At 40.2% G+C, this 55587-nt stretch overlaps 1 protein-coding gene across 1 annotated transcript; it reads right to left on the minus strand.

Annotated features, from left to right (window-relative positions):
• Positions 1-8357: 8357 nt before the first annotated feature.
• LOC133622956 (uncharacterized) lies at positions 8358-28629 on the minus strand. Its single transcript, XM_061985818.1, has 7 exons — positions 28502-28629; positions 17393-17475; positions 11728-11873; positions 11583-11647; positions 9616-9756; positions 9410-9508; positions 8358-9342 (listed from the first exon to the last, which is right to left on the minus strand). The coding sequence occupies exons 1-7, from the start codon at positions 28551-28553 to the stop codon at positions 9326-9328; spliced, it is 603 nt and encodes a 200-aa protein (XP_061841802.1). The 5' UTR covers positions 28554-28629; the 3' UTR covers positions 8358-9325.
• Between the last annotated feature and the right edge of the window lie 26958 nt (positions 28630-55587).

A 55587-nucleotide genomic window follows, 5' to 3' on the forward strand; every position in this document is an offset into this window, starting at 1 on the left:
ACATTCTTGCCATCTCTGTCGTAGCATAGCTTTCGTCGGTAAAGTGTGCGGAACAAACGACTGACCATTTCGTCGGCTTTCCCCACAGTCTCGTATTTTGAACAAATTTCGTCCAATTTCTTGCCACTTTCGCATCTTTTGGCCACTGGTGCAACTTGAATCCGTCCCTGTTCGTGTTGTTACACCCTCCGACAACACACCAACGAAAGTGAGAAAATGGCGGATTGCTTCCCGATGTGACGTCACAACGTCACGTCATCGCTCCGAGAGTGAATAATAGAAAGGCGTTTAATTCGCCAAAATTCACCCATTTAGAATTCGGAAATCGGTTAAAAAATATATGGTCTTTTTTCTGCAACATCAAGGTATATATTGACGCTTACATAGGTCTGGTGATAATGTTCCCCTTTAAAGGTGAGCTTTGATGACTTTAGGTCTGTGTTGAGTTAAATGTTCCAAGTTAGGTTTGCGGCTAACCAGGTGGAATTAACCTTTTTGCATTTCTGATAGGGAATGTAGGGAGTCTTAGACATTCTTAATTTGATTCCAGACACCTCATTATTGAACTTTCACGGCTATATTCGTTTTATATGAACATTTATGGTGTGTTTTTCATAACTTACATATTTAAATAACAGAAAAAAATCTTTAAACATTACAGAAGAACAGGGGCCCATCTGTGCTTGGGGCCCCGGTACACTTCGATGCCCCTGCACACCACTGTAGAGCTAGCAGCCAAAATCACGGATAACATTGCTGCTAGTTGCCAACAACAAAGTAAAGAAAATACTTGAATTGAGGTCAACACTATGTTTACCATTTGTGGTTTGAGGGCCGATAAATATTACATTAAATGAAAGTAACTGGCTTGTGAAATTATTTTACAAATTTGAAGGTTTCGCAAAAAAACTAATGCAGTGCACTACATTTTGAGAAATGCAAATAGTTTTTTGGGGGGGGGAAAGTAACAATTCTAACTAATTAAAAAAGTAACACTGATCAAGACATTATCAATACCATATGTCAAATCTCTTGGCATGTATACTTACACACAACTGCTGTAGCACTTGTAAAGGTTGAAGTCAGATTTTCAGAAGTGCAATCTCCAGCTCTTGTAAAGAGAAAACAAAAACATTGTTATTATTTTGTGAAACATTTTGTTAAAAAGATGGAATTACAGCAAATGAAATGATTACACTTTAGGGTTCCAAACATTGTAGTATGTGTCACTGTTGGGACCAGGTGAGAATTCAACCCAGGAGCTCGTGACTTTTTGAAGTTTCTTTATGGACTGGTCATTGTCTGACGTTCCAAGAGTAAAAATCCATTTTCCAGATAGCTATGGACACATACAGCAACATAGAGACAAAGTATGTTTTCAAGGTCAGGGTTCTTTATAAGCCATGGAAAGCAGACACAACTTGGATGAAACATACCAGGCTGCGATCCTCCAAAGGAGCCGTGAGCTCCTCACAGGTGGGATCTGACGCAGCAGTCAGAGAGCAGAGAGCCAGCAGACCTAAACACAAGTGAGCCAACATGATGACAAGTGAACACTAGCTGAGAGCAGGAAGAGTGTGCATGGATGCAAGAAAGATGACCTTTTATACAGAAAGAGAACGAGACAAACAAAAAGGTAAACAAAGAGTTAGGACCTTGTCCTTGATTTTACTATCAGACCGGTTTAAAGGAATGATGTTTGTTTTGTGTCATGGTGCTGTCTCTGCGGTGGTTGGACTGCAGAGACAGGATGGAGTACAACGTCCAGGTAAATCTTTTATTCATGGCAATATAAGTACAACAGAGAAGTGCACAAAAGCATAAGCAAGCGTCACATCCAAGGTGACGCAAACACGAAACAACATGAATTCAACATGAACAGTTGTCATGCAACCAAAACAAGAGTGTTGACCAGGAAATAAACATAAAACACAGGAAACCCAATAATTTGTCAGACCTGTCGTGAGGAGGTGTTACAGGTGCACTCAAACAAAGTCAGGTGTTGCATTGAGAGCTGTACCTGAAGCATGTGAAGATCCACATTACCTTAACCGTTTAATTTTATTGATGTTGTACAAACCCCGTTTCCATATGAGTTGGGAAATTGTGTTAGATGTAAATATAAACGGAATACAATGATTTGCAAATCCTTTTCAACCCATATTCAATTGAATGCACTACAAAGACAACATATTTGATGTTCAAACTCATACATTTTTTTTTTTTTGGTAAATAATAATTAACTTAGAATTTCATGGCTGCAACACGTGCCAAAGTAGTTGGGAAAGGGCATGTTCACCACTGTGTTACTTGGCCTTTCTTTTTTCCTCAGTAAACGTTTGGGAACTGAGGAGACACATATTTTAAGCTTCTCAGGTGGAATTCTTTCCCATTCTTGCTTGATGTACAGCTTAAGTTGTTCAACAGTCCGGGGGTCTCCGTTGTGGTATTTTAGGCTTCATAATGCGCCACACATTTTCAATGGGAGACAGGTCTGGACTACAGGCAGGCCAGTCTAGTACCCGCACTCTTTTACTATGAAGCCACGTTGATGTAACACGTGGCTTGGCATTGTCTTGCTGAAATAAGCAGGGGCGTCCATGGTAACGTTGCTTGGATGGCAACATATGTTGCTCCAAAACCTGTATGTACCTTTCAGCATTAATGGCACCTTCACAGATGTGTAAGTTACCCATGATTTGGGCACTAAACCATCACAGATGCTGGCTTTTCAACTTTGCGGCTATAACAATCCGGATGGTTCTTTTCCTCTTTGGTCCGGAGGACACGACGTCCACAGTTTCCAAAAACAATTTGAAATGTGGACTCGTCATACCACAGAACACTTTTCCACTTTGTATCAGTCCGTCTTAGATGAACTCAGGCCCAGCGAAGCCGACGGCGTATCTGGGTGTTGTTGATAAACGGTTTTCGCCTTGCATAGGAGAGTTTTAACTTGCACTTACAGATGTAGCGACCGACTGTAGTTACTGACAGTGGAGTTCTGAAGTGTTTCAGAGCCCATGTGGTGATATCCTTTACACACTGATGTCGCTTGTTGATGCAGTACAGCCTGAGGGATCGAAGGTCACGGGCTTAGCTGCTTACGTGCAGTGATTTATCCAGATTGTCTGAACCCTTTGATGATATTACGGACCGTAGATGGTGAAATCCCTAAATTCCTTGCAATTGCTGGTTGAGAGAGGTTTTTCTTAAACTGTTCAACAATTTGCTCATGCATTTGTTGACAAAGTGGTGACCCTCACCCCATCCTTGTTTGTGAATGACTGAGCATTTCATGGAATCTACTTTTATACCCAATCATGGCACCCACCTGTTCCCAATTAGCCTGTTCATCTGTGGGATGTTCCAAAAAAGTATTTGATGAGCATTCCTCAATTTTATCAGTATTTATTGCCACCTTTCCTAACTTCTTTGTCACGTGTTGCTGGCATCAAATTCTAAAGTTAATGATTATTTGCAAAAAAAAAAATGTTTATCAGTTTGAACATCAAATATGTTGTCTTTGTAGCATATTCAACTGAATATGGGTTGAAAATGATTTGCAAATCATTGTATTCCGTTTATATTTACATCTAACACAATTTCCCAACTCATATGGAAACGGGGTTTGTACATGTGCATATTTAATTGTAGAATAGTTTTTTTTATATTTAAATGAGGGATGTGCCGAACAACATTTTTGGCCTCAGATCCGATCCGATTTCAAGTCCTTGTACAATAAATTGTACAACTGAAAATATAACTAATGAAAAAAGTAGTAAACACAACAACACATTTATATAAAGCTTATTTTATGACATTTAACATTTGCAGGTACTGTTGAGATAAAATGATCACCTCACTCTCAAACTCAAAAGCTAAAGACTCAATGGGGACTTGATCCACTTTTACTAATTAAATACAAAGAGTTTTTTTGCAAGACCAAAAACTTACATAATTAACCAGTCAGTAAAATAATGTTTATTCCAGTGACGTGTGGTGAGGTTGATGGCTGGTGAGGCACTGACTTCATCACAGTCAGATTTACAAACATATGAACCCTAAAGAGTATCTTATTCACCATTTGATTGGCAGCAGTTAACGGGTTATGTTTAAAAGCTCATACCAGCATTCTTCCCTGTTTGGCACTCAGCATCAAGGGTTGGAATTGGGGGTTAAATCACCAAAAAATTTTCCCGGGCGCGGCGCCGCTGCTGTGTGTGACAATCATTGGTACTTTAACTTAACTTTAACTTTACACATACAAATTGTAGCACACAAAAAAGCACATTTAATTTAAAAAAAAAACGTTTTTATGGTCTTACCTTTACTTATAAATGAAGTCCATGCGCAGCTCCTTCTGAACAAAAGCATCGATAACTTGTTTATAGAAGTCTTCCTTATCTTTCTTCAGTTTTAAAAGTTTCTCTGTCTCGATGAAGATCTTCCTTTAATTATTACCTCCTGCTTCAATTGAAAGTCCAGTTTAGAAAACTGTTTAATTTTAGATATGTAATCCTTCATGTTAAAAGTCCAGGCGTGAGGAAAAAATAAATGATCGCTAACTGTTGCTGCTTGTTGTCAAATATTCTGCAGCCGAGTAGTTGCAAAAATGATCGCTGGGATCACTAGCGCCCTCTACCACCATGAGGCGGCATTACTGCGAGCCTCACACAGTGCGTCTTCGCAGCCGCTTTATGATTGCTCAGCACAAGAAATACTTTACACACAAACAGTTGTTGACAAAATACACTGTACATTATATACCTCAGCTAACTAAACTATGGAAATGTATAATATAATTCATATAGCAATACGGTCTCACTGCACAGCAGGCCAGCAGTTAGCCGAGTCATTGCGCAATCCATGGTGAGGCTCAACTGGCTGCTGACTCACCGCAAGTCTCTTCTCAGTATTTGAACGGCAAATGTGAAAATTCAGTGACTTTGAATAAAAATAATCTAAAACTGGTGAAGTTAAATGGAAAATAACTTTATAGTATAATCACTGGATACATAACAATTTAATTATTTTTTTTTCTTTTTACATTTTTTTTCTTTCCATGATGGCACGTGAGGCCCCGCCTCACCTGCCTCCCCTGACTGCACGTCACTGGTGTATTCCTATCCTCCTTGAAAACTGCAATTGTAACACCTATTTCCAAATCAGGAAATAAAAAGTACTTAACTATAGACCAATCAGTAAACTTCCTATTGGTTCTAAGATTGTTGAAAAAATTGTTGCCGAACAACTGATTGAGCACAAACAAAACCCAAAACCAGTTGGCACGTTGTGTGATTCGTAAATAAATACAGAATACAATGATTTGCAAATACTTTTCAACTTATATTCAATTGAATAGACTGCAAAGACAAGATATTTAATGTTCGAACTGAGAAACTAAATTTTTTTTTGCAAATAATCATTAACTTAGAATTTAAAAGGCAGCAACACATTGCAAAAAAGTTGGCGCAGGGACATTTTTACCACTGTGTTACATGGCCTTTCCTTTTAACAACACTCAGTAAACGTTTGGGAACTGAGGAAACCAATTTCTGAAACTTTTCAGGTGGAATTCTTTCCCATTCTTGCTTGATGTACAGCTTAAGTTGTTCAACAGTCCGGGGTCTCTGTTGTCGTATTTTACACTTTATAACTCGCCACACATTTTCAATGGGAGACAGGTCTGGACTACAGGCAGGCCAGTCTAGTACTATGAACTTTTACTATGAAGCCACGCTGTTGTAACACATGGCTTGGCATTGTCTTGCTGAAATAAGCAGGGGCGTCCATAATAACGTTGCTTGGATGGCAACATATGTTGCTCCAAAACCCGTATATACTTTTCAGCATTAATGTTGCCTTCACAGATGTGTAAGTTACCCATGCCTTGGGTACTAATACACCCCCATACCATCACAGATGCTGGCTTTTGAACTTTGCCCCTAGAACAATCCGGATGGATATTTTCCTCTTTGTTCCAGAGGACACGACATCCAGTTTCCAAAAACAATTTGAAATGTGGACTCGTCAGACCACAGAACACTTTTCATCAGTCAATCTTAAATGAGCTCGGGCCCAGCAAAGCCGGCGGCGTTTCTGGGTGTTGTTGATAAATGGCTTTGCATAGTAGAGTTTTAACTTGCACTTACAGAGGTAGCAAAAAACTGTGGTTACTGACAGTGGTTTTCTGAAGTGTTTCCATGTGGTGATATCTTTTACACACTGATGTCGCTTTTTGATGCAGTACCGCCTGAGGGATCGAAAATCCTGGGCATTCAATGTTACGTGCAGTGATTTCTTCATATTCTCTGAACCTTTTGATGAAATTAGGGACCGTAGATGGTGAAATCCCTAAATTCCTTGCGATAGCTGGTTGAGAAATGTTCTTAAACTGTCGGACAATATGCTCACGCATTTGTTGACAAAGTGGTGACCCTCGCCCCATCCTTGTTTGTGAATGACTGAGCATTTCATGGAAGCTGCTTTTATACCCAATCATGACACCCACCTGTTCCCAATTAGCCTGTTCACCTGTGGGATGTTCCAAATAAGTGTTTGATGAGCATTCTTCAACCTTCTCAGTTTTTTGCCACTTGTGGCATCAAATTCCAAATGAGCTAATATTTGCAAAAAATAACAACGTTAATAATAATAATAATAACTGGGATTTATATAGCGCTTTTCTAAGTACCCAAAGTCGCTTTACATGTAGAACCCATCAAACATTCACACCTGGTGGTGGTAAGCTACTTTCATAGCCACAGCTGCCCTGGGGTAGACTGACGGAAGCGTGGCTGCAATTTGCGCCAACGGCCCCTCCGACCACCACCTATCATTCATCATTCAATTCACCGGTGTGAGTGGCACCGGGGGCAAAGGGTGAAGTGTCCCGCCCAAGGACACAACGGCAGCGATTTTTGGATGGTAAGAGGCGGGGAGCGAACCTGCAACCCTCAGGTTTCTGGCACGGTTGCTCTACCCACTACGCCATGCCGTTCTCCAGTTCGAACGTTAAGTATCCTGTCTTTGCAGTCAATTCAATTGAATATAGGTTGAAAAGTATTTGCAAATCATTGTATTCTGTTTTTATTTACAATTTACACAACATGCCAACTTCACTGGTTTTGGGTTTTGTAGATCATGGAAGTATCTTACATCCCATGCAGTTTGGTTTCCACAGCATGCTGTTACTTCCTCGAGGTGATCAAGTCCAGCCTGGACAGGGGAAGGGTGGTTGGGGCCGTTTTCCTGGATCTACGTAAGACGTTTGACACAGTTAATCACTCAGTGCTGCTGGCAAAATTACAGAATTTCAATCTCCACAAACACTATCAGGTGGTTTAAATCTTACCTTGCAAATCGCTCCCAGTGCGTAAGAATAAATGACAAAACTTCGCCGTTCAGCTCCTGTACCACACGGGTACCTCAAGGGTCTATTCCGAGAACTCTGGTCTTCAGTTTGTACATGAATGATCTACCTTCCGTCTGTGAGGATGTGGAGATCATAATGTATGCTGACAACACAGTCCCCTTTACTCATGGTTCCGATGCAACTTTGGTTGCAGCTAAGCTATCCGAGACAATGACTAAAGCAACAAAGTGGCAGAACGAGTCCTGCCTTACACTGAACACAGATAAAACTGTCACAATGTATTTTTCAAACAAACCAAATCAAAGTGTTCTCCCAAACATCTATGTGAATAGTTACATGATCAATATTTGCCCGAGGAACTTACAGCACATCAGGAGCTTTTTATCAGTGGAAGCAGCTAAATACAATGTCTGTATGTCATCATGGTCTTAAGCCAGTTTTAAATTCTCTCAGATCATTACATAATCAAGCACTGAAAATCCTCGATAAACAAAGATCCGTTACCATAGTTTGTAGCTTCTAAATAAGAAAGAGGTTTTAGTACATTAACATCAGATCAATAACACTCCTTTACGATCCCTTTAATACCATAGAAATGGCCAACTGTCATTTTCCGGACAGGATAAAAACTTAAATAATCCCGAAGGGAATAAGCGGTAAACAATGGATGGAATTTCAAACACATATCCTTACAATAACCACACCTATGAGTGTTTGTTCTACATGTAGTTAGTAATTAGTTGTGGACAGAAGAAGCTCGAAAGCTGTACACAAAATCAGTTTTTTGGCACAAGACTGATAGCAGCAAATAATAGATTTGACCTACAGTTGTGTCGATGTCAGAATGGATGACTCGTCTGTAGATGGCATCAGAGCAATACAAATAAAATGTGTTCTGTGTCACAGAGTGTTGGTGACGAACCCCAAGATGCAGAGAAGGCAGGCTTTGTGCGGGAAAACATAATTTAATGTCCAAAAATTAAGAAAAAAACACAAACCAGAAACAGCCAAACTGGAAAATGGGAAACAGGAACCAGCAAACAGGAACTAGGAACGAAAAGACAGCATGCTGCAAACAGCTACAGGATACAGGTACAGCTTCAACGACAGGTAGTAACGACATCGGCAATACTCCAGCACTGACTGGGGGGCAGGGCAGGTATAAATAGCAGCCGGCTGATTGACACCAGGTGTGGCCAGGTGTCAATTAGCCGCAGCTGAGGGGAAACAGCGCTCAGGGAGACAAGCAGGAAACTGAACAAAAATAATAGCTCTGACAGGAAATAGAACAAACACAGAGGAAAACCTAAAACATTACCAAACTGTCAGGGACAAGCCTGACATCCTGTTCACTATCAAATATTACATGTTTAAGCTGCACGTATTGGTTTTGGCAATGGCTTTCTTATCAAATGTGCTTGGCTTTTGTTCATACCAAACCCCAACACCTCTTTCAATGTACGCTATTTAAGAGCTGTGATTGGATTAATTTTGAATTTGTCCAACCCATCGACAGGACAAAATTAAATATGATTGGATTTAGTTTCTGTCAACTTCTTTGTCTGGTATTTATACTTTATACTAACCAGTCGGTTACTTGTTTTATCGTCTTAGTCATCATGCCTCTGTTTTGATTACTGATCATCTTATTTTTACCTTTTTGACAACTTTCAAGTGAATCATTCGGTCAACGTTCACATAGGCTGTTTATTACAACAATTGATCATTAAGAATGTGAACACACACACAGATGTGGAAATGATCGAAGCAAAGGCTGAAAAAATAGACCGTTACTCTGCATCCACATTCTGTTCCTCCCCTGTTCTTATTATTCATGAAAACTAACTCCTTTTAGTGCAGTTTTTTTTACAGACTCTTGTGCAGTAAGTCAGGCGTCAGTCAGTCGTATATATCTGTCCCCAGGATGTGTTTCGTCTATTGTAGCCTCTATTCTGGACACAGTTCTAGAAGAGAGAACGGCATTACAATTCTCGTATAATCGTGTCCAAATGAGACATAATAGTGTCTTACCTGTGTTGTCTGCAAAGTGCAACTTTTTTGTAAAGTTGAGACATGCGGCCTGTTTCTTGAAAACCTCCAGCTGAGCATCATCGAGTGTTCCAGTCCTCGCTGTTACACGCAGAGACAGGCTTATGATGTCACGATAAACCAATGAAAATCCTTGTCGAACATAACATGCTGAGAAATATGGATACAACTTAAGAGCGTTGACTCACTTAAAAGGAGGAGCAATCTGCCCTTCATGGGACTCCTCAAGTTAGGGAGCTTTACTGTCATGTGGTCGACGAGGAGGAGGCAGTCAGGACATGACTTCAGGTATTTCTCCGAATGTTCTTCAGCATTGAGGCTGTATTGAGCTGTTAGATATCAGCATGAAAATAGTGTCATTCATGAATCTCCATCCAGTCAACCATTAAGTGGGAGTTGATCACATGCAGACTATACGGGAAAGTCAGCTACTGTATGTACATTAGGGCTGCAGCTATCGATTATTTCAATAATCGAGCAATTCATCAATTAATTTGTTTGATTAATTGAGTAATCGAGCAAAACGGACTTTCTCGCATCAATGCATCTTTAAGGGAAAATAGTTTAAATAAACAAGGATTTTTCTAAATGCCTTAACACATTCTTCTTATAAATGCACAACATGAAAATTGCACTTTTACCATAAGAGCATGACAAAAACACAGATACTAGATAATGAATACAAGACTAAAACTAACAAAAAGACTCTCTGATAAAGTATGATAACCTGAGTAATTATAACAACAGATACACATTGGAAAAGGTATGAATTGAAGGAGTGGTGTTTGATGTTTGGACAAACTTATTAGCGTTAACATAAAAGCTGTAGAATAAATAGCTGCCAAAATAGCTGCTAGTATGGTACCGCGATAGTAATGAATCATACTCGGTACTATACCACCTCTAAAAAGTACCAGTCCCACCCCCCTTTTTTAACGGGCATGACGGTGTGTCGTTGTCACGTCATGACATTGTTGGTTTTATAAGCAGAGGAGCGTGTTCGGCAACGCACAATCACGGAGTACTTACAAGCAGACAAGGTGTGTAGAAAGAAAAGGGAGAATGGACGCATTTTGGCTTAAAAACTAAAGATAAAGGTGAAGTTATAACACTGAAACGCCCTCAGGAAGAGGTGCTTTAAGACATGGCTAGCGAGCTAGTGGCTAACTTCTAGACGCAGTCTGCAGTGTTTTAGCTACTTCTAAATCACTAATCCTCGCCTCCATGGCGACAAATAAAGTACGTTTCTTACAAGTATCATCCCTGCAGGACGAGGAATAGCTAAACATGTTTCACTACACACCGTAGCTTACTGGCGTCACAATGTAAACAACTGCAATTGGTGGATCTACACCTAACATCCTACTATGATTACATCGATATTTTTTAGCATCACAAAATCTTTTTTCGTTCTTTTTTTAAATTTAAACTCAGGATATATGTCCCTGGACACAGGAGCACTTAAATTGTGACCATTGCATGATCCAGTAACTACTTGGTATAAAATTTGTGGCATCATACAAAACTAATGTAAAGTATCCAAACAACAGAAGAATAAGTGATTATTACATTTTAACAGAAGTGTAGATGGAACATGTTGAAACAGGAATTAAGCCGATCTTTACAGTAAATTAACAAGTAGATTAATAATCCATTTTTACAGCTTGTCCTTAATAATTTTGACAAAATATTACAATGGAAAATTACACAATATGTTACTGCATACATCAGCAGACAAATTAGGAGCCTTTGTTTGTTTACTTACTAATAAAAGACAAGTTGTCTAGTATGTTCACTATTTTATTTAAGGACAAATTGCAGTAAGAAACATATGTTTGATGTACCGTAAGATTTTGTGGTCTCTTTTATTTGGAAAAGTACCAAAATATTGGTAATGGAACAACCCTGATACAAATGTATATACATATTTATGTATATACATGTATATCGGGGTTGTCCCAATACCAATATTTTGGTATATACATATATATGTACTGTATATACATATTTAAAATTTTCTTAACTAATTCTGTCACTAACTCTCACCCTGTCTCATCACTTGTTTCTTCTTGTTTAATCACGTGATTAAAAACGAAATAGTGCAGTTAAAGGAAACTACCTTACCCAGCCCTAAATAGAATATACCGGTACTTACTTTCAACTGTTGCAACGCCTCTTGAATAAGTGGAAGTTAGGTTTTCATAGGTGCATTTTCCAACTCTAGTAAGGAGAAAGTAAAACAACTGCTATTATTATGCGATCCATTTAGTCCAAAATGTGCTCATGAAAAAAGAAGTTACTCTTTGTGTCCCCATCTCACTGGGATATTATCACTGTCAGGGTGAGAAAGTGAGAAATGAACCCAGAGGTTGATCCCTTTTTCAAGTTCATTCAAGAAATCTTGATTGTCTGACGTCCCGGCGTAGAATATCCATTTTCCAGACACCTATAGACACATACACAACAAATATTGCACTGTAACAAAATACAGGTACTTCGTTACTGCACTAGGAAATACAAGCTGGGCAGTAACCTAAATACTTGACCAATAATACAGCCCGTTTAGAGAGCCCAGTGAGAAGGCCATTACAGTAGTTGAGCCTGCTGGAGACAAATTAGTCTGCTTTAGACATTATTTTTTTAATTTTGGCAATATTTTTGGGCGATAAATAGCTGCTAATGTTATTGACTTAATATGGCTGTCAAGTCTGAGTCCATTATTATCCCTAGATTTCTAACTCGATTGTTAGGTTTCAAGGAGAGGCTCTCAAAATGTCTGATTACAATTTCTCATTGCTTCTCTGGGCCACGGACAGGGACGTCGTACAGGTGGGAACGGTGAGGACAATTCAAAGGTTCCACAGCCCACTCGGGCCCACACACAGCCCCCAGTAGCCACTATGACAAAATTATTATGCATACACTGAACTAATATACATTCATTGAAATTATTTTCGAATTAAAACAAAGCCCCAAGTCATACAATATTCTAATATTACTCATTTTAATAACCCAGATGCCCCCCATAAAAAAAGGTTTGGTCTACTGACTCCACACCAATGTTCTCTCTACTGTAAGGTTTCGCAATTCCGCACTGCTCCTGATGTCCTCCGCTCATGGAAAATATATGCAGCGCACAAAATCCAAATGAAACTAAACAGTATAAAAACATAGTTTATTCTGCACCCCCCTTTCCCAATATCACCTTTTCCCCCCTTTCCCAATATCACCTTTTTCTCACCTTTTTTTAAGGAGCGCGGTAAAAATGGCTGCATCGTTGGCGGTCTCGTCTTGTCTCCCTGTAACGTATGTCTGCTCTTAGTGGGACTGTGCCGAAAATATACTTTTCAGTTTTTATGTGTCTTGTGCATGTTAAGAATTGACAATAAATCATCTTGAATCTTGAGTCTTGAATTTTCAACAAGTGGTCACAACAGACAAAACAATGTCAGCCGAGATGTTTTTAGGAGGAAAAGATGGTGGTCTGCATCAACAACATTGGCGTCGTTAGGCCTATTTTCTTAAGCCCCCCTAAATAATTTGGTGTGATTTAAATTTTTTTTTACAAGAAATTGCAGAAAAAATACAATGTAAACATGCAGGAATATGAGTTTAAAAAAAAAATATATAACCTGTAATTATTCACTATCATTATAAATCATTTGAAGACCCTTTGTCAGCGCTTATTATCCAATCCAATCCATTCCATCATTAACGCCCGCATTACTATACTGAAAATCATGTCCACGTTTTCACTTTTACCTTAGCAAGGTCGAGCCAGACCTCAGTCGGCGGTCCTGCGGTGTTTACGGAAGTAAACTCGAAGTAAACGTGTTGGCGCATTTGTTGCTTTATTCAAGGATTCTGTGCAATTAAAGTCAACATTTTCTGAACCGCCTCAAAGTCCGCTCTGAAGAGCGTGTTGGCGGTCAGTGGTGGAACATTGATTGGCATGAGTTCCTAAAACATTATTTTCGCCTGTTTCTGCTAATTTGTCAACTATTTATTTTGTATCCAACTACAATGTTATGATGAATAATACACATCGATTATATATATCGTTAGCGTCGTCATTATTCGCCATTATGCGACCATAGCGTAGGAGAGTTCACACTGAAGTCGCATCATAACACTATCTGATTCATTTGTAATATAATACTCATAATAATAATGTCTATAAGATTGCTGACAGAAAAAAACCTTCACCCCGTATGATAAGCAAGGCACGCTACTACAGCTTTGCAGTATAGGTGTGCTACTTAAACTTAATTGATGTAGTTTAATAGCCTTAGTTATTTTAGAGTAGTGTTTTGTGGGCTCTAAAGACTTGATGCACTGACAGACTCGGTCAAAAAGGTGGAGTTCTATATATTTTTTAATCTTCACTTTTATCGTTTTCACCATAAATGGCAGGTTATTGTGATAGTCCATACCACCCATTTCCACTGGCTAGGTGTGGCCTGTGGGCCTTGAATTTGAGACCTGTGGTCTAAATGCCTTAATTTACCATTACAGTAATAACAATAAACTAACAATATTGCTTTTTAATCATTTTTGATTTATTCAGTATTTGCTGTTTAATTCTAATACAGTAACAACAACTTGTTTAAAAATTCTGAATCAAAGAGGTTGTGCACGGACAACATACAGTATCTTTGGGTGGACATCCAGCCCCTGTTTTCCAGGCAAGAAAGTTTCTTTGTACCAGAACCTCCTCTGTTTTCAGGTCAACTCTGTAGCGCTGCGCAAGTTTCCCTGTTTGCAAGTTGCCTGCTCACTTTTCCATGCAACAACACTGCCCTCACGTGTTTGGGCCATCTCATGCTTACTAAAGATGACTGAAGCTTTCTTACACTTCCACTTTCAACCATTTAGATCAGGGTTCCCCAACCTTTTTTCCACCAGTGACCGGTTTAATGTATGCATTATTTTCACGGACCGGCTTTCTACTGTACTTGTGACAGATAAAAACAGCAAAAAAAATTATCCTTTGGCTACAATCTGGAACATTAACATTTTATATGTCCATTAATGTGCATTGTCCCATGTACTATAACAAAGGAGTAATATACATCTATTAACAAGCTTATTAGTGTTTAGTGGGACAGGCGAAAGTTAAGTTGGAGAAAATGTGTTAGTTCATAAATAAATTAGTGTTTCTGTGCGGACCGGTGGTTGGGGACCACTGATTTAGATGTATTCAGTGTTGTGTAATTCTTATACAGTGCCAAAAAAGATCTTAAAAATGCAAAACCTCCTGGGGACTAAGCCCCCCTGTTCTTCAAACCTAGTGATGCCCCTGATCAACAATGTCTTTATTGAGCAAAACTGATTACTGTCGGCAGTAACAACATCAGCAACATAACCACTAAGCAAAACTGTCATATCCATACAAAACGAAACAAACTATACCGTATGTCTGAATGACAGCAACCACTTTATTTCATTTGCGCCAAAAGACCAAACACTCGGCTCAGCCAGTGATGTGTTCACGGCCACAAAAACAGTCAGACAACTCCGAGACTACTAACTCGAACAGTTAGGTCGTTAGAATGTGATACGGTTCACACGCAGTCAATCAATGTCATTAACAGCATGTGCATGTGTGTGCATGTTGCTGTTTTGCAGGTTAGCTTGTAGCAGCAAAAATAGTTAAAATGCTGCATGCTAATTCTTATTTCAGCTAAATGAACAATCACATTGCACACGCATGCACTCACCAATAACAATTGTACTTATTCTAGTGACACGTGATAAGAATATCAATTTATAGATATTAATCATGAAATGCTTATCCTAGATTACATAAATACTAAAAAAAAACTCACATGTATTTTACGGATAAAAAGTTGTCCCCCGTATCTCATGCTTGTGCTACAGCACACATCTAATTGTGCAAAATGGGAATGTTTTAAGGTGAACTAAATGTGATCTCTGAAAAGGGTACATGTCTTTATTTTCATTGAGAGTGGGCCATATCATTTATGTTAGAATATAGCATAATGGAACTGACTGCTATTATTTGATTACCATACTTTAATCAAATATTTAACTTGTTATGATGTCAGGTTTGGGACAGGTGTGATGCTGGTGTGGCGACAGTGTGCACGTCTGATGTTGCTTATGTGATCCAAGTATATGGGGTGCCGAATGTAAAAGTTCACTTCCACTTTTCTGGCGGATACATTTGTCAGATTTAACTCACTTTGCTCAGATTTAACTCACTTTTTTCAGTTGTGGCTAATTTTTGTCACATTTAGGTTTAAATTAAATGTTGACTCAAAATATTATATATACATGTTAAAGCTAAACCGAAATCTTAAATATAAATCTATATGGTAAATATAAATCTATGTCTTCAACCTAAACCTAAATGTTAAATCTAAACCTATATGTGGAATCTAAACCTAAATGTTCAACCTGAAACGAAATGTTAAATCTAAAACCTAAATGTTGAATATACATCTTAAATCTAAATCCAAACCAAAATGTTGAATTGAAATCTAAATGTGAGCACTGAATGTTAAATGTGAGCGCTAAATATTAAATCTAAACCCAAGTCTTAAATCTAAACCTAAATGAAAATCCATCATTTGTAACTGAGCTACTGTGTGGAACAATTTCCCTTATGGATCATTAAAGTTTGTCTAAGTCTAAGTCTAAGTCTAAACCTATATGTTAAATCTAAACCTAAATCTAAACCTGAATCTTAAATCTATATCTTAAATCTAAATGTGAGCGCTAAACTTAAATCTAAACCTAAATGTTAAATCTAAACCTAAATCTAAACCTGAATCTTAAATATATATCTTAAATCTAAATGTGAGCGCTAAACTTAAATCTAAACCTAAATGTTAAATATAAATATTAAATCTAAATGTGAACGCTAGATGTTAAATCTAAACCAAAATTTTCAATCTAAACCTAAATTTTCCGTAAATCTTAAATCTAAATGTGAGCGCTAAATGTTAAATCTGAACCTAAATGTTAAATATAAATATTAAATCTAAATGTGAACGCTAGATGTTACATCTAAACCTAAATGTTACATCTATACCTAAATGTTCCATATACGTAAATCTTAAATCTAAATGTGAGCGCTAAATGTTAAAATCTAAACCTAAATGTTAAATCTAAACCTACCTGTTAAATCTAAACCCAAATCTTAGATCTAAATCTAAATGTAAGCGCTAAATATCTCGCCAAGTGTAAAGATGAATATTTGTAGGATCCGAGCCTTTCAGCTGCAAAGCCACGCCCACATTGCTGCCTCTCAGTGCAGACGCTCCTACACCTTTCTTACTTGTGTTATTAGTGGGAAATTTGAATAGCCTAAATACAAAAAAAATAAAAGACAACTAATAAGTTACATAATAACACTCTGTCTTGTTTTAGTAAGTGGTTAATTGTAAAAAAGGAAACACTTTGGGTGTATTACCACCAGGCACAGTCAAGAACACTAAAAAAACAAGAACATTGAAGGTGGCAATGAATGGGGTAGAGGGGCCCACACCGATACTCTTTCAGGGGCCCCAGAATTCTAAGCATGGCCACAGACAAAGGTTTCAGTTTGAGTTTAGCTGGAGAAAATGGTTTTGCATCAAGACATGGATCTGTACACAGTGACAACATAAATCAGTAGTGGCTGAGTGGCACCACGTCGTGTACAAGTAAAACAACAGGGGTCCCAAAATTGACCCCTGAGGAACTCCACAGGTCATAGCCATTTGGTCTGAGACACAGTTACCAATTTCAACAAAGTACCAAAGAAAAATGTTCACATACCTGTACTTTAGTTACTGATATTTCTGACAACTTTCACTATTACTCCACTACATTTCCTACATACAATGATAATATTCCAAAAGGTGGCAAACCAGACTCATTTTCTGATCAGAATATTTGAACTTTTCGAGTACCTACATGTCAAATATCACTTTTTTTACAGAGTAAAACGAAACGTACCAGGTTCCGATCTTCCAGAGAAACCACAAGCTCTTCACAGGTGGGATCGGATGCAGCAGTCAGAGAGGCCACAGCGACCAAACCTAAACAAAAGTGAACAAACATGATGAGATGTTTGATGACAATCAATGACCACGCTGAGAGCAGGAAGACTGTCCCTGGATGCAAGAAAGATGACCAACTATATAGCCTGGGACATTATGATGCAAATAAGGACTTAGGACTTGGACCTGTGAGGAATATTGACAATGTCTGTGTCTTATCTTGGATTGACTTAATGCATGGGTAGGCAACCTTTCTCTCAATTTTTTAAATAAAGTGCTGAGCAACATTTTAGTCATTCAGTTTCATTTAATTGTACTGATTCATTTTGACATTCCTGGCTCTGTTTCCATTTTGAGTAGTTGTGATTATTTACATTTTGGTGTTTCATCATTGCTGGTGAAAGTGCAGTATGGATTACAACACATTCAGTTTCAGTTCAGTTCAATCAATTATAAAGCACATTTAAAAACAACCCAAGTTAGCCAAAGTGCTAGATAGAAACAAGATGCAATTAAAAAAAATTGTGCAAAGCAGTGTTGCGTTTACATTTCAACATGGCATGATGAATAAAATACTACAATAGCAATTGCTATACCTTAAAAAAAAAAGTGAAAAAAGATATATAAAATATTGAAATCAATTTTTTTCCATCAGGACTGAGGCCATGGAAGTTTAAGGAGTGCTTACACTTGTCCAACAATCTGGCGTAATATGTGTGCATTCTTTTTTCAGAACAAGACACCAAATAATCTATTCATTTTTGTCATTTCATTTATTCATTTATTTTAGGCAAAGACATGAAAAAAAGTACAAGGTAGACAACACATAATAACATAAATTAATATAACGCAAAAGGTAATGTACAGTATGTAAGCATGATGGTCCAGTTTTGCCTGAAAGGGAGTGGGAAGAAGATAATTTATTTAATCCCAGCCCCAGTTCTCAATTCAGTGATTAATACATTGAGTTTCACCGTTACTTTGTTTAAGGATTGTAATACAAATGTTGTATCATAGTGACATTACCACAGGTAACAATAATTATCACACTGTAACAATAAATTGTATCAACAATGTAGGAAGAATGAATATAACAACAATGGTAATAGACAATATACCAACAATGGTAATAGACAACATAGCAATAATGGTAAGGAAACATTGAGCACATGTTAACACTTTGAGACAGAGTACAACAGAAGGTCAAATTAAAGACCCTCATCTCTATATTTGAACCAGACCCGATGTTTTTATAATAGTTTAAATCAATTAATAGTTTGGCATTGCTTGCATTGTAAGTCCTATTAAACCCTGTCCGTCAAAATAACACATTAACAATGTATTAAAATATAGTCAAACGTGATAATTGTAAAGACGTTCAAACATGCTGGCAAACTCTTCCGGATTCTGCGGAAGACTTCTGGAAACTGCATCAGTTTACCGACCTTTCGCCTGAAGTTACAAACCTTTGCTGAATTTGTATGCACTTGAAATATTTTATCTTTTGTCCGGATGTGGAAAGAATGACGAGGAGGTGGTCGATCTACAATCACTTTATTAAAACCTGACACTCCTCTTTTTCTTCTTGTTTTTTTAGCAGATCGGACTCAATGTTTGAAAGGTACATTTACCGCCACATACTGTACTAAAATCTTTAGTATTTGCTACACATCAGCACTTTTTACGTGTGAAAAAAAGATGAATAAAAAATATGACCATATCATAATACCATAATATGACCTCACATCAAGCTAACCAGTCTATTCGTTCCTTAGTGACGTCTCTGTGTAATTATTACTGTACTTTTTCCCAAGATAAATCTAAGAACTTTGCTGCCGCTTTAACAAGAATTTTACAGTACAGTTGATAAGGTATCCCAGAAAAAATATAATTTAATCCGTACTTATTCCTGAAATAGCTGACTCCTGTCCTGTGGGCATATGTTCTAATTACTTTGTTATTTAATTGTTACCGTTTCTTGTTTCTGCAATTGAACTGCAACTGCATATGTGATATTTTGCCCTACTCTAAATCAGAATCAGAAATGTTATTAATGAATTGGTGGAATTCACAGTTGGTACAGCTTTGATCGCTGACGTCTACTGTGTAGTTACAAACAAATAAACATACAACACACAACAAAAAAGGGATTGCAGTTGGTATGCAACGTCCATCCATCCATTTTCTACCACTAGTCCCTTTCGGGATCGCGGGGGGTGCTGTAGCCTATCTCAGCTGCATTCGAGCGGAAGGCGGGGTACACCCTGGACAAGTCGCCACCTCATCACAGGGCCAACACAGATAGACAGACAACATTCACACTCACATTCTCACACTAGGGCCAATTTAGTGTTGCCAATCAACCTATCCCCAGGTGCATGTCTTTGGAGGTGGGAGGAAGCCGGAGTACCCGGAGGCAACCCACGCAGTCACGGGGAGTACATGCAAACTCCACACAGAAAGACCCCGAGCCCGGGACTGAACTCAGGACCTTAGTATTGTAATTAGTCCAAAGTTTTATTGAGTGTCCTTATTGCAGAGGGGATGGAATTGTTCGTGGATCTTGTAGACATGGCTGGCAGTGATCTGTAGCACCTCCCTGAGGGCATGAGAGTGAACAACAGATGCCGTAGACGTGATGGGTCAGAAGTAATCTTATTCGGCTGGATTTATCAACAATGTGCCGTAGTTTTTTGCGTGAATGTGAGTCCAAATTACTGGACCAAACAGTTATTGAGAAGGTGAGTATGCTTTGGATGATTGAGGTGTAGAACTGTCGGAGGAGGTTGGGTCTGACTCTAAATTTTCTGAGCAGGCGAAGAAAAAATAACTATTGATTTGCTTTTGTGTAGATGTGATTGGAGTGGAGTTTCCATTTAAGTGAGTTGGAGATGTGAGTGCTCAGGAATTTGAAAGTCTGTGGTGGAGATGGGTTCAGAAGCGATGTACAGGGGGATTTTATTGTGCGGTTACAGGTAGGGATGTATATTGTTCCGATTTCATCGATACAATACCTCTATCGATATTCCAAATCGATACAGGTATTTATCAGTACTCCTATCTGTACTATATGTAATTTTTGAAAAATAAAAACATAAAAAAATGCATTTTAATTAGCACTTACATCACGGTGAAACAGGGGTTAGTGCGTGTGCCTCACAATACTAAGGTCCTGGGTTCGATCCTGGGCTCGGGATCTTTCTGTGTGGAGTTTGCATGTTCTCCCGTGACTGCGTGGATTCCCTCCGGGTACTCCGGCAAAGACATGCACCTGGGGATAGGTTGATTGGCAACACTAAATTGGCCCTAGTGTGTGAATGTGAGTGTGAATGTTGTCTGTCTATCTGTGTTGGCCCTGCGATGAGGTGGCGACTTGTCCAGGGTGTAACCCTCCAAGACCCATGTTTTCGTCGGGGGCAACACCCTTCACTTTACCTGGCAATGGGTCTGCTAAGCTACGCTTTCTGGTCACAATGACTAGGCCGCTGATTTGTGACAATCTGGTTTGCTAGACACAACCAGACCCGTTCATCACTCTGCTACTACTGCACAGTGCACATGCTACCGCTCTCTCTCTTTACTCGACCACTCACTCGGTGATGTCACTCAGCCAACACATTGCCATTCTCACAAACACACATACACTACTCTCATAAAATAGTTCAAGCTAACGAGGGGAAATTCTACTTCAATGACTGTCGTTGGCATTGACAGTAGGATTGCTTGTTTGCATCTCAACAGTTGTTTTTCTCACTACGATAAGGCGAAACCATCCTTGCCCAGGCACACTCTCCTGGTTTTTGTAGTATAAATATTTGGGGTTTTGGCACCAGCCGCTGGACTAGATCTGACCAATCTAAGTCTATGAGCACGAACTGATGAAGCCTACTCGGATGAGCGGCGAAACGTCTTCTTAGACAATCCAAACAGTTCAGTTGTGATCGATTGAATGCCCTGAGATGACAACGACCTGGATGAATGAGAACCTTCATAGACAAGGCCACATGCCTCAACCAAAATGTGCATTTTGGATACCTCACAAGTAACATGCTTCCAGAAGAGGTTGTGCCTCAACAGACTTAAAAATAAAGCAAAAATAAAAATGTAATACAAGATACTGCAAACCAGTGGCGTCACTAGGTTTTAAAGACAGTGAGGGCTTCGCCCCCAAGAGATGCACCAACAAAGACTTTAAAGGCCTACTGAAATGCGATTTTCTTATTTAAACGGGGATAGCAGGTCCATTCTATGTGTCATACCTGATCATTTCGCGATATTGCCATATTTTTGCTGAAAGGATTTAGTAGAGAACATCGACAATAAAGTTCGCAACTTTTGGTCGCTGATAAAAAAGCCTTGCCTCTACCGGAAGTAGCAGACGAGTAGCGTGACGTCACAGGTTGTGGAGCTCCTAACATCCGCACATTGTTTACAATCATGGCCACCAGCAGCGAGAGCGATTCGGACCGAGAAAGCGACGATTTCCCCATTAATTTGAGCGAGGATGAACGATTTGTGGATGAGGGAAGTGAGAGTGAAAGACTACAGGGCAGTGGGAGCGATTCAGATAGGGAAGATGCTGTGAGAGGCGGGTGAGACCTGATATTCAGCTGGGAATGACTAAAACAGTAAATAAACACAAGACATATATATACTCTATTAGCCACAACACAACCAGACTTATATTTAATATGCCACAAATTAATCCTGCATAACAAACACCTCCCTCCTCCCGTCCATATAACCCGCCAATACAACTCAAACACCTGCACAACACACTCAATCCCACAGCCCAAAGTACCGTTCAACTCCCCAAAGTTCATACAGCACATATATTTCCCCAAAGTCCCCAAAGTTACGTACGTGACATGCACATAGCAGCACGCACGTACGGGCAAGCGATCAAATGTTTGGAAGCGTACTCACGGTACCGCGTCTGCGTATCCAACTCAAAGTCCTTCTGGTAAGAGTCTCTGTTGTCCCAGTTCTCCACAGGCCAATGGTAAAGATTGACTGTCATCTTTCGGGAACGTAAACAATGAAACACCGGCCGTGTTTGTGTTGCTGAAGTCGGCCGCAATACACCGCTTCCCTCCTACAACTTTCTTCTTTGCTGTCTCCATTGTTCATTGAACAAATTGCAAAAGATTCACCAACACAGATGTCCAAAATATTGTGGAATTTTGCGATGAAACAGACGACTTACTAGCTGGCCGCCATGCTGTCTCAAAATGTCCTCTACAATCCGCGACGTCACGCGCTGACGTCATCATACCGAGACGTTTTCAGCAGGAAATGTTGCGCAAAATTTAAAATTGCACTTTAGTAAACTAACCCGGCCGTATTGGCATGTGTTGCAATGTTAAGATTTCATCATTGATATATAAACTATCAAACTGCGTGGTCGGTAGTAGTGGGTTTCAGTAGGCCTTTAATACTGTGCAAAAACAAACATATTCCAACACTAACAGTATATTAGCGATATCTTTCTAAATTGCTCAATGGACAATATGCACTATACATTATTCACAAAGACTCATAGTCAGTATACACCGGAGACAACACAAGTCATACAACCACTAATACAGTAAAATAATTTGGTTCACACAACACGTAGCAGTAATTTATACAAACGAACATACCAGAGCATGCTTACAAACCTGGTCTTACAGCCAGTTATTATTTAAAAGGCATCTATATAAAAGTGTACATTTATAAAATGCGTATGCTGCATTAAATGTTTTTATATAGTGCCTAAACTACAGTGCATAAATTACACAACACTTACAATATATACAAAATATATAGGGCTTAGATGGGATGTAGTCTTCAGTAAGTCTAGAACAAATGCTCATACTACCAAGAGCAATTAAAAAAAAAAAAATCATCTTGTTTATGGGAAGGTATTACAAACGTAATATGGCCCCATTCCTGGGTGAATATCACGTGAGAGGAAGAGGGGGGTTTAATCTTTCTGCGATGCTGTCTGCTGAAAATGATGGAAAACGCCACTCTACATAGCAACTGACGCTGTGGTCAAAGCTGGAGTTGCCAAAAAAAACACTGTTTTAGATAGTTTACAGTCTACCACCATCCGGCAGTTAAAGCGGATAGTGCATGCTCCAAATTCGTCACGTTCCATGTGTCAGGTAAACCTACTGTATGCTATGTTTATTTCATATAAAAACATTGTTCAACATTCACAAAATTATTTTCTGGATCCGCGAACCTGCCTTGAGCTGCTGCAGACTCCTCACTCCTAGCTCTGCTTACATCAAAATTGATTTTTGATCATCCCAGTTTACATGTAACCCTATTGTTATCTCCACTCTTAGAATCTGATCTCAGTTTAGATGCACTTTTGGACTCTGAGGATGATCTTACTACAGCCCCATTCATAATAACTGTCTCTTTCTGCCTCCAATAACAGATAAAGCTTGTTCTCCATGGCGGAGCTTAGGCCTGGTCAGAGTAAGGAACCTCTATATTAACAATGTCTTCGCTAGCTTCAGTGAACTATGTGGAAAGTATAATCTCCCTAACTCTCATTTACTCTGTTACTTTCAAGTCCGTAACGTTGTTAAATCAAATTGCAGTTATTTTCCCAGTATTTCACCTCTATTCAATAATAAACTAAATTTTGGAAATCCCCATGAATCAGAAAAGCATCATTTCTCAAATTTACATCTTAATCTCCCACCTTAAAAAGACATCACTTATAAAAAAAAATGGAAAGAACAGGGAAGCAGAATGGATGACAATGACAGGAAATTTGCATTACTACAAATAAATGTCAGCAGATCTTGCTCAAGGCTTAATCTGATTGCGCAGAATTGGCAACATTTTGGAATATTAACAAATTCCTAAAAAACTAAGCAGACATTTAAGGATAGTATTGCCTTTGCATCCTTACTAGCTCGTACTGTAGAGTGTTGGAGTGGAAATCACAGTTCTAGGCCGTAAGGTGAACCCGTTCTTCGTTTCATCTCGTTCCCATGTCTGGGCACTAAATCATTTTTGGTTCTTAAAAAATATATTTTGGTTTTCAATGACAAAAAAAAAGTTCTCCACTTGACATCCAGGAGTATTTTTTTAAATTAGTGTTTAAAGTCGGAACTATTTCTTGCTTGGCGTAACAATATATTCGTCCCAAGAGGTGACGTTTTTGTCACGTGTTTCACATTCGACCAATCGGGTAGCCGCGCAGATCCAAGATGGCGATGTCAACAACATATAGCGATGAAGAAGAAAATACTCTAAAACAGCTGAAACACCTTAAAAAAGTTTGAAAAAAGAACAACAAAATATGCTACATGCATGTTACGTCTGTAAGGAATGAAGAGGTGAATGATTTCACTATCACAAGGTGGGATACTTACAGGAATTGTTTAAAACGGTGGCTTTGCTGTGATGGCGAGTCTCATAAAGTAGCCAAGATCAAATCCTGTATCGATGTTGAATTTAAAGATATTCCTGATGTTGCTGGGTTTCACCCGACTTGTTACCGGCGGTTCATTGATAAGAAGCGTTTGGATTCTGTCGAAAAACTGGCCAAACGGCTGGATGTGGGTCAAGTCAAGATGAGTCTGTGGCATCGGACAACGCTTCAGGCTCGACAGTGACATTCCAAAGAAAAAACTAAGATCGAAGACGGGCCTGCCTATCGGTTCTGCTGGCCCTTAGCTCCCTGCCATTTGTATCATTTGCAAGAAAACGGACAAGAGAGTTACTGTGGGAGGCAAACAGCAGAGGGACCATCCTTCACAGCCACAAACGCTTTCAGCAGGTAACACACACACACACACACACACACACACACACACACACACACACACACACACACACACACACACACACACACACACACACACACACACATACACACACTACACGTAGCACTTACACACATACAAACCATTTAATCATCTTTTATTTTTAGGCCAGTTGATGAACGCTGCCAGGATAAATCAAGACAGTAGCATTCTCTTGCATATTGAAGACAGAGACTGTGTGGCCATGGAGGTGCGGTACCACAAGTCCTGTTACCACAAGTCCTGTTACAGACAGTACACCAGGTTCATGACAACGTCTGATGTAACAGTTACTGGAACCACAGATGAAGAAGTGTGAGTTATCAAATTGCATTATCAATTATATACACACTATAAATTACAAATCATATTATAGATGCATGACATATACAGTGTCAATAATTATGAAATGAATATAGAATAAATAAAAGTTTCACTTTTTGAATGGACTTTTCCATGATATTACATTTGTTTTAGATGCACTTGTAAAGGCTGTTTGTATGTAGCTACAATCTTGACTGCATACCTTTTGAGACATATTAAATGTGTGTGTGTGTGTGTGTTTCTTTTCAGAAGTGAACCAACCTTTGATGCCAGCTACGACATATTCTACGAGAGGATCATCCGCCAAAGGATAATTGTTAATCAGGAGGTGCTGAGAATGAACCAGCTACGACGAATGTTTTTAAATACAATGCAAAAACATGAAGATTGTGATGCTTCAAACTACAGGTAACAACAGAAGCTTTTTTTTGGCAGCAATGTAATGCACTTTTATGCTGGAAAATATCAAAAGAATAATAAATAATTTAAAAAAAGGCTTTGATTGTATATTTAAACTACTAATATTTTTCAGTATGAATATATCTTTATTTACACCCTTGTGCTCCTCTTTCCCTGTGTTCTTATGTTGCAGGCAGGATAAATTAAAGTGAAGGCTGACTATGGACTTTCCCCAACTGGTGTTTCACTGGCCCAGCAAGCGCAACATCTGCGAACTGGTTTTTGTTGAGACATTGTCTGCAGATAAGATGATAGACAGGCTATCTCATCCATCAGGTACAGACACAACTGAGTCAACTGAAGTAAGCCAAGGTGAAAGTGACACTGAACATATGGCAAGCACAACAGCTGGTCCGCAAACTACTGAGAACACGAGGACACTTTATAGTGCAGCGCTGATACTGAGGCAGCTACTATGTGACTCTCCCGGTATGACGTGCCCCTGGCCACCCACATCAGAATATTTAAATGTGTCCGATGCAAAATCTGTTGTGCCACTTGAACTGTACAATGTTATTGATTGCATTGTAGGTGCAACAGAGGAACCAACATTAGCCTGTTATGTTGATATTCCAGAAGATGTGAACCTAAGAGTGATATCTGTTTGTCAAGACATTATGTATCTTGCATCTAAAGGTCGTAGGCAGACACCCAAATCATTATGTCTTGGTCTAAGTATCTAAGTATAATGAGACATTCTCTCAAAGGTATAATGTCTGCCCCTTCACCCAATGGCAATGGATGTCACATTGAGGATGGGGAGTTAAAAGTTACATGGATGACTACAAATCCTGCCCCTGATAGTGTGTTAAAGGTAGTCCACTGCAGCTGCAAGCAGAGCAAATGTGAGACGGGAAGATGTTCCTGTATGTCTGCAAGACTGTCCTGTACTGATTTGTGTCGGTGTCAAAATTGTGCAAATATTTCCATGGAAACAGAGGATAAAAGCACATGGGAGGATGGCTCTGATGATAGTGATAGCAAAGAGATGAACAATGTCTCCCTCGTTCAGAATACGCAAAGTCACACTTAATCAGTTAGTTCTGTAATAAAAATGTGAGTTTTTGCCACATTTGAGAAAAATCCCTCAGAGTATTTTACTATTTCTTTTTTTTAGTTACTTGTTAAATATTTTAAAAATAGAATGTGAGGTTACAGTGCACTTGACCTTAAAAATAATATAATAATCATAGTTTGAGTTTGTGCCAAATTTGAGGAAAATCTATCAAATAATTATTGAGATATGGCTTTAACAATGTGCAAAGTTAAGACAAAATAATACAAAAATGTATAAAGAAAATACTCAAGACCTGCTGTGACATCAACACATTGTTTTGTTCATGTAAATATTGTTTTATACCATATTGTGTACAGATTCTAAACTGTAATGCAGTTTTTGTTGTATTTCCATTTTTCGGCATAATTCGATATTTTGATTGACGTCAGCCATTTTGGGCCAAAGTGTTTTTTATTTTATTTTATTTTTTACTTCCTCTTATAACACAGTATTTACTGACGTTTTTAATGTATAAAACATCATTGTTTAGCAAAATGTACCATGTGTATGTTCAATTGTACAGGTTGCTATTCACTTATTTTGAAGCGTTTTTTTCATTTTTTTTGTATGTTTCATGGTTTAAATTCAAATTAAATTATATCAATGCTAAAATACTTGTCTCAAATGTTAGGTGTATGTATTAATGCCAATTTGTGAGAGAGATTCTGTTTCCAGAATGAATGTAAATACATTTACAAGAAAAAACAGCTGCATAAGATTTTCGTTTTTTTGTAATTCCTATTTTTATACATTTATGGCTCTAAAAAAAAACCTGCCAGGATATTTTGCGGAGAACTTTTAACCTAATGTCCACAATGGCATTGTCTATGCAAAAATGCAAAACAAGAGTAGTGCCCAGATGTGGGAACGAAAATCACTTTCTAGCCCAGGGGTCAGGAACCTTTTTGGCTCAGAGAGCCATGAAAGCCAAATATTTTAAAATGTATTTCCGTGAGAGCCATATAATATTTTTTAACACTGAATACAACTAAATGCGTGCATTTTTAAGTAAGACCAACATTTGTAGAGTATAATAAATGTTACGATCCGCTGCCCGAATCATAGTTTGTTTATGTTTGAGTCACATGTGTTTTTCAGCACCTTGAGTTTCGTTTGTTTCTGTTGCCATGACGGCAGATTATACACACCTGCCTCTGGTTAGTGTTCGGGACGCGCACCTGTTGCCCCACTAATCAGAGGGCTATTTAGTCTTTGCCCTGGCCTCACTCGGTCTGGCTTCCTAGTTTGTTCCCATACAACTGATAACGACAACTTAGATTCCCGCTAGCTTTTCACGCTATGCCATTTTGCCTGCTAGCTCCCACGCTAGTCCTTTTGTTTTTGCCTTTTGCTATTTGCACGTCTTTTGTTTGTTCCCCGTACGATTTATATTTTCAATAAATTATTTTCCTACCTGCAAGCTGTGTCCAAAGCCGTCTGCATCCCTGGGAGAACCACACCCGCATCTCGATGCGACCCAGTCGTTACAGTAGGAAGCCAGAAGATTACAATTCTCCCGCAACGACATTCGAGGAGTTCGACGAAGGTACGTGGGAGGTGTTGCGAGCGATGGAGGCGGAGACTCTTCGCTATTCCCCCTCGGAGCGCCAGGACCTGATATGGGGTCCTAACGGAAAGCTGGTCCCAATCCACTCCGTTTGGCCCGAGGACATCGCCACACCCCCGCAGTACGGGACGCGTCAGCGAAGACGGAAGCCGCCCAAGAGGTCTCCACTTCGCTGCCAGGACGCGCCACTCCCTCAGACTCCTCCACTTGTACACAGCAATCCACATTCAGCCCAAACTTCCCCTCCTCAGACGTTTGGCAACCCAATCGACCACTTCGCCAAACATTTCTCCGATTGGGCTGTCAGTCACATGGACAGTTGCGATAAATGCGTCATTTCATGGGCGCCCCCCGAAGAGGTAACTCCGCCCACTTCCGATGACGTCATTGAGCAAGAATTTTTTTCCCCATCTTCTAATTCTTTCTGTCAGCCAATTCCTAATGACTTTTATTCTAAGATAAAACATTATCAGGACATTTTTGTTAAGTTCAAGTCTAGTCAGTCACATTCTGATTTTCAAACTCCACCTCCAGTGACTTTGGTTCCGCCCCCAGTGACTATTGCTCCGCCCACTGCACATATTTTTTCCCCCTGTGCTCCCACCCAATCTCAAGTGAGGGTTGATAATAGTCAATTTGGACAATTTAAAGAGGAGGAGTATACCCGCCTCCTTACCTCCCCCCACCCACCCATGAAGACGGTTCCAAACCGCAAGGAGCGCGTCTGGTATCCGTGTCTTGAGGGGGGGGCTAGTACTGGGAACGGTGCGAGTGGGGTGGCACAACTGCGCTCAGCTAAGCCGCAACCTCCTGCACGGCCACCGCCACCAGTCTTTCGGCGTGCTAAGCCGCAACCTCCTGCACGGCCACCGCCACCAGTCTTTCGGCGTGCTAAACCGCAACCTCCTGCACGGCCACCGCCACCAGTCTTTCAACGTGCTAAGCCGCAACCTCCTGCACGGCCACCGCCACCAGTATTTCGGCGTGCTAAGTCGCAACCTCATGCACGGCCACCGCCACCAGTCCTTCGGCCTGCTAAGCCACAACCGCCAGCTAGGCCACCTCCAGCTGCACCTCGGCTAGCATCTGCACCTGTTCCTGCACCTCGGCTGACACACCAAACTTCGTCTCCTGTACCTCCACCATGCCAAGTTCCACGGCTGGTTCTCACACCAGCGCCGGCTCCACGGCTGGTTCTCACACCAGCGCCGACTCCACGGCTGGTTCCCACACCAGCGCCGGCTCCACGGCTGGTTCCCACACCAGCGCCGGCTCCACGGCTGGTTCCCACACCAGCGCCGGCTCCACGGCTGGTTCCCACACCAGCGCCGGCTCCACGGCTGTTTCCCACACCAGCGCCGGCTCTACGGCTGGTTCCCACACCAGTGCCGGCTCCACGGCTGGTTCCCACACCAGCGCCGGCTCCACGGCTGGTTCCCACACCAGCGCCGGCTCCACGGCTGGCTCCCACACCAGCGCCGGCTCCAAGGCTGGCTCCCACACCAGCGCCGGCTCCAAGGCTGGCTCCCACACCAGCGCCGGCTCCAAGGCTGGCTCCCACACCAGCGCCGGCTCCAAGGCTGGCTCCCACACCAGCGCCGGCTCCAAGGCTGGCTCCCACACCAGCGCCGGCTCCAAGACTAGCACCAGAACCTGCACCGGCTCCAAGACTAGCACCAGAACCTGCGCCGGCTCCAAGACAAGCACCAGAACCTGCACCAGCGGCCGCGACGATGACGTCTCCTCCTGCTTCCACGGCGACGACGACTCCTCCTGCTTCCACAGCGACGACGACTCCTCCTTCTTCCACGGCGACGACTCCTCCTGCTTCCACGGCGACGACTACTCCTCCTGCTTCCACGGCGACGATGACTCCTCCACGGCGACGTCTGCTTTCTCCTCGTCTCCGGTGGGCTTTTCCAGGACGCCGCCACCTTCCTCGCCCTCATCGTCGTCTCAGCGACCTCGAGTGGTTTGGCTGCGCAAGCGGCGCTCTCTGAGGTTTGGGTATGGACGCCAGTGGCGCAAACAGCAGCGACACCCGAGAAATAGACTTAGAACTCTCCGGCTGCTGAACTTCTGGCGCCACTCACGCCCACCTTCTCGGCAGCCACGAATGTGGCCTTTCCGTGGTCGCCCGCCTCGCCTGCGGCAGCGACGTTCCACTCGCCGCCGCCACCTGACTCTTCCCCGGTGGATTCGGGGACACGTGGCCTGGCGACCCACCACCAAATCCTCCCTCCGCCCTCCCTGGACTCTAGAACTGTTTCTTGTTTTTTGGGTTCTAGTTTTATTTTGTGTCAAGGGACATCTGGAATCTGTCCTTTAAGGGGGGGGTACTGTTACGATCCGCTGCCCGGATCATAGTTTGTTTATGTTTGAGTCACATGTGTTTTTCAGCACCTTGAGTTTCGTTTGTTTCTGTTGCCATGACGGCAGATTATACACACCTGCCTCTGGTTAGTGTTCGGGACGCGCACCTGTTGCCCGGGCACTAATCAGAGGGCTATTTAGCCTTTGCCCTGGCCTCACTCGGTCTGGCTTCCTAGTTTGTTCCCATACAACTGATAACGACAACTTAGATTCCCGCTAGCTTTTCACGCTATGCCATTTTGCCTGCTAGCTCCCACGCTAGTCCTTTTGTTTTTGCCTTTTGCTATTTGCACGTCTTTTGTTTGTTCCCCGTACGATTTATATTTTCAATAAATTATTTTCCTACCTGCAAGCTGTGTCCAAAGCCGTCTGCATCCCTGGGAGAACCACACCCGCATCTCGATGCGACCCAGTCGTTACAGTAGGAAGCCAGCAGATTACAATTCTCCCGCAACGACATTCGAGGAGTTCGACGAAGGTACGTGGGAGGTGTTGCGAGCGATGGAGGCGGAGACTCTTCGCTATTCCCCCTCGGAGCGCCAGGACCTGATATGGGGTCCTAACAGAAAGCTGGTCCCAATCCACTCCGTTTGGCCCGAGGACATCGCCACACCCCCGCAGTACGGGACGCGTCAGCGAAGACGGAAGCCGCATCCCTGGGAGAACCACACCTGCATCACGATGCGACCAGGTCGTTACAATAAATCTCTTATTCTTTTTAATAACATTGTTATTCTGAAGCTAACCAATAATAAATAAAATACTTCTTACCATTAATGCGACTTCTTTAACGGATGGATGGATTAAAATGCATGAGAATGTTTTATATTTTGAACGTTATTATTAACACTGTGATTACCAGCTGAATTATTCATTACTTATCGTGTTAAGCAATGTCAACTAAGATTTATCTGAGAGCCAGATGTAGTCATCAAAAGAGCCACATCTGGCTCGAGAGCCATAGGTTCCCTACCCCTGTTCTAGCCACTTTTTCCTGGTTCATCTTATGGCCTATTCCCCTCCAATGCCTCCCTATGGCTTAGGGACCTCATGCTTTACTTAGATCTGGAGAAATTGTAATATAATTGAGGGGTACATCCAAAAAAATGGACTTCACCTGGGGCTGTATGATTTGTTACATAGCTTAATTAAAGAAACTATAGAACAAATGCAGGGCTGTAAGCTTAGCTTTTTCACTATTAAATGAAAAAAAATTGTAGCACTGAACATTTTTTGTAGCACAGAAAGAACTTAGCAGTAATGTGAAATGTCTTTAATATCCCAATTTCAAAATTAACACTCAAACAAGAAACACATGTGCCCTCATACATATAAACATATAATGCCGTCTGTAACGTTCAATTAAACATAGAGAACATCCTTAAACTGTGCTAGCACTGTTGGTTAAACGATATTTGCCTTGTAGTAACTGATTGGCAAAAGATTCAAAACTGCCAAGTCCAGCTGATCTTTACCCCAGCTGTGTTCCAGTGTGTGAGTCAAATGTTATATAGTTAGGTATTATTATCAATATTATATCATTGTAAGAAAATTGTAAAGTTAACAATTACAACTTAGTTATGAAAGAATGTTGTGCATTGGCTGTAAATTGTCTTGTTTCTGAATGATCAGAGTCCTGCCCCCGAGAAGGACCTCGAGAGTGTAGCCAGAGACCTCATCACGCTCATTAATAAAAATCTTGAGAGCAGTGGTGAAGGAAGAGCAAATACAGACCCTGGCCCATCCTGGGCAGCTGCCGTTTTTAACCCTTCATCCAGGACCACAGTGTTACAAACTTCTGTGTCATCAAAAATGCAATGGTAGTTCAATAGTTCAAAGTACCACTTATGCACAAACACACAGAGTTCATTTCCAGGCTTTTTCAGGGGGAAAAGGATGTTTGCAACCCCGCAAACAAAAGGCGCTCGCAAATGTCTTAAGTTTATGTCTGCAACCATTGCATCCAACTGCTCATCTGTCATTTGACTGTACAGTGAAGTCCCTGACATGCTGTTTTCTATTTTCAAACAATCATTATAAATCAACTAAAGACTTAGACCTAGACTTCCTTTACTGTCATTGAAATTTGAACTTTACAGTACAGATAAGAACAACATTTTGTTGCATTAGCTTGTTGTAGTGCAGGATAAAAGAGCAATAAGGTGCAGATATAAATAGATTTACTGTACATCCATCCATTTTCTACCGCTTATTCCCTTCGGGGTCGCTGGAGCCTATCTCAGCTACAATCGGGCGGAAGGCAGGGTACACCCTGGACAAGTCGCCACCTCATCGCAGGGCCAACACAGATAGACAGACAACATTCACATTCACATTCACACACTAGGGCCAATTTTAGTGTTGCCAATCAACCTATCCCCAGGTGCATGTTTTTAGAGGTGGGAGGAAGCCGGAGTACCCGGAGGGAACCCACGCAGTCACGGGGAGGACATGCAAACTCCACACAGAAAGATCCCGAGGCCGGGATTGAACTCACGACTACTCAGGACCTTCGTATTGTGAGGCAGACGAACTAGCCCCTCTGCCACCGTGCTGCCCCGATTTACTATACAGATAAATATATTGCACTTTTCCATATGCATCCACGTTTATGGATGTATGTTATATTGTCTTTATAGTCCAGCGAGTTAATCAGTTTTGGGGGGGAATTGAGGGGATTATCATGATGTGTTCAAGAGTCTTAAGGCCTGAGGGAAAAAGTGACCACAATGCAATAAAATATAGATGGCATTCGATTTTTCCCGGAACTGCATCATGAAGGTGGAGCGTCATCGTTCACGATAGAACTACACGTAATATTTCCGAACTATTCAGTGTAAAATAACATGATACGATGGAAAAATACTGTGAGTCATTAGATAATAAGTCTCTTTGTCGTTATAACGAGCAAACAGCCGTAATTGGATTCAAGGATCCCTATAATATGGGCAAATCTGAATGGCAGAGACCATGCGCGACATTTTCCCCGATATCTTATACACAGACTTTGTGAACTACTTAATTGTTTAACCAGCCCATTTTACATTTTGAAAGACTTTGGAAATTCTAAGAGTCAAGAGAGAGTTGTTTGTGGATGGGTTTGTGACGTTTATGTTTATCTGTATAAACCCAGTGGACATCGAGTCATCAAGCCAGTCTAGAGTAATGGACTCTCTGAAATGATCCGACCAAAGTTCGACATGCTGGGTAATCATGAATAAACAATCTAATGTCATCTCAGCACACTGTGAGTGTAAGGCAGGATTGAGAGAATGTTGTTCTCATGTAGCTTCACTTTTGTTTCATGTGGAGGCTACAGTCCGGATAAGTGAAGTAAGTACTATATCATCAATACAACTACCATCAACGTTCTTTCCGCCAAGCACATTTATTTGGGGCTGTTATTTATTTTAGATTCTTTTTAACTTTCAAAATGTTATACCTGAAATGACCTGAACAAACGCGAAGTCGTCAACACGTCACATCTCGGTTGATTGTAGAAATCCGTGGTCATCTTCGCCGTTAACTTTCCTTTTCAACCGCTCCCATTTGTCTAGAAATACGCTTAGGAATGCGATACAAGCTAGTTGTATTCCTTCCACATCGGTTGTGGCAGTTGACAATGGCACACGTCATCGACATTATGAATCTTGTTGGACAAATTATCGGAGATGATTAGCCTTTCACAGACCGCCCTTCAATATGGATATCAGCAATGCATTGTGGGAAATGTAAAAAAAATCAAAACCCCTCTATAGGCACAAGCCTGCTACGGGGCTGTTGAAATATACATTACTTAGCTGCTTGTACACATGTACATAAATGCACACTTTAAACATCACAGGCCTAAGTAATGCAATAATTATTAGAATATAAATAGTAACACAACAATAATTCTTAATTGTAAATTGAGGCTAGCAGACATGCCCTGACTCCAATGCCACAAACAGGCCCCAACCAGGGCATATTAAGCTAGCAGTTAGCTGGTGAATTTGATGCTAAACAGCCATTAGACTACTATCAAACGGATACAATTAGTCGCAATACAGTTTTAAACACATAGCAAGTGAAATTAGAGTGTATATAACGTAACTCACTCTGTATTGACGCACACTGCCAATTAAACAATGGACAACAGATGGTCACAGTTACTTTCAGAGCTTGCTGATGCAATGATGCGTTCAAAGCCCCCTCCAGTGTCGTAAAAGTGAACTGCATACAAACAAGCAACCCAATGACACAAAAAGAAAACAAGCATTACAGAGACAGCATTTTGTACATTTATCCTCAGACTTACTGAATGAAATACTGCAAACTCCTTCTGTAGATAAGCTTGTTTGTTGCAGAAACCCCACTACAGCATACATGCAAATGACATCTGATTGTCACCTATTTTCAAAACAAAATAATAATCTTGCATGTGTCTGTTTAAAAGTGAATTGAAAATCAGTATTTAAACTTCACAAAATTAGAAAGGTTGACTAAAAACTTTTTGGTACCATTTGTAAAATGGATATCCGTACAGGCAGGTTTTCATGGTTTTCAACAAGAAAAAAAGCCAAATCATCCACTTACACTTACTTACAACAGCAAGTTTCCTATTCATTGAGTCAGAAAACCGTACAATTTTTATTAACATATCAATAAACCTGGACACAAACATCACCAACCATCATTTATTAATAAAAACACAATAATAGCAGCTATATTCTTCATATCACAGGTGTCAAACTCAAAGGTCGGGGGCCGGATTGGGTCAGCCACGTCATTTCAGCCTGCAAATAATATGCATCAAAAAAGTACTTCATCTTTTTTGACTAAATGTATTTTTTCTTACCACTTGGACAGTAAAAAAAAATACACATACTGCATGCAATTTTTTTTTACCTTTTAAACTATAATACCATCTAATAATGCAAAAAATATTATACAGTATTATCATACATTCCAAACATGATTTTTATCAAAATAAAAAAAACAAAAAAACTTTAAGATCTGCTTGCAGCAATTAACCTATCACATTAACTGTAAAAATGACCATAAATTTTATGGTGCAGCTCTGGCAACTGAGCTGACAGTTATTTACTGTAATATTTCTGGTGGTTTTTACAGCATAATACTGTAAATGGAAAAACAGTAATATGCCGTAAAAAACACTTTGCTGTGAAAACCATCGATTTACAGATTAGTTGTTTTTTTTACAGTGTACGTAAAAACACTTGGTTTAACTGCTAGACCACCAGTTAATAGTTAACATTGCCACCATACTACAGTATTTACAGTTTCAGTGGATATTTAAATTGAGTCTTGGCCAACCTTCTTAGGTAAGACTTTTTGAATGATAAATGATAAATGATAAATGGGTTGTACTTGTATAGCGCTTTTCTACCTTCAAGGTACTCAAAGCGCTTTGACACTACTTCCACATTTACCCATTCACACACACATTCACACACTGATGGAGGGAGCTGCCATGCAAGGCGCTACCAGCACCCATCAGGAGCAAGGGTGAAGTGTCTTGCTCAGGACACAACGGACATGACGAGGTTGGTACTAGGTGGGGATTGAACCAGGGACCCTCGGGTCGCGCACGGTCACTCTACCACTGCGCCACGCCGTCCCCATGTTATGTATGGGTGTACTCCTTGTGGATGCTTCTCCTGCCGCACGTCTTACACTGAAAATTTGGCTGAGTTGCCGCATTTCGATATTTTTGTATAGTTGTAATTTTGTTTTGCATAGTCTCCCTGTGCTTCAGAGCTCTTCCCAGCTGCTCTCGCCTTTCCTTTATTTTTTAACCCCCGCATTAAATACTTAAACCCAGTGGTCCCCAACCACCAAGCCGCGGACCGGTACCGGTCCGTGGATCGATTGGTACCGGGCCGCACAAGAAATTAAAAAAAAAAATCTTTATTTATTTATTTTTTTTAAATTCAATCATTCTGTTATTAATATTTCTGGTTCCTACATTATATATCAATATAGATCAATACAGTCTGCAGGGATACAGTCCCCCCCCCCTCCGAGCGTTGATCGGTCCGCAGTTACAAAAAGGTTGGGGACCGCTGCTTTAACCTGCACAGTGCCTCCTCGGCTTTCTGCACCATCGGAACACTTTTTGCTGTCATGCGACCCGAGCGTTACACAATGATGAAAACTCAAGTTATTTCATTGACCCACACGTGAGAGTTTTGTCTTTTTAATAAGTCGCAACCAAGATACACAGAACAGAACATACATAACTGGTCATATCAGAGTGTAGTTTGCATACAACACACACATCTGCGGTTAACGCATTTAATGCAGGAGGTCTAAGGATAAACGTGATGTGAAGGTAATTGCCAGTCTTCGTCGCTAGGATGCTTTGTTGTATTGGTGACCCTTTTATGGACACAGATCTGGAGGAGAGACCATAACATACCATTTGTGATTGTGTCAAAGTGAGACAGAATAGGAAACATCATACCTGTGGTGTTTGCTGGATAGTATAAACCTTTAGTCAAATTGAGGCATGCAATCTGCTTCTTGACAACCTCCAGGTGGGCGGGATCAAGTGTTCCGGTCTTTGCTGTTGCACACAAAGACATGACCCATTGAAGTCTTTATCAAGCACAGTGTCTTGGAAGTAAGCTTAAATCGGGGTGCAGTGAAGAGCAAGAGGAAAATGTAGGCTCACTTAAGAAGTAGAGGTATTTGCTTTTTCTGGTTTCCCCTTCAGGAGTCTTCATGGCCATGTTGTCGACGACGAAGAGGCAGTCAGGACACGTTTTCAGGAATTGCTCAGAATGCTCTTCATCAGGGGCATCAAAAGAGGCTGTACAATATAAACATTTTTAAAGAACAAGCATCGTTCAACATGTATCCATGCATTCATCAAGTACTGCTACCCAAGTTCAGGGTGGTTACTAGACAATTGATAGTCACACCAAGAGTTATCAAATCCCATGCTGACTGCAAGGTAGTGGGCTGTGGGTTAGGAGTGATAATACTGCCACTGTTATTCAGTTGCACGCAGGGGCCTAGCACCAAATCCTGGTCCCCGTACACAGGACTCCATAAGGACCCCCCATTTCCCCTGAACCCAACGTCACTGACCCACACACACTCGGTACATTCACATGTATTAAAATAACGATTATTGCTTTTAAAAACACATGTAATTACCGTAATTAGGTTTTTGACTTTTTAAGGTAGGATTTATATGTCATGAACATATCTAGATAAAACCCCCTAAATAATTTGGTTCTATTTTGGAAAAAAAGGGGCCAACACATTCAACAAAAAGTGGCCAGAATATTATTATATGATATAACCTGGCATTATTCACTTAGATATGATTATAAATAGTGTTGTATTTACTTCAGAGTGTAAACTAGATATTAGCTGATACATGATCACCACCAGTAGATAATACAAATGATAATGCATTATTGTTATTATTACGATTATACTGTTAATAGTGCAATATTGTGGGTGTTTAGTCTCCCCCTGTCTTTAAAACCTAGTGACTTTCTGTTTCTAATTTAAACCAAGGATCTTTGAATTTACCACAGTTATGTGCAATGAGATGCCAAAGTGTAACTTATACATAACTTTTTCCTATGCAGCCACAGATAGATTTATTATATTTTTAACATTCACCTCATCCTTGTTCTAAATGCTGGTGCTGTGTGTGAATGCTTAAAGGTGAGCTTTGATTACGTTACGTATGTGTTGAGTTAAATGTTCCAAGTGAGATTTGCTGCTGCTATCCAGGTGAAACAAACCATTTTACATTTTTGATAGGGAATGTAGGGAGTCTTGGATAACCTTAATGTGATTCAAGACACCTTATTATTGAACGGTCTCGGCTATATTAGTTTTATATTAACATTTATGACATTTTTATAACTTACAGGCTAAAATGACATAATTTTTTTTTTCAAACTTTACAAAAGCCCAGGGGCCCATCTGTGCTTGGGGCCCTGATACAACATCCCCACTTCGATGCCCCTGCAGGTAATTATTAAATCGGTGGCCCAAAACAGCAGAGCCGGTAAAAAAGTAAAGAAAATACTTGAATTGAGGTTTTTACTAGTTGTGGTTTGAGCGCCGTTGAATATTACATTAAATGAAAGTAACTGTTTATGCTGTTCTATTGTATACAACTGGCTCGTGAAACCTGTTCAAAAATGATTTTACAAATGTGTAGGTTTTGCAAAAAATAATGCAGTACTTATATTTTAGGAAATGCAAATAGTAACAAACAGCTAATTAAAAAAGTAACACTGATCAAGACATTATCAATACCATATGTCAAATCGCTGAGCATATACTTACACACAACTGCTGTAGCACTTGTAAAGGTTGAAGTCAAATTTTCAGAAGTGCATTCTCCAGCTATTCTAGAGAGAAAGTAAAATCCTTGTCATTATTTTGCGATCCATTTTGTTGAAAAGATGAAATTAGAGCAAATGAAATGATTACTGTTTGTGTTTCCAAACATTGTAGTATGTGTCACTGTTGGAACCGGGTGAGAATTCAACCCAGGAGCTGTGGATTTTTTTCAGGTTCTCAATGGAATGGTCACAGTCTGACGTTCCAAGAGTAAAAATCCATTTTCCAGATAGCTATGGACACATACAGCAACATAGAGACAAAGTATGTTTTCAAGGTCAGGGTTCTTTATAAGCCATGGAAAGCAGATACAACTTGGTTGAAACATACCAGGCTGCGATCCTCCAAAGGAGCCGTGAGCTCCTCACAGGTGGGATCTGACGCAGCAGTCAGAGAGCAGAGAGCCAGCAGACCTAAACACAAGTGAGCCAACATGATGACAAGTGAACACTGGCTGCGAGCAGGAAGACCTTTTATACAGAAAGAAAACGAGACAAACAAAAAAGGTAAACAAAGACTTAGGACCTTGTCCTTGTTTGTAATGCCTGACCAGTTTAGAGGAATGATGTTTGTTTTATGTTTAGGCCAAATCAGGGTGCTGTCACAAACACGCATCTCTGCGGAGACAGGAGTACAACATCCAGGTAAAATTATTTTAACCATGTCAATATAAGTGCAACAGGGAAGTGCATAAAAGCATAAGCAAGTTTCACATCTAAAGGAAAGCAAACATGAAACATGAACAGTTGTCATGTTTTACAATTTAGACTTCCTTCAAGGATTGCTCATATATAATTCATGCATAACAAAGGTTAGTATAAAACATAGTATGCTTGCAATTACTTGAGATAACAATGTTGAAACTTATGACCTGACTTTGAATAACGACTAAGCAAATGCAGAGGCCTTTGACTAAACTTTTAGTTTGATGGACAATTGCATGTTGTTTAACATAAGTGTGAATAGGGAAAAGGTAAATAGAACACGCACATTGTTCTTCGATAGACTGGTTGTCATGGACTTTGCTAAGTCACTGACTGAATCCATTTTATCAAATCACTGAATCACAGAAGCCGTTCGTTGTGAAACTCCCCATACTCACTATAAAAACTGACAGAATCTGACCATCTGGGTTTTTGCTATCACACGATCCAGTGTGCGTTGTTGACGTGTGTTGACATTGACTCAGACAGCCTCTGTAAGTATATGTCTTTGTGTGGATGCAAATACATGAATATCGAAAATAATGTTTGACAAGAGGGAACAGGGGTTTGTGCGTGTACCTCATAATATGAAGGTCCTGGGTTCGATCCCCAGCCTTTTTGTGTGGAATTTGCATGTTCTTCCCATGACTGCGTGGGTTCCCTCCGGGTACTCCGGCTTCCTCCCACCTCCAAAAACATGCACCTGGGGATAGGTTGATTGGCAACACTAAATTGGCCCTAGTGTGTGAATGTGAGTGTGAATGTTGTCTCTCTATCTGTGTTGGCCCTGCGATGAGGTGGAGACTTGTCCAGGGTGCAGCTGAGATAGGTTCCAGCACCCCTCGCGACCCCGAGAGGAACAAGCGGTAAAAATAGATCGATGGATGGGTGTTATTGGAATCCGTCACCGAACAATTGCAACATAGTAACATTCAGTCTTATCCACCAAAAGTTCAGGAACTTTAAGTTCCTTGAATCTGTAGTTCTTGGAATGAAAGTTTTCTGTAGATGTTTGTGTTTCCATCACATTTCACAGTTCAGGGTAAACTTGAAAAACTCACAATCCCACCAAGTGCGTATGTATAATTACTCGCCAAAATATTCAAACAAACTTAATACTAGTCACAATCCCATGAATAGTATTTAATCAGTGAGAACTTGTTTTTAGGCAATACATCTTCTACTACTTTTGATTATCACAAGTTTGTTATAAGACAAAGAACACACACACACACACACACGCACACACACACACACACACACACACACACACACACACACACACACACACATATGTATATATATATATATATATATATATATAAATATATATATATATATATATATATATATATATATATATACAGTTGTGGTCAAAAGTCAGTGTCTGACTTGTGTCAGGTTCAAACACCGATGACATCTATTAGACAAGACAAAAAGCAAAGAAATCAAACAGAGACAGGATTCAATTTAGCTCATGAGAAGAGCGCCTGTGTGCCTGCACCCTCGTACAGCGTCACCACACCGCTCTGACGAGGGAGATCCACGCCTCCACTTTTATTTGGACTTTTTCTGGTTACATAGCATTACATTACATTACACAGCTGCTCCTAAGGGGAGGTGGTCATAAATAGCTGTTGCACACGGTCATAAACAGTTCAAAGAAAAGGTCAGGTGCTGCTTCCTCTCCGCTTTGTAGATCTCGGGTCAAGACAAGATCTTCCTGTGGCTGACAATACATCAAAGAAACCGACACCTCCATGTCGCATCCCATCGCACACAGTAGAGTTTTACAAGCCTCTTGCTTGATAAGATGAAATACAGGAATTTTCTTCTCGCAGGGGACCTGAACTCAATGTAACACAGAAGTTGTGTGATAACTTCTATACGATTATTCTGACAACTTGTAAAGAACATAATGACATGGCTGTCTTGTCTTCCAATAATTTCTACAACTCTTTTTTTTTTTTGTGATAGAGTGATTGGAGCACATACTTATTTTTAAACCAAACTTCATAAATGTTTTTTGTGACAAATAAGTATGTGCTCCAATCACTCTATCACAAAAAAATAAGAGTTGTAGAAATTATTGGAAACTCAAGACAGCCAGTTATGTTCTTTACAAGTGTATGTAAACTTTTGATCGCGACTGTATGTACGGTATATGTATGTATGTACTGTATATATATACAAATTAGAGATGCGCGGTTTGCGGGCACAACCGCGGAGTCCGCGGATTATCCGCGGATCGGGCGGATGAAATAAAAAAAAATTAGATTTTATCCGCGGGTCGGGTCTGGTCAGGTGGTTGAAATAAAAAAAAATTAGATTTTAAATAGATTCAGGCGGGTGGCAGTTAAACCATCCATCCATCCATTTTCTACCGCTTATTCCCTTTGGGGTCGCGGGGGGCGCTGGAGCCTATCTCAGCTACAATCGGGCGGAAGGCGGGGTACACCCTGGACAAGTCGCCACCTCATCGCAGGGCCAACACAGATAGACAGGCAACATTCACACTCACATCCACACACTAGGGCCAATTTAGTGTTGCCAATCAACTTATCCCCAGGTGCATGTCTTTGGAAGTGGGAGGAAGCCGGAGTACCCGGAGGGAACCCATGCAGTCACGGGGAGGACATGCAAACTCCACACAGAAAGATCCCGAGCCCGGGATTGAACCCAAGACTACTCAGGACCTTCGTATTGTGAACCAATTCGGAAATATATATACATAGTTAAATGTTGTTACCCACATACGAAAAACGAGCAGGCACCTGCTGCATATGCCACAACAGAAGAAAAAAAAAAAAAAGGAGATGGACTCTTTTACGGAGCGGAGAAGGGACGCCTCGCCGGGGTCCGGGACCGAGGCCCCTTCCCCCGAGAGGGCCCCACCGGGAGCCGTAGCTGAGGCGATCCGCGAGAAGGGCCCGACGCACGTCCAGGGTCACCACCGCGCCCACCGCACCGACACCCCGCCTCGTCCGCCTTCGCCGCGGCCGGCGTCACGCGCAGCAGGTAAGCCGGGGGCTCGTAACAGGGGTCACTCCGCGCGCTCCGCCCGCGCAGCTTACCTGCCCGCCACCCCTGTTGCCGGGGGCGCGTAACAGGGGTCACTCCGCGCGCAGTGCGCTCACGAAAGGGGTGGGGCTCACCCTGGTTGATATAGACAGCAGCTAGGACGGTGGCCATGGAAGTTGGAACCCGCTAAGGAGTGTGTAACAACCCACCTGCCGAATCAACTAGCCCTGAAAATGGATGGCGCTGGAGCGTCGGGCCCATATACCCGGCCGTCGCCGGCAGCGAGACGCGCTTGGAGGTGCGCTCAGCGCGGCTCCCATATGATTGCGCACTGGTGTGCGTCTGGGTCGTGACAGCGTGGCACGCGAATGTCTGTGCTGCATTGGATCAGTCTCCTTTCTTTAACAGGCAAAAGCTTTATAACCTCACTAATGCCTTGCATCGTCTATATTAGATATATAACAACGGGCGGGTGCGGGCGGATGCGGTTCTGATCAAATGTTAGATCGGGTGGATTGCGGATGATTGACGACTTTCTGATGCGGTTGCGGATGAAATAATTGCCTATCCGCGCATCTCTAATACAAATGTTTGTATGTATATATATATATACATACACAAACATATATATTTATATATATATATTTTTTATATATATATATATATATATATATATATACAGTATATACATTACTCATATATATATATATATATATATATATATATATATATATATATATATATACAGTATATATATTACTCATATATATATATATGAGTAATATATATACTGTATATATACTCATATATATATATATATATATGAGTAATATATATACTGTATATATATATATATATATATATATATATATATATATATATATATATATATGAGTAATGTATATACTGTATATATATATATACATATATATCAGTGACGTGCGGTGAGGTTGATGGCTGGTTAGGCACTGACTTCATCACAGTCAGATTTACAAACATATGAACCCTAAAGAGTATCTTATTCACCATTTGATTGGCAGCAGTTAACGGGTTATGTTTAAAAGCTCACACCAGCATCAAGGGTTGGAATTGGGGGTTAAATCACCAAAAACTATTCCCGGGCGCGGCGCCGCTGCTGCCCACTGCTCCCCTCTCCTCCCAGGGGGTGATCAAAGGATGGATCAAATGCAGAGGACAAATTTCGCCACACCTAGTGTGTGTGTGACAATCATTGGTACTTTAACTTAACTTTAACTTTACACATACAAACTGTAGCACACAAAAAAGCACATTTAATTAAAAAAACGTTATTATGGTCTAACCTTTACTTATAAGTGCGGGAACAGTGGTGTTGGTGTTGGAGGAGTTGTGAATGAATGAAATATGAAATCCGTGCTGCAGTCTGCAGGTGTACCTAATGTTGTGTCCCTGCAGTCGTTCATGGCTCCTCCGGCACGGGCATTGTTGTTTTTGCACTTTTTGGCTTCTTGTTAAGTGACTTTTTTTGGGTGGATTCGGTCTTGCACGGGGAGGGTTTGGGTGTGGGCTTTGGTTGGTGTGGCGCTCCCGTCGGGGGGTGCATTCTGCGGCGGGGGTGCATTAACCGGCACCAGGAGGCGGGATTACGCGAGCCTCAGCCAGTGCGTCTTCGCAGCAGTTTTATGATTGCTCAGCACAAGAAATACTTTACACACATACAGTTGTTGACAAAATACACTGTACATTTTATACCTCAGCTAACTAAACTATGTACTATAATATAATTCATATAGCAATACGGTCTCACTGCACAGCAGGCCAGCAGTTAGCCGAGTCCGCAATCCATGTTGAAGCACAACTGAGTGACGTGCCTCAAATGGCTGCTGATCACAGCACCGTCTCTTCTCAGTATTTGAACGGCAAATGTGAAAATTCAGCGATTTTGAATACAAATAATCTAAAACTGGTGAAGTTAAATGGAAAATAACTTTATAGTATAATCACTGACTACATATAACAATTTAATAATTTTTTTCTTTTTACATTTTTTTTCTTTCCATAATGGCAGGTGAGGCCCCCCTGCCTCCAGTGACCGCACGTCACTGATATATATATATATATATATATATATATAATAAGGCTATCAAAGTTAATGCGATAGTAACGCGTTAACTATAAATTTCAATAATGGCACAAATTTTTTTAACCGGCGATTAACGCGAACACTTCCTTTTTGACCCTTCTGCCGTGCCGTAGTGGGGGAACTTGGCTGCAGGTAACTTGTTACTGATGAGCCACAAGCGAGCAGAAATGGATAAAGAAAAGGGCACATTATGGAAATATCAGGTTCACATCCCTGCAGCAAATATAAAAATTTTAAATTACAACAAAACTATATTATGTAAAGAAAATATATATGCTAATACTATACTTAATAATAACATACCGGTATATGTTTTAAATGTATATTCACATCCCTTTGTAAAGAATATACGCATCATAGCAAATCATGCGATTATGTCATATCGACCACGCCCCCACCGCCACAGGTATTTTGGCAATTTAGGGGAAACCCTGACATTAACAAAATTAAATTGTCCTACATTACGATCACACTTTGCCAGAGATGTTTTGTAATGTTATTCTGTGATATTTGCACCTAAAGAAATGCTAGTACATCAGTTTAGGAATATGAGGGCAGGTAGGTTGTGGGAGAGGTGCTTTCTGAAATATTGTGTAAATTCTTTGTTCTGTTCGAGTCCTCAATTACATATTCATTAGCAGGCTCAATATTACATTTTATTAATTCATAGAGGTTAAAACATTGTCATGCAGCAATATGAAGTCACCCCCCCTTAAAATGATCTGTCTAGGGTATACATAGTAATGATGAAAAATTCTACCCCTCTGCGATTAATCGCAATTAATTGCAACGTACTCCTTTATACCTGGTCCAATAGTGGGCCCAATAGCACTAAGGTGCTCAACCTGGCTATGGTTTCTCTTTGTCTGACCCGCAGATGCAGTGCAAGGAACATTTTGCCTTGCCTTGATGGATTCTCAGACCCCAAAAAGTTTTAACTTTAAAACAAGGATATGCAATTGAATTGTTTTTGGGTCTACATTTCCAAAAAGCTACATTTTGTACATCCTAAAGAACCAGCTTCCTCTACAGTAGACATTTAGTCTATTTATTCTGTCAGAGTTACAGCAGCGCTCTGCTGTTTTTAAAGGTGAACATTATCACAACTTCAGAAGGGTTAAAACCATTAAAAATCAGTTCCCAGTGGCTTATTTCATTTTTCGAAGTTTTTTTCAAAATTTTACCCATCACGCAATATCCCTAAAAAAAGCTTCAAAGTGCCTGATTTTAACCATCGTTATATACACCCGTCCATTTTCCTGTGACGTCACACAGTGATGCCAATACAAACAAACATGGCGGAAAGAACAGCAAAAATGTGTGTATGTTACTCATCAGTTACTCAGTACTTGAGTAGTTTTTTCACAACATACTTTTTACTTTTACTCAAGTAAATATTTGGGTGACTACTCCTTACTTTTACTTGAGTAATAAATCTCTAAAGTAACAGTACTCTTACTTGAGTACAATTTCTGGCTACTCTACCCACCTCTGCACAAGACTACCCGAATGTACTCGAATGATTGAAAAAAATAAATGTTTTTAAGCTAAATTATTGGTAAACACAGTTTATGTATAATATTTTACGTAAAACCGCGAGTAATGAATAAAGTTTTCATCAATTAATATATTCTGTAGACATACCCTCATCCGCTCTCTTTTCCTGAAAGCTGATCTGTCCAGTTTTGGAGTTGATGTCAGCATCTGCTTTGAGTGTCGCAGGATATCCACACATTCTTGCCATCTCTGTCGTAGCATAGCTTTCGTCGGTAAAGTGTGCGGAACAAACGACTGACCGTTTCGTCGGCTTTCCCCACAGCCTCGTATTTTGAACAAATTTCGTCCAATTTCTTGCCACTTTCGCATCTTTGGGCCACTGGTGCAACTTGAATCCGTCCCTGTTCGTGTTGTTACACCCTCCGACAACACACCGACGAAAGTGAGAAAATGGCGGATTGCTTCCTGATGTGCCGTCACAACGTCACGTCATCGCTCCGAGAGCGAATAATAGAAAGGCGTTTAATTCGCCAAAATTCACCCATTTAGAGTTTGGAAATCGGTTAAAAAAATATATGGTCTTTTTTCTGCAACATCAAGGTATATATTGACGCTTACATAGGTCTGGTGATAATGTTCCCCTTTAAGGAACTTCTGCAAAGAAGCTAGTCAAAGGTCATCTGTATGACAGCACTCTAGTGTTGTGTCTTTGTGGTGTCTCGCAGGTTTTCGAACTGAACTCGTGGGCCACCACTTCAATGACCCAAGTGATGTAAAAGAGAGGGTCCAAAGTGGAAACCTTGAAGAACACCACTGGTATAACAAAATAAGTTGAACACATGGCTACTAACTGAGTCTGAAATAAATAAACAAAGTTGCATAAATCATGTAAATAAAATAAATGCCAAAAAGAGAGGACCTAAAGGGGTGCCTTGAGGAACGCCTCAGTTATGTAAATATGCACCCGTGTTCCGTTTGCTAGCAAGGTCAACATGTCAATGGAAGAATCTGCCAATGTGTTTACAGTGGTCCAAGTTCCTCTGTACAACAGGAGCACTCTCGAGTTTTTAGGAATTGGCTGAACAAATGTTGGTCTCTCAAGTTTTTTAGGCGCAGTGTGACCTCGGGGAACATGCAATTTTTTGCTGTACTAGAATATTATGAAGCGTATGGAGCGCTTGGCTTGGGAAACGAGGAAATACAGATGTGTGGGTTTCTTTAATATTAGGTTATTTAGATAGATAAGTAAATATAATATATACATGATGTACCAGAAAATAACTGAGAAGCACTGGCAAAGTCTTACTCATTGTTAACTGTTCGTAGGTGAAATTAGAAAGATGAATACTCAAGTTATTTCATTGACAGACATGTGATAGGAAACACATCAGTTTGTCTTTTTAATGAGTTGTAACCAAGAAACACAGAACAGAACATATAGAACTGGTCATATCAGAGCATAGTCTGCATACAACACACACATCTGTGGTTAACATTTGCAGTGTTTCATGCAGGATGTCTGAGGATAAACGTGATGTGAAGGTGACTGTCAGTCTTCGTCGCGAGGAAGTTTTGTTCTAATGTTGACCCTCTTCTGGACACAGATCTGAAGGAGAGAAGGATTATTTAAGACCATGTGCGATTGTGTCTAAGTAAGACAGAATATGAAGCGTCTTACCTGTGGTGTTTGTAAAGTATAAATGTTGAGTGAAATTGAGGCATGCAATCTGCTTCTTGACAAGATCCAGGTGGGCGGGATCAAGTGTTCCGGTCTTTGCTATTGCATACAGAGACTTGTGATCTCACAATGAACTCATTGAAGTCTTTATCAAGCACAGTGTCTTGGAAGTAAGCCTAATTCGGGGTGCAGTGAAGAGTAAGAGGAACATGTAGACTTACATAAGAGGTAGAGGTATCTGCCTTTTCTGGTTTCCCCTTCAGGAGTCTTCACTGACATGTGATCGACGATGAAGAGGCAGTCAGGGCACGACTTCAGGAATTGCTCAGAATGTTCTTCATCAGGGATATAAAACGTGGCTGTACGAAGTAAACATTTTTTTTTTTAAACTAGCGTCATTCGATATGTAGCCATGCATGTACTGTTTCCCAGGTTCAGGGTGGTTACTAGTCAATTAATAGTCACACCAACAGTTATCAAATCCCAAGGTAGTGAGCTGTGGGTTAGGAGTAATAACACTGTCACTTTTTTCCAGTGACAGGCAGGGGTGTAGCACCAAATTCTGGGCCCCCATACACAAGACTCCAAAAGGGGGCCCCATCCCACCCGAAACCAAGTGTCACTGGCCCACACACACGGTATGTTTACATGTACTAAATATAATTTCAGTAGGTTTTTTACTTTTCAAAGATGGGATTAACATGTCTAAAACATATCTTGATAAACCCTCCTAAATATATTGTTTTTGTTTTGGAAAAAAAGGGGCCAAGAAATTCAATACAGAGCAACCACAATAGGATTTTAAATGATCATAAAACCTGGCATTATTCACTTAGGTACGATTTTTAATACTGTTTTTCTTTACTTCAGAGTGCAAACTAGATATTAACCGATACATGATCACCATCAGTAGATAATAATACAATTGATAATAATGCATTATTGTTATTATATTATTATAAGTGCATCTCATGGGGGTTGAGTCTGCCCCTAACTTTAAAAAAACTAGTTTATTTGTTTCTAACTAAAATCGAGGGCCTTTGAATGCACCACAGTTGTGTGCAATGCAAGTAAAAGTGTAACTTGTACATAACTTTTTCCTATGCCGCCACACATAGATTTATTATATTTTTACCTTCTTTCCATCACCTCAACCTTGTTCTAAATGCTGATGCTGTGTGTGAATGCTTAAAGGGGAACATTATCACAATTTCAGAAGGGTTAAACCCATTAAAAATCAGTTCCCAGTGGCTTATTTTATTTTTCAAAGTTTTTTTCAAAATTTTACCCATCACGCAATATCCCTAAAAAAGCTTCAAAGTGCCTGATTTTAACCATCGTTATATACACCCGTCCATTTTCCTGTGACGTCACATAGTGATGCCAATACAAACAAACAGATTTGTTGATTCAACAGATTACGCATGTATTGAAACGGATGGTTGTAGTGTGGAGGCAGGTAGCGAAAACGAAATTGAAGAAGAAACTGAAGCTATTGAGCCATATCGGTTTGAACCGTATGCAAGCGAAACCGACGAAAACGACACGACAGCCAGCGACACGGGAGAAAGCGAGGACGAATTCGGCGATCGCCTTCTAACCAACGATTGGTATGTGTTTGTTTGGCATTAAAGGAAACTAACAACTATGAACTAGGTTTACAGCATATGAAATACATTTGGCAACAACATGCACTTTGAGAGTGCAGACAGCCCATTTCAGGCGCGCTAAGAACATATATTTTTCCACGATTTCAGCACTCAGGTTAACCATACCTAAATAGACACAAAATACTGCATTACACAAAACTACCGGAATGTACTTGAATGATTGAAAAAAATAAATGTTTTTAAGCTAAATTATTGGTAAACACAGTTTATGTATAATCATTTACGTACAACCGCGAGTAATGAATAAAGTTTTCATCAATTAATATATTCTGTAGACATACCCTCATCCGCTCTCTTTTCCTGAAAGCTGATCTGTCCAGTTTTGGAGTTGATGTCAGCATCTGCTTTGAGTGTCGCAGGATATCCACACATTCTTGCCATCTCTGTCGTAGCATAGCTTTCGTCGGTAAAGTGTGCGGAACAAACGACTGACCATTTTGTCGGCTTTCCCCACAGCCTCGTATTTTGAACAAATTTCGTCCAATTTCTTGCCACTTTCGCATCTTTGGGCTATTGGTGCAACTTGAATCCGTCCCTGTTCGTGTTGTTACACCCTCCGACAACACACCGACGAAAGTGAGAAAATGGCGGATTGCTTCCTGATGTGACGCTTCGAGAGCGAATAATAGAAAGGCGTTTAATTCGCCAAAATTCACCCATTTAGAGTTCGGAAATCGGTTAAAAAAATATATGGTCTTTTTTCTGCAACATCAAGGTATATATTGACGTTACATAGGTCTGGTGATAATGTTCCCCTTTAAAGGTGAGCGTTGATGACCTTACGTCTGGGTTGAGTCAAATGTTTACTGCTAACCAGGTGGAACGAACCATTTTGCATTTTTGATAGGGAATTTAGGGAGTCTTACACATTCTTAATTTGATTCAAGACACCTCATTATTGAACCTTCACAGCTATATTAGTTTTATATTAACATTTATGACATTTCTTATAACTTACATTGGTAAATGACAGAAAAAAAAATGCCCGTCCATGCTTGGGGCTCCGGTACAAAATCCCCACTTTGATGCCCCTGCACGCCATCGTTGCTGGTAGCAAACCCGGTAACAAAGTAAAGAAAACACTCGAACTGAGGTCAACACTATGTTTACCAGTTGTGGTTTGAGGGCCGATAAATATTACATTTCATGAAAGTAACTGTTTATGCTGTTCTATTGTATACAACTGGCTCGTGAAACCTGTTCAAAAATGATTTTCCAAATTCGAAGGTTCCTCAAAAAACTAATGTATTGAATTACATTTTAGGAAATGCAAATAGTTTGGGGGGGAATGTAACAACTAAAAAGTAACATTGATCACCACATTATCAATCATTTCAAATGTCAAAAGAGGCAAATGCATGTTACACAACTGTGTAACAAATCTCTTAGCATATACTTACACACAACTGCTGTAGCACTTGTAAAAGTTGAAGTCAGATTTTCAGAAGTGCATTCTCCAGCTCTTCTAAAGATGCATTGTTATTATTGTTTGATCCATTTTTTTTCGAAAATATTACATTAGAGTCAATGAAATGATTACGCTTTGTTTTGCCAAACATTGTAGTATGTGTCACTTTTGGGGCCAGGTGAGAATACAACCCAGGAGCTGGTGGAATTTTTAAGGCCCTCAGTGAAATGGTCATTGTCTGACGTTCCAAGAGTAAAAATCCATTTTCCAGATAGCTATGGACACATACAGCAACATAGAGACAAAGTATGTTTTCAAGGTCAGGGTTCTTTATAAGCCATGGAAAGCAGATCCAACTTGGATGAAACATACCAGGCTGCGATCCTCCAAAGGAGCTGTAAGCTCCTCACAGGTGGGATCTGACGCAGCAGTCAGAGAGCAGAGAGCCAGCAGACCTAAACACAAGTGAGCCAACATGATGACAAGTGAACACTAGCTGAGAGCAGGACTGTGCATGGATGCAATGGAGAGGACCTGTTGTACAGAAAACAAAAAGGTAAACAAAGACTTAGGACCTTGTCCTTGTTTGTAATGTCTGGTTTACCCGGGTAAAGGGAAAGTTCCTGTGGTGGAAATGGGCCTATTAGGAATCATCAAGCACTGACTGCAGCTGGGCTGCCAAGTTTCAGAAAATGACAAGAGTGAGACTTGAGCGTCACGATGCGATTGAAAAAACGTTGGCCTTTTTCAACATTGATTTATAACTCAAGACTGATGTCCTCACCTCCTCATGCTCCTTGCACTGTGGTCACTGTTTTATTGAATACTGTTTTACAATGGTTCTCAAAGTAGATTCCACAATTCCTGAGGGTTCCTTTAGAGCGGTCTAAATTGACCCTTACAAGCTCTGTAACTCTAACAGTGTTAGTGTTTCTTAATTTTGAGAAACATTGCTTTAGGGTAGGTCTAAATTGATGTTTACAAGTCTGCAACTCTCTCTCTCTCACACACACACACACACACACACACACACACACACACACACACACACACACACACACACACACACACACACACACACACACACACACACACACACACACGCACACACACACACGTTACCTTCTTGAGACCTGAGAAAAATGCCTACCTCTTAAGGACCACCCTTTCTAGATATATAAAGATTTGTATTTACAACATTAATAATATATAACATACTTTGCAGATGTAAAAAAGCTTGTTTTGAAAAATGAGTTGGAATTTCACAAGAAAAAGGTCACAATTTCACGAGAAAAACTTAGAATTTTGGCAGTTTCATAAAAAAAGTCGTAATTTTACTCAACGCAAGTCAAATTTTACAAGAAAAGCTTAACATTTTTGCAATATTATGATAAAAGTAGGAATGGTACTTAGTAACAGTCGCAATTTTACAAGAAAAAATAACATTTTTGGCAATTTTATGAAAAGTGTCGTAATTTTACTCGACAAAAGTCACAAATTCATAAGAAAACTTTAAAATGTTGGCAATATTATAACAATCGGAATTTTACTTGGCAAAATTGTGACAAAAGTCATTACTTTACTCAAAATATGACATTATTTTACAAGGTCAACAAAAAAATTGGCAATATTGTGATACAACTCGGAAATGTATATGAAAAATGTCACCATTGTGCGTTAAAAAGTAATAATTTTGCTTAAAAAAGTAATAATTTTACGAGAAAATATTGCAATATTACAGAAACAGAAAGACTATGAGAAATCGTTCCCAATTATATAAGAAAAAAGTCGACACATTGTGATAAAAAGACTGCTTTTAGTTACATTTTTTGCTGTTTAATATTTTGTGTGTAATTGGTTTTTAATCTTCATTATTTACTTCAAGTTATTACAGTATGTTTCTATATACACATATATTTTTTTTTAAATTCATTTTGGCCAAAGGGGGCGCATTTCAATTTCTTACACACACTTGTTATTTCATTTATTTCAAATGTTGACCAGAGGGGGAGCACTTCAAATTTGTACACACATTTGTTATTTCATATGTTGACCAGAGGGGAGCACTTTTAAAACCAACACACAGTCAATTTGAAAAATACCTCCTTTTTGGGACCACCCTCATTTTAAAAGATTTCACCACCAGAGGTGCAAATGAGATCTCTCCATCCATCCATTTTCTACCGCTTATTCCCTTTGGGGTCGTGGGGGGCGCTGGAGCCTATCTCAGCTACAATCGGGCGGAAGGCTTTACACCCTGGACAAGACGCCACCTCATCGCAGCAAATGAGATCTCTATTTTTTTGTTATTTGTAATGTGCTTAAGGCCGATGACAAAGGAGTCACGGACCACAGATAGCCGCACTTTGGGCAACACAGCCGTAGAAGCTAACTGTTAATGGCGACTATAGTCTTAGTACCGTAGTGTATTTGTTCATCCTATGGTCACATATGCGATTTGCAACTGTCAATGTTTACTTTTGTATGCACATTAAATCAACAAAAAATTCTGACTTTGGAGCAATGTTCACAGACTCTAGTATTTGGCTCTCTATTAAATGCAATGGTTTTCTGTATTGGGACCATGATTTCGGTCCTAACTTGTTCACACACACACACACACACACACACACACACACACACACACACACACACACACACACACACACACACACACACACACACACACACACACACACACACACACACACACACACACACACACACTAAGACTAACGTCAGAGTCTGTTTTTCAAGTGTGAACTGACCAAGAGAAGAGGCAAGTACATGTTACACAACGCTGCAACAAATACAGGACAATGATAGACTTACAGCAGCCATAAAACAGTACATATTTATGAGGAAACTCAAGAAGAAACAGCGAATCAACAGTGAACAAAACTGTTACCTTCTTCTAGCAAGCATGGCAACGAGTAAGTTTTAAATGTCGGTGCTGTTGTGTAAAAGGTAGAGAATCCAAGACCGCCCGCCTTCTTTTTTTTCTTCTTTTTTCTTTGAATGGCAGTTGGCAAGCAACCTTGTGTTGTGCATTACTGTCACTCTCTGAAATAGAGTGTGAATCGATATGATACCCTACGCCAAATGATCTTACTCAAGCCATTTTAGCTAGGTTGACCACCACTGGTTTTTACTGCCGGGAAGAAGTCACACGAGCCATATCCTGCCGCTAACCCCTTCCATCTCGATCCAGCCACAAATCAGAGTATGCCTTACCGCCAAAAGATTCATGTTGATACGCTTACGGATTGTAGCAATGACAGCGTCCTCTCTGCAACAAAGGGCAGGCCAAAACTTGGCCAAAACCTGCCTTGTGTTGCTTCCGTGGTTGGTTAGATTTAGGCTCACGGCACTGATAAGATTGGTTTGCTCGGTCAGTCATGGCTAGCCGCGAGGACCATATTTATTATCATGAAACAAAGAGAGAGTATTGAATGGGGAAATATAAGCGTGAGGAATGTCAAGTGTGGTGTGTGGCGTTAGAAAGGGTTAAATTGCGTGACTGTAACGCTCAAAGTGTGAGGCTTGGCAGCAGTGTTAATTTTGACGGATGTTTTTAGTTATAGTATTTTGACCATATGTATTTTAGTTTTGGTCATATTTCAGTCCAGTTTTAGTCGACTAAATTTACAGTAACTTTTATCGCCAAAAATATAAAGTATAGCGGACAACGCATCTTTGAAGTTGTCTTGAAAGCTCTTTTATTCATTATTATTGCTGAGCATCTCATAAACTAAATTCACAACAAGACCTGCACTCCATGCACAAAGTGACAGATAGTTAAACACTGGTCCTTGATGACGTAGACGTAGACAAAGTAATTTAGAAGGCTGTTTACTGTTGGTCTTTGTCACAAAGTTTACACGCCAGAAGACTCGTTATATTGTGAAACTGGAAGACAAAAGACTTGTTCTTATATGTACAAAATGCGTGATCAATGTTCACATTCAAATCAAAATACATAGCAAAATTACCAGTTATGTTGCATACAGACTGGAATGTTAACCGTTAGCATTAGCTTATATATTGTAACAAGTATACACCATTAATAAACTTGCACAAACGT

Source organism: Nerophis lumbriciformis, linkage group LG12, assembly GCF_033978685.3.
Source record: "Nerophis lumbriciformis linkage group LG12, RoL_Nlum_v2.1, whole genome shotgun sequence".
Lineage (NCBI taxonomy): Eukaryota > Metazoa > Chordata > Actinopteri > Syngnathiformes > Syngnathidae > Nerophis > Nerophis lumbriciformis.

Bases quoted from the DNA above. Each gene is read 5' to 3' on its own strand.
- LOC133622956 (XM_061985818.1), bottom strand. From the start codon at position 28,553: ATGCGGGTGTGGTTCTCCCAGGGATGCAGACGGCTTTGGACACAGCTT. The intron at 11,874-17,392 runs GTACGTTTCGTT...ATGTGTCTATAG, and splicing joins CTCTGGAAGATCGGAACCTG to GTGTCTGGAAAATGGATATT. The intron at 9,509-9,615 runs GTGAGTCAACGC...TGCGTGTAACAG, and splicing joins CAGATTGCTCCTCCTTTTAA to CGAGGACTGGAACACTCGAT.